This window comes from Solenopsis invicta, chromosome 3 (assembly GCF_016802725.1).
Source record: "Solenopsis invicta isolate M01_SB chromosome 3, UNIL_Sinv_3.0, whole genome shotgun sequence".
NCBI lineage: Eukaryota > Metazoa > Arthropoda > Insecta > Hymenoptera > Formicidae > Solenopsis > Solenopsis invicta.
In genome coordinates, this window is record NC_052666.1 from 9,101,103 (window position 1) to 9,173,191 (window position 72,089).

The 72,089-nt window shown below is 40.2% G+C and overlaps 2 protein-coding genes across 2 annotated transcripts; one reads left to right on the forward strand and one right to left on the reverse strand.

Moving 5' to 3' along the window:
• Nucleotides 1–7,529: 7,529 nt before the first annotated feature.
• On the forward strand, nucleotides 7,530–20,310 carry LOC105203173. Its single transcript, XM_026140481.1, has 6 exons — nucleotides 7,530–7,686; nucleotides 8,224–8,366; nucleotides 8,445–8,521; nucleotides 17,840–18,426; nucleotides 18,520–19,179; nucleotides 19,253–20,310. The coding sequence occupies exons 1-6, from the start codon at nucleotides 7,530–7,532 to the stop codon at nucleotides 20,308–20,310; spliced, it is 2,682 nt and encodes an 893-aa protein (XP_025996266.1).
• Nucleotides 20,311–45,273: 24,963 nt separating this feature from the next.
• LOC120357069 lies at nucleotides 45,274–48,246 on the reverse strand. Its single transcript, XM_039446503.1, has 6 exons — nucleotides 47,639–48,246; nucleotides 47,507–47,569; nucleotides 47,283–47,421; nucleotides 47,052–47,223; nucleotides 46,610–46,969; nucleotides 45,274–45,664 (listed from the first exon to the last, which is right to left on the reverse strand). Exons 1-6 carry the CDS (start codon nucleotides 48,208–48,210, stop codon nucleotides 45,624–45,626), a joined length of 1,347 nt encoding a protein of 448 aa, XP_039302437.1. The 5' UTR covers nucleotides 48,211–48,246; the 3' UTR covers nucleotides 45,274–45,623.
• Between the last annotated feature and the right edge of the window lie 23,843 nt (nucleotides 48,247–72,089).

Below are 72,089 nucleotides of genomic sequence, written 5' to 3' on the forward strand. Positions count from 1 at the left end.
AGAAGAATTTTTTTTGAAACAATCTACAAAAAAAGATGAAAAGTCAAAATTACTGATTCGAGCACAAGAAGAATTTTCTAATTCCGGTAAAATTTCTCCGAACCTTGAGACAAAAATTTCTCCATAACTGGTTTTAATTAAGAAATCAGCTCCCAAAATACAATCATCACTGATCTCTGCTACAAACATTGGAAATTCTAAAGAATGCTTTGTTAAAACAACTTTTATTTCGAGTTTAAAATCCACGGGAACTTTCTCTCCAGTAGGATACCTTAAGTTGCAATCTCTAACAAAAATCTGATGCTTATTTTCCTTGACGAACCTTCTACTAAGAATGGAAACATCGGAACCCGTATCTATCTTAAAAGTACAAAGCTGATCATCCACAAAACTACAGAAACAAAAATTATTGTTTTGCACACAAAAAGGCTTAAAAGAAAAATTCTTTTTTTTAATCTCTAATTTCCTCGCCGAGCTTTGCAAAATTTCCTTTAAAACTCGGCTATTCCAAGTTTTCCTCTTTCCCAGCAAGTGAAAGTAAAGGACATTCCAAACGGAAATGGAACCACATTGCTAACATTCAATATCTTTCCGTGAAAATCTCTTTTTCCTTAAAATTTCTATTTTTCGAGTATTAATTTATGAAATCTTTTTCCTCTGTGCCCTTCTGTAAAAATTTTGATTTTCCCGAAAATTTAGAAAAACTATTTTCTCTCCTTTTTTAGGAGAACAAGTCTGGCCCTTTTCCATTTCCTGGGACATATACCCTCTTTGAGGCAGTCGGTAAGGACCCTCTTGATGTCCTCACCGACCGCTTCGGCGGCCCGAACTCAGACCTTGCCTTATATTCCGTCTGGGCCAGGCGCTTTTGCTTTCTTCTCTTTGATGTGGGCAAAGGTCGCTTTCAACTTCTCGCTGATGAACCCTAGTTTCTCCGTCCAGTCGGGAGAAGGGGCGGTCCTTCCTTGGATATCCTTCCTCCTGGTGGGGAACAATGCGTCTATCATTGTTTCCAGGAACCGGAGGTCCATGGTCTCCGTGGCTGGGAAAGCCAATAGGCGTAGCTTCTTCCTGGCTATCTTGTAAGCCATCCCCCATAGGTCTCGCTCGGAGACCAAGTCATGTCAGGCCGCAGCCTTTGCCCGCTTGATGGCGACCCTCAGGGCCTTCCTGGCTCCTCTGAGGGCCGTCCTCACTTCCTCTACCTCATCTTTCATGCCCCGCCCCCCTAGCACCCGTGAAGGCCCGCCTCAGGTCAGCGAGTTTGCCGTACCACCAGTATGCGACACGACGCGCCATTGGACGGCTGCGGAGCATGGAGGGGTCACACGCACGCGACACTGTCCCGCCGAGCCAATCGGCTCCCGCCTCTGCTATCAGGTCCAGCCTTCCCTTGCCTCACGTGGAGCGAGGAGCGACCTGGCTTCGAAAGTTTCCGGGTCGAGCTTTTTAAGGACCCATTGTTTATCCTCTTCCTGGCGGCAGATTCTTTTTCGCACTTCTGCAGGGGTGGAGACCAGCTTCATTGTAATTAAGCGGTGATTGAACAGTTCAGCGAGGGAGCCGATCTCCAGTTCCTATCCCCTAACCTTGTGCAGAACCGCTGGGAAAGCCCACGTGAGATCCACTATGGACTCTTTCTGGTCCTCCACAAAAGTGCTGACTCGGCTTTGGTTCAGCAGAACCATGCCGAGCTCCGCCCAGTCCTAGGTGAGGCGGCTTCTTGTGTTGGTGATCGGGAACCCCCACGCGATTGTGTGGGCGTTGCAATGCCCTCCCACCACATACGACTTGGGGAAACGACGCTGGATCTCATTCCCTATGACCTCAAGCGCTGCTTTATATTCCCCCCTATTTAGGCTAAATGGGAAATAGCAACCCAGGACATTGATGGTTCCGTACTCCACCACCTCTTTAGCCGATATTAAAAGCATCGGCAAACTGTCGCGCGCGTGTTGACTGACCATTGCTACCCTATTCAGAAGGTCTTCGACCCATCATGGGTCGTCCTCGGGAATCCTATATGGATCAGCAACGGTGGCCAGTCCGCCACCCTCCTCTTCTCGGCACTGCAACATGATGCTGTGCAGCTATGGCGTGGTTGAGGTTAGCTTGAAGTAATCTACAGGACATTGTAGTTCTCCTGAAGCTCTTCAACCTCCATCTTCTTGATCTCTCTCACCTCCTCCCTATTTCTCCTTTCTTTTTGGGGGAATGGAGAATCCGCCACAGAAACTCGCGGGGTTGGGAGAGGGAGGTATTTTTTACCCTCCTTCCCGCTCCTTTTTTGTTCCGTCACTGATATTGGAATTAAAATCACTACCGTTTCTCTTCCCGTAACTCTGGAGGAGGAAGAGGAAAAAGAAGAGAGAGGACCCACTCCCTTGGCCGTAGTGGCTCTCTTAGCGGCGAGCGGTCTCCCAGCCTTGCTTCTCCCCTCCGACGAGCCGGGAGGTGCCTTGTTCGGCTTGCGGGCTAAACAGCCCTTCCTCCAACTGTTCGGCAGACTTCTCCCCATCCTTACATATCAGGCAGCTTACTCCCCGTTGCATTTCTTTACCTGATAACCTATGGCTCACACATGTAGCAGCAGCCAGATTTATCAATCTGGCTGCCGCATTTAGATTCTACGTGGCCGACGGCCAGGCACCTATAACATTGGTGGTCATGGGGGGGGAGAGCAACGCGACTGTACAGCCCCACCAGCCAATTTTGATCCGAACCGCCGCCACCGCCACTTTATCCGCTTTACTGGGGCAACAGATCCAACAAAATCTTAGGCTGTTAGGGGCCTAGTTTATGGTTCCCACCTTCATATTCCGCGGGATGCATCATCTCAGCTTGCTCAGCGCCTCAGCCACCTCTTGCGGTGACCGAATCATCGAGACCGGTGAGCCTCAGCTTGACCGACTTAGTCAGTTTCGACACCTTAACATCCTCCTTGGCGGACATTACTTCCCTGAGTTTTGTGGCGAGAACATTTTCGCCGTTGCCCTCCCCATGGATCTCAAAGAGGATGGCCCCGGTTACTGCTCTCCGAGGTCATAGATCCTCGATCCCCAGGGATCCGAAATTGATCTTTTTCTTAGCCGTTTTTATGACGGCCAATAACTCTCCGAGTTGGCACACGACACCGACACCACCGCCACAAATTTTCGGCACTTATGTGCCACCGAGGGGTTTGAGGCTTCTTTTCTTATTTGCTCTGGCACTGCCAGTGACACTCGGAGTTTTCGCGATAGTGCTAGAGGCGCCTTTGTCAGATGTCTTATTCCCACCGTGTTTCTTCGCAATCTTCCTCTTTTGGATGGTCCTTTTGGAGACCACCTACGCCCATGATGCCTGAAGCCGTGCCCTATCATCAGCCGGAGTGGTCCTCATTACTTATCATCGGTACCCGCCACTCCCGCGGTCGCCGTGGGGTTGCCTTTCTTGGGAAGGTACCGATAGCGCACAGTACTATTGCACACAAGCCACTCACAACCACTCATAGCGCTTGAACAGAAGAATATCACTAGGCACCAGCCGCTGTGATTGGCTGTGTGCAATAGTACTGTGCGCTATCGGTACCTTCCCGCCTTTCTTTCGGGTGCCTTACCTTGGGGAGGTTTTTTCGTCACAGGTCCAGGATTTCCTTGCGAGATCGAACGGTTTCTCTCGTCCGGCCCCTCCCTGAGGACGATCCCCAGCTCCCGGAAGAATCGCAGGCAGGACCCTGGCCAGAATGCTCTGAACCACGTCCCCCACCTAGGATCCCCTCTCATTCTGTTTAGGCTCGCTTTGTTGTCTTGGGAGCTGAGGTCCAACTTTCAAAGACGGCGCCGACGAAAGGGGGTTGAGTCGTTTTCTCACCCTTCTTAATTGCGGCGCATAATAGGGCTGTTCTATCTGTTCCTTAGGGCCACCCTTTTTTACTCTACTCTTTTCTAGTAGAGGAAATTTATCAGGAGGGAGGGGGATCCATTGTGCCACACACGGGAAGGGGCAACCTCGGGCGGCGGTGGCACACTCGCTTTAAACCCTGTGCTAGCAGTTCCGCGGTCTGACTATAACGTGCCCGCGTCCAGCCAGCTGTTTTTGACTCCGCGTCAGTCGTGTCCTTGATCTACATGTTTGAAAAGAGGGCGTCTTCTTCTTGCTTCACTCTGAGTTGCAGGTTGGTGTTCCTTTCCTCAGGTACACCAACTCTTTACTCATGGCCCTCTACTTGGCTTTCCATTCTTACGGGTCTCTTTTACGCCGGCGTCCGCGGCCGTACTCACGGACTTTAGCATTGCCCCTTTTTCCCTTCCCAGTACGGAGCTTAGACCAGCAATCATCCCAACGTACGACTTTCAGAGATCCTGAACAATAAGTCCCAGAATGTTCCGGGATCTTTTGATAGATTTGGCGAGCATGACCAGATTTCTGATTATGACTACCGCCACCGAATTGATTGGCTTGTTGTCATACTCATACGCCAGTTCTGTCGCCCGCTCTGCTGCTCTGACGCGGATATTTGGGTCCAGAACGGCCCGATGATTTTTTTGTAGACATCTCTGCGCCTTTTTTGCTTTTTTTGAAGCCAGAAACTTTGCCGCGGATTTTCCCTCGTGTGAGAGGTCCTTCGGGTTTGTCCCTGGTCCTCTTTTTCAGATTTTTGCCCTTCGATTTCGATGATAAATTGATGCAGTTTCTCATCCTCCCGGTCGCTTTGTTGGCTGTGCGGGTCCTTTTTGGGGCACCGCGCTTTTTTTCTCCTCATTCAAAGAAATATTCATTGACTCCGGTGAGATCGATCTCGATCTCACCGAGCCGACAGCGGTTGAAGCCGTCTGACCCTCTGCCCTTACAGCAGGCGGATCCCGGCATACTATCCGCCTCTGGCCTCTCTCTCTTTTCTTAGATCTGTAGCGGTCCCTTCTCCCGTATTTTTGTTTGTAGAATTAGTTATTTTTCGTTTGATTCTACTCCCCGTAACGGTTCGGCCGACGGGCGTATCTCCCCCCCCCCCTCCGGAAAGGGAAGAGTGCCCTAAGTACTCCCGGAGGATCGGCATATAGCTCGGCTCTGGGAATGGGTCATCCGGAGCACTGGCCTCCAGCCCCTTCCTTACTAACAAGCAGGAACAAGCCCTACTCCTGCGGCTTTCAGAGGTTCCCCACCTCCGACAGTAAGGGCACCGTCACGGGTGGCGCCTCCCGGTGGGGCCTCACGGACGGTTCAAGTTTCGGAGACAACGCCCCCTCCACACCCTACCCGCCGTGGCAACCAGCACGTCCGCCCAGAGGAGCGATTGCCCCGAGCAGACCAGAACTCCTGCCCAGCACCCCGCTTTGGAAGGTGCGCCGTCGCAAAGTGCCAGACTAAAACATCTGCACCCCGGGCCCTGCTTCAGAATACTACCAAACGGCCCCAAGGGCCGGACCGGTCCGTAACCACGGGGGGAGTTTTCACGTGGCACGTACCGGCCCTTCCATCATTGCTTCTGACCTTGCCACGGAGAAGTTCCTGGCAGCTCAGGGACGGCCCACTCCGTTGGGTCCGGCATCGTGCCGGGGTCTAAGCGGCCCGTTATCCAAGTCAATGTAGCGTAATACTCCGTTCCGAGTATACCCTTCCCGGAGACGTTACACCCATCGCACGCTTCCTGAGCCCTCTCTCGGCAAACGCCCGAGTGGCTTGGAGTCCCGTTGACCCGGTACCCTAAGAAAATTTTCCGCGTGTCAGCGCTCCCCCGTCGCTCCGGCCCAGGCCCGGATCAATTCCAGGCGGCCCGGAGACATTCCAGTTCGGTAGGTTTAGATATTTCAAGGTCCCACCGGCTTGTTTCAACTTTTAAGGAACGAATGTCTCCCCATGCCAGGATGCGCGCCGTGAAAACGGCGCCATCCCCAGACACGGGGATTCATTCCAGACACCCTTTGCGCAAGCGCTTTGGGTGCGGCGGGTGTACTCATTTGAGGACATTCGCCCTACTTCTCGGTGGATTCTTAGATCCTCTCCCTCTCATTGCCGAGGCGATTTGAGGGAAGAGGGAGCCCCCTTACCATATTAAAGTAGTCTACTCGAAGCAAGTTCTTCTCCCTCTCCTCTTTTTTATAGAAGCGGCATCCGGCGTCATCCCCCCCTCTCTCTCGGCATCCTCCTTCCGCGGGATCACTTTCTTGGGGATCCGCCGCACTTCTTCGTCCCTGTACGTCTAGGCCATCGCCGCAGCAGGATTCCTGCGGCGGGCAATTTTCTCCTTGTACGCTTGCGCATCATGCCCGCGGCAATGAAACAGCCATGACATTTGCAACCTCACAAGAGATGGTCTTGTACTCTTGCGCAGCCCGGATGGCCAGACCTTGCTGCACTTCCTTTAGGAATGTTTGCAACTCCTGGCCACCGGTTCCGCATACTATACAGGAGCTCCATACATCACTATAGACTGGACCACCTCCAGAGGCGGCGAGCCCCTCTCCCTGGTCCCTCGAGATTAAGCATCAGCTTCTCCAAACTGAAAGCCATCACTTGCAAACAAGGAACCAGCTGCTTAAAATGCGACTCAAAAGTCCACTCGTTGTTGATCACGAGGTCCAAATACCTTATCTAAGTTTTGATCTCGACCCTGACCCCCTCAATGATCAGCTGGGCCTCACGAGGCAGCCCTCTCATCCGAGGCGTGGCAAACCAGCTGGCCACGGTTTTTTGGAGGGCCACCTTCAGGCCCAGCGCTCACGACGTGTGCCACACTCATATCCGTAAGGCGTATGGTGCTCCCCCACTTCTTCTCTCAGGCCAGAAGCAGCGTTTTATCCGCGTAACACACCACTCTCAGTCCGCGGAGGACCCAGTCGTAGCAGAAGTTCCACACAAGCGGTCCCAGGACCAATACTTGTGGAACATCACGGTGAATCTTTTCTGTGAGTCTCTCCGTACCGCCCCGGGTACATTATACCCCTGTCCCGGAGATACTCCCCGATGACCACTTGCATATACGCCGGCACTCGGTGGAATCTGGCATATACACTTCCACGGTAGGGTGTTAAAGGCGTTGACAATGTCCAAAGACACCGTCAACATCACTTCTCTGCAGCAGACAGCCTTGGCTGCAAAGATCCGCACGCGTCAAATCGCGTCGATGATTGATTGACCCTCGCGGAACTTAAACTGGCATTTGGCCAAATCCGGACCTACTTGAGATAGGTGCTTTCAGAGGCGGCCGGCCAGAATTCTTTTCAGCCATTTGCTGTTCTCGTCAAGCAGGCATATGGGGCGATACGCGGAGGGAGACCCAGGGGGTTTGCTCTCCTTCGGTAGGAGCACAATACTCGTCTTCTTCCAAGCGGCGGAAACCGTCCGGCCAGCAAACACTTGTTAAACAGGTTTCACAGATCCTCCGCTAAGACCTCGGATGCCAATGCCACGGCTCTGATAAGGACGCCGTTCGGCCTTGGAGCGTTTTTTTTTTTTGCTCGGAGCTTTCTGGCAATCCCTATCACTTCGTTTCTCAAAACTAAGTGCTCCTCCCCCCCATGGCTCGTCTACCGCGAAGGAACATCAAGATGTGCCACCACACTCGTTTTCCTCGGAAACAAGGTGGCGACCACTCGCTCCAGGAACTGTTGGTTGAGACTCTCGGTCACGGGAGCGCCCCCTGCTCTAAACTTGTTCCTGACAAGGTTGTAAGGGCTCTCCCATGGATCCTGGTCATGGATCAAAGTTTGTGCGATGAATAACGTTACGCTCGTACATCTTGAAAATTCAAAAGTATATGTGACAATGGTTGAATCGACGCTACGCCGCCTGTTCAGTCTACACGATTGTATCGACATAATGTTCGAGCGTTTGGTTAGAATTGTTGATACAGTAGATGTCAAGTGCACCCAATTCTCAAACGTCGCGTTCATTGTATCAGATCCGAAGAAGGCAACATGCAAGAGCAATATCTTCGATATGCGTCAACTTGTCAATTGCGAGCTGTTAGCTTTATTTCTTAATAAATAAATTAATGTAACCAATATAATAATCAATAAAATTTTTTTTAATATATTTAAATTACAATTTTTTTCTGTTCCTCTGTAAATCCATAATGATACATTTATAGTAATACTACAATAGATATTAAAAAATTTTTAGAAGATAAAAAGTGAGAGTAAAACAAGAGTGAAGTCGGGCTAAAAGAAGTAGAGAAGAATTTCTTTCATTGAAAGTTTAGATTAGTAATAGGGAGATACTTCAGTTGTTTATATGACGTAGATTTTGAAGAGAAAGAACTGCATAGGCCTATACTTGCAGTCAGAGAGTCAGTCAGTCAGTCTTGTGACAGTCTCACTTTGATAGTGCCTAAAATGGAACACTCAATAATCGATTTGCTGCGAATTACATACCCCATAAGAGCAGTAAGTATACTTATTTTCTTTTTACAGTGCATGTTACAATTGTATATACAATTATATATAATTATATACTTTTTGCAGATTTTAATGGTGCACAATGAGAGCACTTATACTGAGCATATAAGACATGTAGTGTACCTTCAATTGGCCCCAAATTTGTAAGTTTTATTTTTTATTATCTGTAGATGATTTATATATAATTAGTAATATTACTGTTTTCTTATAACTTTTTTATTTTCAGTGCATCTTTCCGTGTCAAATTGAAATAGATGGGTACATAAACATTGCGAAAGCTATTGACAGACGCTCTCGACGTCGTTGGTACCGCAAGCGCAACGATTTTAAGTGGATGCGGAACGATCCGCTTATTGATTACTGGCACTTGTGCGAACTTTTCAACAAACCATTGTGATGGGAGAAATTATTATGGAAACCAGAATTATTACACTCATAAAAAGAAAGTTTTTCTAAAAAAAACATATATACAAGTTTAATTTTTTTGTTATTTTATAAATTTTTCCATTTTTTTATAATTTTTTCATTTTAATTTTTTCAAAATATTTTTTTATAACATTTTTTAAAATAAATATATAAAATATTAATATTAAAAATTACTGTAATATTATTATTTCTCTGTCCTTGTCACACCATTTCCCTTAGATTAATAAGAAACGCGTACGATTTAGAGCGTAAGATAAGCCACGTATGAGAGAGCACGAGCGAGGATAGACCGCGGGAGGGATGTCGCATCGCCATGCCACATCGCAGTGTCCGCTCCGTATCAAAAATGGAAAATAAATAAAAATTTAAAATTAAAATTAAAATTTTATCTTAAATATTATAAGAAAGTATATGAGATGAGTGAGTTGTGGGAGGGAGAAAGAAACAAGCAGGCGGGTGGGGAGACGCGCAAGCATGCCGTTTTCCCGTACGGGAAAATCGAACGAGCGAGCAAGCGAGGGACGGGGAGAGCGCATGCGTAAGCGTCAGCAGGTGGCAGCGGCGGTGGGTGGAGATTGGTGTCGGCGGCGGGTGGCAGATCGCTCCAGCGGACCCCGCGTTAGACCGCGCGCATCACGAAAATTCGAGCAACGTTATTTCTTCGAGACAAAGCTCTCTTCGGGCAAACTGCAACGGGGTGGAAGAACACATGCGCAAGCAAATAAGATAGCGCACATGGAGTAGCGAGCGAGCAAGAGAGATCGCGCACGGAGTAACAAGCGAGCGAGCGAGAGAGACCGCGCACGGAGTAACAAGCGAGCGAGCGAGAGAGATCGCGCACGGAGTAACGAGCGAGCGAACAAGAAACTGCAAACAAAAATTATTAGAGGATAGCGAGCGGTGGCAGCAATGGAGGCGGCGGCGGCGGCGGGCCTCGTGGAAATAGCCGCGCACACACCACAAAATATTCGCCATCGTATCGCTCATTCCCAACCCCCCCTCCTCGCGATGACAGACATTTCCCATTTCAAAAGTACAGTACCCACCTCCTCGCGGTGTAATTTATTATGTTTATGTAAACAGAGGGACAAGTACATGGTCCATGTTTACATTAAATGGTCAGTTGCGGCACATTTTAAAGGTGTCGGGTTTCGGTCAAAAACATGGTCCTCGAATCGATATCACTGCTTATTTAAACATTGATTACGCAGAACTACCGGTTAGGTTTACCCGCGTGTCCCCGTTTTAATCCCCCCTCCCCCCTCCCCAGCCCGGTTTGGTCCACCCGCGTGACATCGTCACCTGTTAGGTCCTCCCCCCCGCGTGACCGAAAAATCCCCCCCCTCCCCTCAACCCACACAGCACATTTCAAAGGTGTCAAATTTATTTAAACATCGGTCAAGAACATGGTCCTCGCGTTATCACTGTTTATTTAAACATTGATTACGCAGAACTACCGGTTACGTTTACCTGCGTGTCCCCGTTTTAATCCTCGCTCTCCCCTCCCCCACCCGGTTTGGTCCACCCGCGTGACTTCATCGCCGATTAGGACCCCCCGCGCGACCCGAAATATTCCCCCTTCCCCGCACCCTCCTGAAATCCCTGGGTTAAAATCCGCTATTGCATTCTACTAATATATTCTACAACTTGCGCGGTATGTGGCTCCAATGGATCGTTAAAATCAAGCACGTGATCAGAATCTATCAATATTACTGAACGTGTGTCTTGAAATTTTTGTAAAATAATTCTATTTTTCGTCATGAACTTCAATTTCCGTTGTTGTTATTGATGTCTGTGTTATACTCGTAATTTGAAATGTAGTAGCTAACATATTTATTACGTTTGCTACATTAAACGGCGTCATTTTAAAGAAATTTCTTTAAAAGGAATGATTACTAACTTTTCAACGGAATGGTGATGACTGATTGACGTTGCAAATGAAACTGGAAATAATACTTTCTCGGAAACATTTATACAACTCAAATGACGCAATTACATAAATTTATTTACTGCGCGAATAGATTAAACATTAGAAAACAGATTTCCAAGAAATATTGTATTTATCGTCTGGTATCCAAAATATAATCTAGTTATCAATATGACTTTGCCTTATTAAAAAATAGAGTTCCAGGAAATTTCTCATTTACCATCTGGTATGCAAAATATAGTCTACTTATCAATGTGACTCTGCGTTATTAAAAAATAGAGTTCCAGGAAATATGTTAGTTCCCATCTGATATGCAAAATAACGTCAATAAAATACATTGACCATTACGGTCAACTAATTAGTCTACAGTCAAAATTAAATAAACAATATTTTATAAAAATATTAATTTCTCTATTTATAACTCGTTTCTAATTGTTCAAAATATTACGTATATACTTTAATATTGCCAAAAATATTTAACTAATTTTAGAAGTTGAGTTAAAAAAACTTCATTATTTTGTACAAATTGAACCAGAATGCCTTCTACGGTCGCAGCTAGGTTTCGTGTTTGTATTGTTTGTGTGATTTGACATACTTTCCTCAAGTTCAACGAACTGTGCACCGAATTAATTTTCAGTCATAACATAATTCTAAATTGAACAAGATTAAGTAATATTACGTATTATTAAATATTAACCCTTCCCCCCCTCTGAAAAAACTGTTTTTTTGCAATAATTTCTTTACAGTTTTTTCAGGGGGGAAAAGAATTAACATTTAATAATACATGATATTACTTAATTTTGTTCAATTTAGAATTGTGTTATAAGTGAAAATTAATTCGGCGCACAGTTCATTGAACTTGAGGAAAGTATATAAAATCACACAAACAATACAAGCACGAAAACTTAGCTGCGACCGTATAAGGCATTCTTGTTTAATTTGTATTGATACAGCAACGGTCAAAATATCTCTCTCTACTACTTTAAAAGTCATGCTGCCTTGGAAAGCGTTCTAACTCATAGTCAATTATTGCGAGAAATATCATCACAGCCTCAGTGGTCGAGTTGGCTAAGACACTCGTACCGGAGATTCGGGGGGTCTCAGGTTCGAACCCTGGCTGAGGTGATATTTTTCGCAATAATTTCTTTACATTTTTTTTAAGGGGGAAAAAAGTTAATATTTAATAATAAGTGCTATTACTTAATCTTGTTCAATTTAGAATTGTGTTATGACTGAAAATTAATTTGGCGCACAGTTCATTGAACTTGAGAAAAGTATATAGAATTACACAAACAATACAAGCACGAAGACTTAGCTGCGACCACAGAAGGTATTCTTGTTCAATTTGTATTGATACAGGAACGGTCAAAATATCTCTCATTATTTTTTATTATTTCAATTATTAATATTATTATTATTGTTATTAAAACTCTTATTTTAATATTCATTAATTTTATTATACTAATTTGCCTTCAACGCTTTTTCGTGTAATTAGCGACGTTAGCAAAACGTATGAGATAAATCCGCACGTATAGCGTATATACATATAAGGAATTCGATATTATTTTGTCAAAAATGGTATATCGGAAAAACACTTTATAAAAATAAGTTATAAATCTGTCATTAAAATATTTGAAAATTTCTAAAAACAAATATAAGTGGTGGGGAAACGTATAAAAATAATTTAAAAAAATTTTTATCACTATTATAAAGTACTCTTTGAGCCATTTAATTTTCAATCAGAACATTTTTTTATCTCTTATAGTTTCGACGATACACGCTTCGAAAGAAGAAAACCGATTTTTTTTTTGAAAGGGGTGTTTATCCCCTAAAAGTAAGATCCGCCTAAAAAAAGATATTAAAGTGTAAAAAAAACGTTAGGTATATTTTTTTGCAATATATTATTAAGGTAACAAAATTCTTTGCAAAAATTCATGAAATCCGCCTAAAAAAACATTAAAAATGTAAAAAAAAGCGCCAAGTATATTTTTTTAAATAAAAAACCAAACTAAACCAAACGAAAACTACAATGAATAAAACCAAATATAATACCATCAAAAAAAAGTTAAATAAAAAATATTGCAAGTATATTTATTACTGATGGGGTGGGAGTTTTTTGACCATGTTGCGATTGACTACCAGCCACTTACAGTGTTAAACAGTGGAAAAACTCTAGGCACCGGTCGCTCTAAATGACTGTGATCAATTGCAACGTGGTCTAACGGGACACTCCCGTATCAATGAGCAGCAAATTATGTGACAGATAAAATCAAAGATGGGCATAATCTCTAGCAGCAGCATACTTAACGCGCTCGTTTTTTTTTTTATATAACTAATACCGTTAAAGTTATCTTTTATAACAATTTAGTAATAACGTTATAATTTTTTGTAACAATAATAATTATTTAGAAATTAACAAGTACTGATTTATTATTCTTTGTAATGCTCTAGTAAATCACGAGATTTTAAAATTACGTTATTTGACGATTAATATTAAATGTAATAATAAATATTGTAAAAATTTAAACTATTCTGTACATTCAACAAGCTTATCTTTATGTTAAAGTTACCTAATAATTTTTCTAATAATTTATTAGCATACTGCATTTTATAACATCATTTTTACCGAAATTTGGATTAATTTTGTTAAATATTAATGTTATTATTAGAACTATGTTCCAATCAATGCCAGTACTGAAAATTGATTTAATCATTATTTAACAAGTCTTGTAAATAATGATTAAAGTGTAGGTTATATTTTAAATTAATATGTATATACGTATGTGCACATGCGTGTGATGTAAGTCAACATACACGCACACATACACACACAGCTCATTTTACTATTGTTACTTCTTAAATAACAAGGAAAATAGAACGACTATCATTTTATGTCTAAATTGAAAAGATAGTCATTCCTAAACTTTATTATGGTAACAATAAAAGTTATTATTTGACATAAAATTTTTATTTTTTAAGTGGATTATACTGCTTTATACAAAATACAAAATTTCATATTGAATACAAAGTTTAAATAATATAGATTTTATTGAATAAAGCATGAAGAAGCAATGTGTGAACAATTTGTTTACTATAAAATTTCTTCTTTTATAAAATAAATTTTATTACAAGTATAAACATAATATTTTAAAAAGATTTTGTTAAATAAATTTTAGGTTTACATTGAATCTTAATTTGAATAAATATTTAATAAGTTTGCTGGTACATTTAAATGAATTTTATTATTATTACTATTTTTATTGAAGTGCAAGTAAGTACAATAGCAGAGGCATGGTAAATTTGGGAAAAATTACAGGCACATCAAAAGGCGAGATATCAGCAAGACTGCTGTATAAAAACCTGAGCCTTCATTTTATATGATATTTTCTGCATTATTAATTTTACAAGGAGATGACGCCAATTAGAAAATCGCTTTTCCAACGAGTCATAGTGCGTTCGATAGTTTACATGTAGCTAATAAAAACCCTAAAGGCGTTTGTGCCAATGGGCCTTCGTTTAGAAGAAATTACAAAACAAAGTTAGGATCACGCAACTATGTCCCATGTAAAGAAGAACATTAGAATTTTTTTCGAGTAAGCGGCGTACCTGAGCCGACTAAGGCTTCCGTCCATACATTTTTGCGCCGGCGGCGTGCGTTCGAGTCCCGCCGACGACTGCTTCGCTTTTTTTTTCAATTTTGGATATATAAAAGACACTACATTAATCGTTATTTATTTTTTTTAATTTATTTTGTTTTTCTATGTAAAAATAAGGACATTTCGGGATGTTTGAACGCAATACGAAATAAAAAACAGTTTTAAAGTCATGAACTGATTATATTTCTCATGCAATGTACATGTGTTATTTTGTTAAAAATATTTTGTACAATATAAACTTTCTTTTACAATTACATATTTATTTACATACGATAAAAGGTTTCCATCGTTTCGTAATGTTGTGGATGAAAATTGATGTAAAAATAAACATCGCATATCGATGTACATCTTGGCAGTATAAATTATAAATTATATTTTGGTTTATTATTTTTGTTGTGGAATTTTTTATATGTAGAATAAAAGTGTGAAATATTATAAAAAGATGAGACTCGCAAAAGGACAAGCAGGTATATTCGTCAGTGTTTACTTGTAAGAAAGGACCTTTGTTAGGTAGAGTCCCCCCCCTCCCTCCTTTCAACTTTTTTAACGGTTTTCACAGAGGGACTTTCACACGTTGTAACCGGTCTGACCAGTTTCGTGGTACGAATCATCAGTAAAAATGGAGACATCATTTATTACCGATGAAACTGTCGAATATATTCAACTCCTTGCAAAGTGCGATATTTCAAAGGAAGACTTGACGGATGCGATCGAATATTTTCGTGATAAATATATTAATGAAGAATTCATTATCTGCTTTCATAACGTCACAATATATTTCAAATTATAATGTAAAATAATTGTTTGTAGATATTGCTGTACGCTTTAATTTAATATTTGCTGACGCCCCACGCAAATTTTCGAACAATGCTAAATTAGTTGGCGGCAAACTTTTTGAAAAATTTATTAAACTATTAGGAGAGCTTAAAATTTTGAACGACATTGAATATTATGCAGAAGAAGAACAAAACGTAGTTGTATGCAAAAATATGCCGAGTACAAGTAAGAATATATCCGATGGATTGGAAGATTATGAACCTCTAAAAAAAATTTCTACGCATAAAGTAGTGCTATACGATACAAAATTAAAAATCGTACTGACAGCTCAAGAACATCCACAGTAGTCTTTCAAAACATTAAAGCATCATTTTAGAAAATATTTAAACCATCCTTTTGATGTTACGAAATATAAAAAAGCTGTTTTGTCAGGCGGTACTCTTAGAGACAAATTAAATACAATAAAAACTAATGTGTACGATTGCTTCACAGAAGCAAGAAATAAGAATCAATTAGTTACGTGACGTTTGCTTCAACAGTGGGCTATTGCTGCAGCCGCACAATATAACAAGCCAAAAGAAGAACAAGACAGCGAAGAACATACAAATGTTTTTCATTTTGTAGCATCCAGCACATAGTTGACCAACTTTTTACACGATTATAAGATCTCGAATCGTCGCGTTGTTTGATATGTTTCCAAAAAAGAAGCAATTACACCAGAAGTTGTCATAAAATCAGCAGAACAATTTTAAACATTAATTCAAGCAATTTCGCCAGATTACGATCCCGATTTTGTAATTAATACAGACCAAACAGGATGTGAGTATAGAGTTAATGTTTTACAAACTTACACGCACACTGGAGAAAAATTAGTTCAATTGTACATAGGCGATTTAAATAAAATTTCGCATTCATACATCGCCCAGTATTCGCTGACAAAATCCGGGAAGTTATTAAATAAAGTATTTGTTTGTTTGCAAGAATTTTCTGATAATTTTGGAGTACGCGTACAAAAAGATGTAGATGAATTATTAGAATTATGTGAAAATGTTGTTATTACATGTTTTAAATCGGGCAAATTAACAACATCATTATACGCACAGTATTTGGAAAATGTTGTTAAGCCGTATGTCGGGGATAATTTGTTTTTATTTATTGTTGATTCCTGGGGAGGACAAAAAAACATCCAAATGTATAACAAAATATTTCGCGACAAAAATAATAAACCAACATGTAATTTACAAATTATACCGCCAAAATGTACTCCGATATGTCAGCCGTGCGACGTTTATTTTTATCGACAAGTGAAAGTTATAATTAAGAAAGTACAAAACTGTCCAGATGTAATTTCACAATCAGGTGACGAAAGCAAACAATTAAATATTCGTGCTGATGCGATTCGTATACCATACAATCTTTAACTCATTATCTGTTATCAGCGCCGAAATTTAAATGTATGCTTCAATACGCATGGTATGCATCCAAATTAGCTGACGATAGAGAAATATTTTTAAATGTGTTTAAACTTCCCGCGTAGCACGTTTCGTGCGTGCGGTTGGTCGATTGGTAGACCTGCATGACAATGCCGTTACCAGCAGAGATGAGGTTGGCAAAAGTGAGGCGTGTGTGTCTGTTGTCGACAAGCGGGAGTTAGTTTCGTTGCGTGCGTTTGAACTCGGTCTACCTCTGAAAACGATAGTGATAGTTTCTCGGTATTTTCGTGGTGCGATACGGTTGTATACGCTTTCTGCCGTTCGGGCAAAGTAATAGAGAGTTTGTGAGCTCTTCGTTGAAACTCGTACCATAATTATATAGCCGATCGGGCGGAGGCTGCCTTTCGGGCGGAGAGAGTGAGAGAGAGCACAAGTTCTCTTCCTGTTGCACGTGCAAATATACAGCCGTTCTACTGTCTTTGAGACAGAGAGTGAAGGAGATCGGAGGCTCTAACTTTGTACTATATCTTAACGGATATAGTGGCCGTTCGGGCAGAGTGAGAGAGAGAACACACGGTTCTCTTCTTTAGCCCTTCGCTTGTCGATTTCATCCCGCCTTTTTGACGCAAACTGTCGATCATAGAGACGGAGAAAGACACGTAAAGAGAGAGAGAGAGATACTTCAAGAGTTCTCGCATCGGTCTAAATGCCTACGCCATTTTCTACAAAAGACGCTCATATGGTTGCCCTTAACAACGATACGTATTAACACATTTTATTTCTTTTTTTCTAAGCTGTACTTCGAATAGACTGAGACTCATCCGATGTTCCACCATTATAGGGACTATGTGAAAATTAACAATTATAGTTATTTATTACACGATCTTCTCCTTATACACAAAATCTGTTTTTTGTTGCTTTGAACCTATTGGTATAACTATGTAATATTAATTTGTATCTATTCGTTAAAAAAAATCTAAATTCTGTAAACAATGATATATTAAATATTTTTTTCTCATTGTATTATTAATATATATTGTCAATAGATTTTATTTAAAAATCTTCACGTTATATTAACCGATTTCTAAAATTTTGGTCCTTCGAGCCGGATACTAAACAAAAAAAAAGGTTGTATTTAACGACGAAACTCAGCCATATTCATGCTCATATTAAGTAACAATTTTCACTTTCAGATTTGATAACACACTTATATGACAATTTTGTGAAAAATGGATTATACAGTGTCACACCACAGAAAGTGTATGCACGCTTGTCAACATTAAGTGACGATTGGAAGCGCTTCTGTCTAGAACATAAGGCTATTTTGATATCTATTCAAGAGCTAAGTAACGAAGACAAGTTTTCTATTAGAACTCATTTATATTTTTCAACCGATCTTTACACTTCAACACATGAACGCTATGTGAGCGTGGTTGAACGTTTGAATACATTACTTCAAAATGATCAGGGAAGCGCTCCAAGTACGTCATCTTCACAGGTTGCATCATTCTCCACTTCCAGTTTACCGGTGTTCGTTCATCATGCAAGACTACCTCGAATTGATCTTCCTAAGTTTAACGGTACCCCTAACGACTGGTTACCATTCAAGGATTTATTTAATTCACTTGTTATCAATAATCCAACATTATCTCCCGTAGAGAAACTCCAATATCTTAAGACCAGTTTAATCGGCACCGCGTCGTCTTTATTAAAGAATAAAACTTTAACAGCAGATAACTTTTTGAAGTCTTGGGAATCATTAAACGAATTTTATGAGAATAAACGCTTATTGGTCAATGCAGCATTACAATCGTTGTTGTCTCTTAAACGTATGACGAGGGAATAATCCGTTGAGCTGAAAAAATTGTATACAAGTGTCATGCAAATTTATAGAACTTTAGAAAATTTAAATCGCTTAGTAGCTTTTTGGGATGATTTTTTGATTTTCATCATATTGCAACGCATTGATTCGGAGTCCGTGAAAACGTGGGAACAACATTTGGGCTCCTCAAAGGAGATTTCCACTTGGGCTCAGTTTAATGAATTTTTAGTCTCTCGTTTGCTATCTTTGAAAGCCTTCGAGAAATCTCGTACGGGTAAAGGTGATTCGCAACCACTCCAGAGTACCGTTAAAGCCCATTACCACGGAAAAGCAAAGGAGTCTGTTAGCGCTGATACAAAATCATGTCCGCTTTGCAAAGAGAAACATTACATTATGTCATGCCCCAGTTACTCTAATAAGTCTGTTCAACAACGTACTGCAATTATCAAGAAACACAAACTTTGCTTCAATTGTCTTGGTTTCCATTTGTCATCGCAATGCAAAAGTACTAAACGGTGTACCAAGTGTGCCGCTAAACATCACATTTCCATTCATCAAACGCCTCTTCAGAAAACTACTTTGAAACCTGCCGCAGGCGAATCTGACACTACACTTAGTAAAAATGAATCACAATTACTGCATTCTTCTGTTGATAAAACTAACGGGTCAAATGTTTTACTAGCAACAGCCTTTGTTAACGTCTCTGGCTTAAGTGGAAGGAACGCCAAAACACGGGCACTCATAGATCCAGGATCACGAAGTCTCTCTGATTACAGAACGTTTGGCTCAACGACTACATTTAACACGTTTATCATCCAAAATCTCTCTTATAGGAGTTGGTACTCAAAAATCAACAAGTTCTAAAGGTCTCACAACATTTACATTGTCACCGCACTTTGAATCTCTCTTCAGTCGAGTAGTGTCCGCTCATATCCTACCAAAGCTTACGACATGTATTCCGTCCGAGGACGTGGACCCAAGCTCTTGGACCCACTTGCACAAGCTCAAGATGTCTGATCCTGAATATTATTGCCAAGGACCCATTGATATAATACTTGGAGCCAATGTTTATGGGCGCATCCTTTTAAATGGAGTTGTCAAAGGTTACGAGGATTCTCCTATTGCACAACAAACTCACTTGGGCTGGATTGTTTCTGGACAAACAGAAATAATGAATATTCCCTCTATTGTACCTGGATATCATATCTCACGTGATCTCTATAATCTTCTACGCAAATTTTGGACATTGGAGGAAATCCCGTTAAATACAAATTCGCATCTTTCTTCAGAGGAACAAGAATATGAGGATCATTTTATTACTACATATTCGAGAGATGATCAAAGTCGTTACATAATTAAGCTTTCTTTCAAAAAGTCCGTAGATGTTCTTGGAGATTCTTATGCAAAGGCTTCAAAACTACTCGCAAAGCTGATGTATCGATTAAATCAGAACACGGAGTATTCTCAAGCTTACTCGGCCTTTATCTCTGAATATGAGAAACTTCAACACATGCAACTCGTCTATGAGGATCTAGCATCACCTCCATATACCTACTATCTTTCACATCACGGAATCTGGAAAGAACAAAGTCTCACGACAAAATTACGAGTCGTGTTTAATGGATCCAGTCCCACAACAACAGGATATTCATTGAATGACATACTTCACACGGGATCTAAATTACAAAACGACTTATTTGATGTCTTGATTTGGTTTCGATTATTTCGTTACGTCTTTTCTACTGACGTAGAGAAAATGTTCCGGCAAATAAAGGTTCACTCCAAACATTGGCCGTACCAGCGAATACTGTGGAAGGATGATAAAATTCGCACATATGAATTAACCACGGTGACCTACGGGTTCGCTTGTGCACCTTACCTCTCGTTATGAGTCTTCCTTCAACTGATACAAGACGAAGGAAAAAAATATCCTGTAGCGGTTCCAGCCTTGGAAAAAGGAAGATATGTAGACGATATATTTGGTGGAGCAGATACAATCGAACAGGCAAGAGAGATTACTAAGCAATTAACAGGGCTGTGCATGGCGGGCGGCTTTAAGCTACAAAAATGGATAAGCAACCACTCATCCGTGATTGATTGTATTCCTGAGGATAATCGAATTAAAGCCACAACGATTAACATTAACAGTAACTTTACTGTTTACACTCTCGGGTTGTGCTGGCAACCAACTATGAACTCTTTTCAATTCTCTGTAAATATACCTAAATCTGCATCCATCACTAAAAGAACAATACTGTCTAATATTGCCAAGTTGTTCGACCCACTTGGTTTCCTATTTCCCATCATTATTACCGCAAAAATTCTTATCCAAGAGCTGTGGACATTGAAATTGGGATGAGATGACCCGTTACCTGATCCCGTAAGAAGATGATGGTTGTATTTTACAGAAAGTCTAGATGACTTACATCATCTTTCGTTCCCTCGTTGGGTGCATTATCACTCGAGTTACTCGACTAAAGTTCACGGCTTCTGTGATGCATCTCATCAAGCAATTGCTGCCGTTGTGTATATTAGAGCTGTTAATACACAAGGAGATGTTCAAATCGCATTCTTAGCTTTAAAAACAAAGGTAGCTCCATTGAAGAAACTCACCATTCCTCGATTGGAATTGTGGAGGAGCTTGCCTCTTAACTAAACTTGTATCACATTTGCTCAATGTTTTCGAATTCAAAAATGTACCTATTTATCTGTGGACTGATTCAGCCATTACTTATACGTGGATATCTAACCATCCTTCTCGTTGGAAAGACTTTGTCCAGAACCGCGTTTGTTTTATTCAGGATACTCTTCCTCAAGCAAATTGGAGATTTGTGCCAGGTACGGAAAATCCTGCTGATTTGGCGACCAGGGGACTAACTTCTACTCAACTCTCAGAGCTGCCCATATGGTGGACGGGTCCGCATTGGTTATTACAAGAACCGACAGAATGGCCAGTTATGACATCTTCAACGAAACATCGAGAGATTCTTAAAGAAAGACCTGTCAAATCAAACACAGTCAGAAGACACTTAGAATTGTGGGATCTATTATTTAGATATTCTAACCTGACAAAACTTTTACGCATCACTGCACTATGTCAACGAACTGTCTCTCACTTCAAGAAAATTTCGAGTGTAAGTGATTCACCCACGATTACTACGAAAGAGTTAGAAAAGTCCAAACTCTTTTGGATCCAGACCATTCAGCGTTTTTACTTTCAATCAGAAATCAATAGTTTTACTAATGACAAATTGTTGTCTAAAGGTAGTGTTTTGTTACGACTTAACCCATTTCTCGACAGTCGTGGTCTTCTACGAGTAGAAAAGCGTTTACAAAATTCTCTCTTTCCTTTCTCAGAACAACATCTGTTGATTCTTCCAAGAGAGTCGCCATTGACTAATTTAATAATAGCAAATGCCCACGAAAAACGCTACACGGCGGCACACAACTTACATTGTCTTACATAAGAAACCATTATTGGATAATTGGAAGCAGAGTCCCAGTGAAGTCGTTTATCTTGAAGTGTATCAGATGCTCACGGTATCGACAGAAAAGAGCTCAACAGCTAATGGGACAGCTCCCAACAGAGAGAGTGACTCCTTCTCGACCCTTCACGCATACAGGGATTGATTATGCTGGCCCCTTTACGATAAAGACTTGGAAAGGGAAAAACGCAAGGACTTATAAAGCTTATATTGCTCTTTTTGTCTGTTACTCTTCGTCAGCCGTTCACCGGAACTCGTGACAGATTATACAGCAGATACCTTTATTGCAGCCTATAAAAGGTTTACAGCACGGCGAGGGATATGTGCGACGCTCAAGCGATTGCGGTACCACTCTCAAAGGTGCCGATTCCGAATTGCAACGCTTATTCACGTACTCGACATAAGAATCAGAAAAATTAGCCATATTGCTGACTAACGACGGAACTGAGTGGAAGTTTAACCCTCCGGCCGCCCCACATTTTGGCGGTAAATGGGAGGCAGGCGTCAAATCCCTAAAATACCATCTAATGAGAGTAGTGAGAAACGTACTACTTACTTATGAAGAGTTTACTACCTTCTTGACCCAGATAGAAGCAGTACTCAATTCAAGGCCGTTGTCATCTCTAAGTGATGATCCTGAAGATCTTACTTCACTCACACCTGGACACCTGTTAATGGGTTGTATCTCTACTGTGATTCCAGAACCTTCCGTTGAGACTATCAAGATCTCACACCTATCAAGATGGCAGTTAATTCGTCAAATGTTGGAAAGCTTTTGGACAAGATAGTCCAAAGAGTGCCTGCAAAGGTATTATGCAAGGTACAAATGGAATAAACCCACTCCATCTCTGAAAGAAGGTACTCTGGTCTTAATGGTTAATGAAAGATATCCTCCCTCAAAATGGCCTCTCGGGCGTATTACTCAGGTTCATCCTGGTAAAGATGATCTAACTCGAGTCGTAACAGTGCGTACTCAATTGTCAGTACTGAAACGTCCTGTTACTAAGATTTGCCCACTCCCTGTTGTTCATGAAACTTTCTAATCTGTTCGTTAACCATGTTAACAAAGGCGGGCAGTATGTTTAAACTTCCCGCGTGGCACGTTTCGTGCGTGCGGTTGATCGATTGGTAGACCTGCATGACGATGCCGTTACCAGGAGAGATGAGGTTGGCAAGCGTGAGGCGTGTGTGTCTGTTGTCGACGAGCTGGAGTTAGTTTCGTTGCATGCGTTTGAACTCGGTCTTCCTCTGAAAATGATAGTGATAGTTTCTCGGTATTTTCGTGGTGCGATACGGTTGTATACGCTTTCTGCCATTCGGGCAAAGTAACAGAGAGTTCGTGAGCTCTCCGTTGAACTCGTTCCATAATTATATAGCCGATCGGGCGGAGGCTGCCTTTCGGGCAGAGAGAGTGAGAGAGAACACAAGTTCTCTTCCGGTTGCACGTGCAAAAATATACAGCTGTTCGGGCGTGTTCTACTGTCTTTGAGACAGAGAGTGAAGGAGATCGGAGGCTTTAACTTTTGTACTATATCTTAACGGATATAGTGGCCGTTCGGACGTTCACTGCCATTCGGGCAGAGTGAGAGAGAGAACACACGGTTCTCTTCTTCAGCCGTTCAGGGCAGAGTGAGAGAGAGAACATACGGTTCTCTTGTTCAGCCGTTCGGGACAGAGTGAGAGAGAGAACACACGGTTCTTTTCTTTAGCCCTTCGCTTGTCGATTTTATCCCGCTTTTTTGACGCAAACTGCCGATCGTAGAGACGGAGAAAGAGACGTAAAAAGAGAGAGAGGTACTTCAAGAGTTCTCGCATCGGTCTAAATGCCTACGCCATTTTCTACAAAAGACGCTCATATGGTTGTCCTTAACAACGATACGTATTAACACATTTTATTTCTTTTTTTCTAACCTGTACTTCGAATAGACTGAGACTCATCCGATGTTCCACCATTATAGAGACTATGTGAAAATTAACAATTATAGTTATTTATTACACGATCTTCTCCTTATACACAAAATCTGTTTTTTGTTGCTTTGAATCTATTGGTATAACTATGTAATATTAATTTGTATCTATTCGTTAAAAAAAATCTAAATTCTGTAAACAATGATATATTAAATATTTTTTCCTCATTGTATTATTAATGTATATTGTCAACAGATTTTATTTGAAAATCTTCACGTTATGTTAATCCATTTCTAACAAAATGTGAATCAATTATGCTTTCCTTTAAACATTTATAATAAAACATGTGTATATGGACAACATAATTCATTTATTAAATGTTCGTGGTGCAAAAAACTTTATGTTTCCAATGTTTTTACATCAATTTTCATCCACAACATTGCGAAGCGATGGAAACCTTTTATCGTATGTAAATAAATATATAATTATAAAAAAAAGTTTATATTGTACAAAATATTCTTGACAAAATAACACATGTACATTGCATGAGAAATATAATCAGTTCATGACTTTAAAACTGTTTTTTATTTCGTATTGCGTTCAAACATCCCGAAATGTCCTTATTTTTACATAGAAGAACAAAATAAATTTAAAAAAATGATTAATGTAGTGTCTTTTATATAACCAAAATTGAAAAAAAAGCGAAATAGTCGTCGGCGGGATTCAAACGCACGCCGCCGGCATAAAAATGTATGGACGGAAGTCTTAGTCGGCTCAGCTACGCCGCTTACTCGAAAAAAATTCTAATGTTCTTTTTTATATAGGACATAGTTGCGTGACCCTAACTTTGTTTCGTAATTTCTCCTAAACGAAGGCCCATTGGCACAAACGCGTTTAGGGTTTTTATTAGCTACATGTAAGCTATCGAACGCATTATGACTCGTTGGAAAAGCGATTTTCTAATTGGCGTCATCTCCTTGTTAGTAAAGATTATCGTTATTTTATAATTATTATTATTGTAGTGAAAAGTTATTACTTGTTGTGAAACGTTATTACAAAATCGTTATAAAAGATAACTTTAACGGTATTAGTTATATAAAAAAAAAAAACGGGCGCGTTAAGTATGCTGTTGCTAGAGATTTTGCCCATCTTTGATTTTATCTGTCACATAATTTGCTGCTTATTGGTACGGGAGTGTCCCGTTAGACTACGTTGCAATTGATCACAGTCATATAGAGCAACCGGTGCCTAGAGTTTTTTCACTGTTTAACACTAAGTGGCTGGTAGTCAATCGCAATGTGGTCAAAACCCACCTCATCGGTAATAAATATACTTGCAATATTTTTAATTTCACTTCTTTTTGATGGTATTATATTTGGTTTTACTATTGCAGTTTTGGTTTGGTTTAGTTAGGTTTTTTATAAAAAAAAATATACTTGGCGCTTTTTTTTACATTTTTAATGTTTTTTTTAGGCGGATTTTACGAATTATTGCAAAGAATTTTGTTACCTTAATAATATATTGCAAAAAAATATACTTAACCCTTTTTTTTACATTTTTAATGTCTTTTTAGGCGGATTGTACTTACTGTCTGATTTTGTTTTTTATTCTTATTTAAAAACATAATTTGTTACAGTAATAATATATTATAACAATATTTTATGAAGATATCATTAAATAACTTTATTACGAAAAAAATGTATTTGGCGCTTTTTTTCATTTTTAATGTCTTTTTTTAGGCAAATTTCACGAATTTTTGCTAAGTATTTTATTACAGTAATAATGTATCATAAACATAGTAAGGTTATATGGACACAAAAGAAAATCTGTATGTTTTGTAAACAGTCGCAAATGTAATTATCTGGACACAAGGAGAAAAAAAGAGCAAAAGATTGCGGTAGAGAGCGAGGGAGAGCGATAGAGAGCGAAGAAGAGCGGTAGACGGCGAGAGAGAAAGCGGGGGAGAATGATAGAGAGCAAAAGAGGGTGTGGAAGAGCGGAGAGCGATAAAGAACGAGAAAGAGTAAAGAAGAGCGGTAGAGAGCGTAGGAAAGCGTTAGAGAGGGAGGGAGAGTGAAGAAGAGCGGGGGGGAACAAAAAAGAGGGGTAGAGAACAAGAGAGGGCGGAGAAGAGCAAAAGAAAGCAAGGGCGAACGGTAGAAAGCGAGGGAAAGAAGAAGAGGGCAAGAGAGAGAGAGAGAGAGAGCGGGCTAGAGGGCAAAAGACAGTGGTAAAGAGCGAGGAAGAGCGGTAGAGAGCGTAGGTAAGCGTAAGAAAGCGATAGAGAGAAAGTGAGAGTAAAGGAGAGCGAGGAAAGGCAAAGGAGAACGGTAGAGATCGCGAGAGAGCGAAGGAAAACGGAAGAAAGCAAGGGCGAACGGTAGAAAGCGAGGGAGAGCAGTAGAGGGCGAAAGAGAGCGGTAGAGGGCGAAGGAGAGCGGTAAAGAGCGAGGGAGAGCGGTAGAGAATAAGAGAAAGAATGGTAAAAACAAACGAAGGAGAACAAAAGAGAGCGGAAGAGAGCAAGAGAGAGCAAGGAAGAACGATAAACAGCGAGAGAAAGCTTGGAAGAGCGAGAGAAAGAGCGTAGGAGAGCGGTAAAGAGCAAAAGAGAACGGTCCAAAGCGGGAGAATGGAGGAGAGCGAGAGAGAGCAAGAACGAACGAAAGAGAGAGAGTGGGGGGAGAAAGAGGGAAAGGGGGAGGAGGGGTAGAGGGGGGGAGGAGAACTAAAGCAAGCGAAGGAGAGAGTAAGAAACAGAGAGAGAGACCAAGTTTTCAAAATATTTTTTGATATACATTCATATAGCTTTTCAAAATTACAGCCAAAGGGGACAAATCTGAAATTTTGCAAAGAAAAAGACAACGACGCGTATTTGAATGACATAAATCGGGCTAAAAAGTACATGCATAATTCATATTTCAGAATCAAATGCACGTACGGGCATCATTCTTGTGTCATTGTGCTTGGAAAAATCGACACTTACTTCCCCTACATTCATTTTTTAATAACATTAATTTGTTTAAAAAGGACAACCATTTATTTGTAAAAAACTGAGTTTCTTCCTGTAAATGATACACAATAGTGTCTTTCATTTACTTCGTTAAAAAAAAATTTTTTTAAAGTATATACTTAACGCGAGACGATACCGCGTCTCTTAATTGAGAACGTATAAAAGATACGTGTCCCTTATTTTGATCTGTTCGACAACATATTAAAGACTCATCAAAAGTGAAAGGAGACACTTCCATAGTACACGGACGAGTGCGCGTACCATGCGTTATGGGGTGACTTTTAATTATCTTTGGAAAATGGAAAGGTCGTATTATAACTTTGTCATATACCATTGAATTTGTAATAAAATAAGCTTTATTTTGCTTATGAAAAGAAATAAAAATTTTGAAAAAAGTAGGTAGGTGGCAAGGAAAAGTATTAAAAAAATTAAAAAAAATTGTTTATCACTGTTATAAAGTACTCTTGCAGCCATTCAACTTTCTCTTATTAATTTCTCTTATTAATTTCGACGATACACGCTTCGAAAGAAAACCAATTTTCTTCAAAGGAGTCTTTCACCCTTAAAAGTTTATTAGGGCACGTATAACTAAATACGGGTCTCTTATTTTTATCTGTACAACATATTAAAGGCACGTCAAAATTGGAGGGAGTCACTTCCGTAGCGCACAAACGCGCGAACGGGTACAATGTGTATAGAGAGGTTTCTAATTATTTTTGAATAATGGGAATGTCGCATCGTAACTTTATCATATACTGTTGAATTTGTAATAAGATAAGCTATATTTTGCTTATAAAAAAAATTAAAATTTTGAAAAAATAGGTAGGGGAAAATATAAAAAAGTTTTTCTTTAATTATTTGTTATTGTTATAAAGTACTCTTTGAGCCATTCATTTTTTATTCAGAACATTTTTCTTTATCTCTTCTGGTTTTGACGATATACGTTTTGAAAGAAAAGAAACGATTTTCTGCAAAGGGGTGTTTCACCTCCTAAAATCAAAATTGGGCACGTATAAAGAAATACGTGTCCCTTATTTTTATTTATACTACAACATATTAAAAGCTTGTTTAAATCTGATGTCTGCGGATACTTTCCTGTGTTTTCTTGTGAGTTTACAAGAAAAAGTTGTCAGTTTTGTAACGCTTTTTTTAAACGCTATAACTTTGTCAAAAAAATTATAGAAAATTGTTGAAAATATGATTTTATTTGAAAATTAATAAGCATAAAAGCTTATACATTTTATGCTAGACAGCCGATTTCTTTGAGCAACGTAATAGTTAAAATAAAATTTTTTTTCCTTTTTTTCAATGCCTGTCTTCAATGCCCATCATTTTGTGAAAATTGTTTATAATCAAATTTTGATTTTCTTGACTATCAAGTGAAATGTTTACGCCTTAATTTGAGCTTTGTTTTATCTCAACCCGATATTTTTTCGTTGAGTTATCGCTATTTGAAAATATAAAACATTGTGATAAAATTTGGTGGACCGTTTTTTTGCAGGTGAGTGTAATTATACGGCAGTTATATAGTGAAGTGTCATCTCTTACACTATCACATTTAAAATTGCCCCTACGAATTTATCAAATCGTTGGCAACTTGAATACTTCCCGTTTTCGATGACTGATGACGACTTCTATTTCTATTACTTTTACTATTTTTTATTGCGCTGAAGATGACTCCAAAGCTAATCAAAATGTTTGTTTTGTAATTTTGCATTGAATAAATGATTTAATATTGATACTTGTGATTGGACATTTTTACCCGCGCTGATTTGCATTAGCCTGTTTTCTAATCATTAATTATATTTAAATTATTTAAGAAACACAAACAATACATGATATTTTCTATTTACATATAGCAAAAAAGTGAAAAGAGTAATAACGCGAAGCAAACACATTCGATTCTCACACAATAGTACGACTTGTCTCCGAGATGGGAACAGAGAGACTGATTGTTTTCAAATATCTGTTCTGTTATTTTGTTTTTAGTCATGTTATTGATTTTTCGTATGGACAATTCATTGCCATTATCTTAACGTTTTAAGGATATGGAGATATGCCTTGTCTAAAAGCTCTGTGTTTTTCATGAATTTATACTATTTTTTTGCTTTTTAATGTGTATCATTTTGGAAATCATTGTTTTTGGTAATTAATTTCTTTGTCTAAAATGGATGTATGCTTCCAGTCAAAATTGTGTTCACATTGAATGATATGATTGGTGACAACAAAATATTTTTTCCGGGGCTAATTTGATGTTTCTTTGTTCTTTAATTCAAGTTTTTAATTGTCTTTGATTGACCAACGTATGAAGCATCACAAATATTACAAGCTAATCTATAAGCAATATTATTGTTGTCTAAACGTGGTCTGTCTTTTTGTGCCTTTATAATTTTGTTTAATTTGTTGAGACAACAATATCCAAATGAATGCTTATTGTTTAGTTTTTTTTGTTATGGCTTTTGTTACGGTACCTTATATGTGCGGCATGATTAATCGAACGGACTTGTTTGAGTTTGCTTCGCTGTCGTTGGGATTAACATCACTTTTATTTTAATTATTAGTTTTGTTATGAATTACTTTTTTGATTCTGCACATAATTCCGGTAAATATAATTATCCGGTAAATAAGATTATCCATTTTCAATCAGGATTTTAATGCATAGTTCTGTTTTTTCTTTTGTAGTATGTAAAGTAAATTAAAAGTACCGCGCGATCTATCAGGTTATAAAACACACCTATTTTTTGACAGCGAGGATAATTTGAAAAGTAAGACAGTGTACGTCCCGAAATAGTTTTGTGTTACGGATGAACTTTTCTACTTGCACACAAAATTTCAGAATTTTTTGAATTTCTGAGTTGATCAGTGTCTTGAAAAACAAATCTTGTAGGATAACAAGTAAGCACTAAAAAAATCTTAAAAGCGAAAAAATAGTAGGGCGACAGTTAATCACATCCATGTATATATGCATATGTAACAGAGAAAGGGAGAGAAATATATAGTGTATGTTAATCGCAGCAGCGTTTACGTAATTGCGACAAGTTATGTTATCTGTTCAGAACTAAACATATTTCATTTATTACATTATTTTCTTAATTATTAATCATTCTATTAAATATTGTATTTTGGTTCCTCGCAATAATTATTAAATATTTATTCTTATACTTGTAAATATCTTTGAATTTGTATTTCTCCTCTATTTTGTATCACGTCACGGTCGAATCCAATGATTATTCTGTTATTATTTTAGTGAGTATCCTAGTCTGTTAATTTGCTTGTCTGCAAAGAAAACAAGTTTTGCATCAAAGTACACGCAAAGGAGAGTCAACGAGCATCAATAATTTCCAAACATCGATTTGAACGGTACGCGCTCTCGCTCGTTCAAATCGGTAACATCCATCGGGAGGACCGTTTAGCCAATAATCTTCATTCCGGAAAGATTCGCTCCTCCCGACTCTCCTTCGCGTAGCAAATTTTCCGGGGTTCGTGCTCTCGTTCGAGAGTCCGACGCTTCAGAAATCTTGAGCAACTCGAGCGACACAAACTTTTTGCGAAAGTGATCCCGCAAACGTATTTTGGACGAAATCGGACTTTATACGCAGAAACTTCTGACACTTATATTGCGATCGTTCGGCATAAAACGATTTTTTGTGTTGGCTATTTTAAAGAAACATTTAGTGCGGAAATGCAAAACTGTGACAATTCAGTGCACTTTTAGTCCGTTCCTGCCGTCCGGTTCCCGCGCCGAACGCCAAACCGTTCAACCTCTCTTGTTCGCGTGTGCGTGTCGCTCTCTCGCTCTCTCTCTCTCTCTTTCTCTTTGTCGCGGTACCGCCGTCTTTCGCGCTCTCGACGCTCGCAGGCAGTATCGCACGAATTCAAAATCACCACTCCTGCGCTCTCTCTCTGAAAGAAACCGGCCTCCAGTGCTCAGAAGTCATTCGCTCAATTATTCAAAACCGAGTCCAATAAACATTATTTTTATCTACCCGTATTTGTCTGCAATTCGCAAATTATTTCTTTATATAATTATGTAAGAGCAAAATTTTAATAAAAGAAAAATTAAGAAATAAATAAACGTGTTATGAATTATCATTATAACATGTACAAAAATGTTAAATCACTTTGTACATTATCTTTGCCAGTATAAAGAATACAATACTCTTGAACACCATTGTTAAAAAAAAACAAGATACTTTGGTTACCCTTAATTTCAGATGGGATTACAATGTTACTGATCAAGGAGTGCTACATGTATACTTCTCAAAATATGGCACAACTATGTTGAAACAAGACGTGTCTTTTCATTGGTATGAACTCATAAGTAAGTACAGATCATTAAGAAATTATATTTGAATAAGAAAGTCAATTTTATCTATGTTAAAGAAACGTAGAAACATACACAATTTTTGCGTGGTAAAGTGAATATTTCTATATAATAAAAGTTGTAGCGTTCTTTCTAATAAGTACAATTATATCAAAATTATTTTACAAATTATACAGTTATGTCGGTTTAAAGTTTTGCGGGCAAATAGTACTATTTCAGTTTTGCCTTTGCGGTGTGATTAACTTCTGATCACTTTGGCGATTGACATGTAACATGTTGACATCTGATTATAATATTCGGTGTACGTAAAATATAAGTAATAAAAATACGAAGATCTACAGATTACAAAATTATAAAAATATTTAATAAAATTATGAAGTATTTAGCATTTTGTATTGTTACGTCTGCGGACTTTTTTATTATATGGGGGAAATGCATTACGCATACCACCGTTTCCCGGAGAAGGATGGATGGTTATGTGACGACTAGGTGCCAGCCCTGACTTCTCCCCGCTAATCGGGGAGAAGATCGTACCCTACCTACTAAAACTCCCATGGGTGTCCTAGACGTGGCCTTTGACAGGAAGCCCCCGAAAATCGCTATTGGCATTGTTGCAGAAAGCTTCCCAGGCTTGGTGCAAAACGTTTCTATCTTTGAATGTAGCGAGGGTGGGGGACACCGTCTCCCCTGCTGACTGCGCTTAAGTCCGGAGATGAAGAAAGCCCTGCCTCACCTCCGGTGCCGCAGTACACCGTTACAACGATGTTGGCGCAACCAATTGTTGTATTAATGGAAGTGTAGAGAATCGTCAGGATGGATCGGAATAAAGTTAGGGGGTCAGGGAGGAAAGCACTCACACATATTCTTGAATAGTTTTTTTATTACCCGCAGCCAACATGGCCTGTTTGGCTCATATAACGACGACTTCTTCTAGACACACACTGTCGTGACGCGTTCTCTTCTCTCGACAAGACGACCTGCCACGACATGTCGCGTGACGACGCGACCAATCAGACCCTCGGCCGTGCCTGCTGCCAATAAGCTGGCAGTGACGCGATGCGCATAATGCGTGAACAATATGGCGCTGGACAGCCGCGCCATCCATAGGTTAAGTGCGGCCCTGAGACAGACTGTCTCTTACAATTCGGCCATTCTGCGGTTTGCGTTCGGCCCGAACGTTTCTTGAGCGATTTGACAATTAAAGAAGAAAGAAAACAGTATTCCTAACGCAATTAGGTCATGATAAATTTATAAACTAAATATCATGTTTGTGTTCAAGGTATTCTTGGTTATTAATTTAAATGCTTTTAAACAAAATGAAAATAATCTAAGGAAAATAAATTATTGTTATTTTAAGTTATAATGAGCTTAAGAGACTATATATTTCACTTCTGTGATTGAATACTTTTAGAAATTAGTTATCTTCAAGGAATTTTTGGTTTACCAAAGTTTCATCCTATCCGAGGATGAAATTGTATGGTTTTTGCGTGATATTAAACCTGGGAATGTCCGTTACAACGTATCTATTTTTATTGAGAGGTTTTTTAACTAGATACGAACCTTTAAACAAAGGCTTTGACTTTTTATCTTCCCCCGCTTTAACGGTGGAATCACGGATTAGGACATATAGTCACCCGTTTTGTATAACGTCGGGGTCTTATGACGCTTGTCATAATAGACCTTATTGTATTCCTTGAGTTTCTTCGTTGTGTCTATTGCTAATTGACGCTGATTATCTCTAGTTTTAGTCATAAGAAACATTATCTTTGGCTATCTCTTTGATCAACAAGAATAGATTACGGTCGGCATGATTTTTTTTTGATCGTATCCCAGTAGCAGCTTAGCGGGTGTAGATTTAATGGAAGTATGGTAAGTATTATTTATTGTATACTGAATAGTTGACACGGAATCTGTCCACTCTGGAGCCGTTTCTACGGTTTTCTTTAAAAAGGATTTCAGCAATCGATTGACACGTTCCACCAATCCATTTGCCCATGGGGCTGCCACTTCGACTAGTGTTTGTTTTATTTTTTTACTTCTGAGGAATTCTGCGAATTCCGCCGACGTGAAAGCTGTTCCGCGATCTGATAATTTCCTCTGGATTATCAAAGGTATTAAAGATAGAAATAAAATTTTTAATTATTTCTTTTTAAGAAGCGTTCTTAACTGGTAATAGCTAGCTAAAACGTGTGAACGAATCTATTAAAACTAATTTATATTTAAGCCCTGATTTGGCTTCAGACAAAGGACCAAAATGGTCCGTGTTCATAATTATAAATGGTTTGTCAGCCGTCAGCATGATTTGCATTTCCCCTTCTTTTACGTGCGAAAACGCATTTGCAAACAAACAAATTAAACAGTTGTCAATATACTTTTTTATCTTGTGACGCATAGACGGGAATCAATAATTGCTACTGAGCCCAAACCAAGTTTTCTCAACTCCGCAGTGAGCGGACTCGTTGTGATAAATCCGGAATAACTGGTTTATCATACATTCCGGTACAACAAACTTTGACCCATTAAGCTCTTTTCTATACATGAGACCGTCTATAATTCAAACTTTTCATCTTCTGATTCTTCTAGTTTACAAGCTAAAATCTTTAAGTTAATGTCCGTTAATTGGTGGAATTGGAGCTCTTTTTCTAATGGCATTAATCCTTTCACCGCGATAACCCGACTTAGAGCGTCGACATGTGTCATTTTTTTACCACTACGGTGTTCTATTTCAAAGGTGAAATTTTGTAGATGGAGGATCCACCTCGCTATGCAAGGATTAATATTAGCTTTTTTAACTGCAAAGACTAAGGCATGGCAATCTGTTATAATTTTGAATTTTATACCATATAAGTATATATAGAATCTTTTGACCGTTTTTACTATGGCCAACGTTTCTAGTTCGAAGGAGTGATATCGTGATTTGGCATCGTTTGTTGCTTGGTTGTAGTATGCTACGGGAGCCAGAGCCCCGAAATCTTGATTTGGCAACAAAATAGCTGCTAACGCAATTGAACTAGCGTCGGTGTGCAACTGTGTTTCTTTATTGAGATCATATAATCTTAGGACTTGGTATGAGATTAGCTCCGTTTTGATAGAGTGAAATACCTTTATGCAGTTTTTGTCAAAAATAAATTTTTTGTCTTTACGTTACAGATTGTTCAATGGCTTAACCTTTACATAGTTTTTTATAAATTTTCAAAAATAATTGGAGAGTCCCAGGAATCTCTGGAGCTCATTCACAGAGGACGGAATGGGAAATCGTTTGACCGCTATTACGTAGTAATCGCTAAGTGTAACTCCTGCTCCGAAATTGTATATCCAAGGTACTCGATAGTTTTTCTTAGAAACTGACTCTTCTCCCAGTTAACGGTAAAATCATATTGCTTCAGGCGTATTAAGGTTTGTTTAACCGTTGCTAGATTCTCTTTTATTGTTGTGGACGGTATTAAGATGTCGTCCATATACCGGGTGTCCCAGACCACCCGTCCCACCCGATTTTTTCGTAAACGCGACATTTTAAAGAAAAATGTTTCAGACAAAAGTTGTAGGGTTTTAAAAGATCTATTTACTGATTTTATCAGTTTGACCTTGGATGGCGTCGCCAAGGTCAGATCAAAATAACATTAACTTTTTTAAATAGGACACCTCATTTTTGGTTCCAGAATCTAATAGCTGGTGTCAAGACCTTTCCAAAACACTATAAGAAAGTTTATTTTTGTTGAGTACTTTCCGAGTTGTGAGGCTTGAAAGTTACGGTGTACTCTAACCTTCAAGCGTCATAACTCGGAAAGTCCTTAACCAAAATAAACTTATTTATAGTGTTTTGGAAAGCTCTCGAAATCGACTACAAGAAAATGCAATGAAAAATATAAGCAGAGGACACCGACTTCGCCCATGGTATCACGTCGAATAATGCTTTCTCTCTCGACCCAGCGTCGAGCGAGGAGGATGCACTATCGTAAAGCCCCCCACCACTTTCCGCCCGCACCCCGATCGTCGCCGCGCAGCCTAAACACACGTACGAGCGCGGCTCCGCGTGTGTGCGGCAGCCGAGCGCTAGCGTCGAGAGACACCATTTCTGCCGGTGCGTGTACCTATAGTCCTACGCGTAGAGTTTTGAAGATACCTAATTACCGAGATCTCTAACATTCGGTACAGCTCTATGATGCCGTTTATTCTTGATTTATTAATATTAATCTTCATTTAATGTTGATTATTGTAGCAATAAAGTAATTTTCACGAAAAAGCACCCTTACATACCACTCCTAAAAGTCATTGCTTAGAATTCATAATATTACGCAACTCGTCACCAATTCACGTTTTCTAATAAGCAACCCGGTCGTAAGCGTAATTTGTAGTTATGCCTTACCCGAACGAAGAAGCTGCGTTAATGATGTCAGTTTTGGGTAGAGCTGGAAGTTTTCGAGCAGCTGAAATAATGTGGCGAAATGAATATCCCGATCATACACCACATTCGCGCAAAGTTTTCAGTCGCTTACAACGTCGAATAATTGTAAAAGGTATTGTTCAGCCGGATCATAATAAGGGAAGGCAAATTCATCGATCAGTTCGTTCAGTAAGAGCACCTGATGTAATTGCATCTGCCTTTGTAACCCCGAATGATTCTTTAAAGCGACGAGCAAGAGATAGTGGAATAAGTCGAAGCACGATCAGTCGAATTTTTCGTGAAAATTCATTCCATCCATATCGAATGTCACTTCACCAGGCCATGACATTGAACGATCATAGACAAAGACTGATATTCTGTAATTGGATTACTCAACAATTACCTAATTTCCATAGAAGTATTTTATTTTCTGATGAGTGCACCTTTAAAAGTGACGGCGAAATAAACACACATAATTTTCGTTATTGGGCACAAGAGAATCCACATTGGTATCGAGAAATGGATCATCAACGTATCTGGAAAGTCAATGTTTGGTGCGGAATTGTTGATACGCAAATCGTGGGACCATTTTTCTTTCAAGAGAATTTAAACCGTTTTTTATACGCCGATTTACTCGAAAACGAACTTCCACGTTTACTTGAAGATATTTCACTCCAATTACGTCTAAATATGTGGTTTCAACAGGATGGATGTCCCGCCCACACGTCTGTCATTGCTCGTCATCAACTGAACCGCATATTTCGCGGCCGATGGATAGGTAAACATGGTCCACATAATTGGCCACCACGATCACCGGACCTTACAATTTTAGATTATTATTTGTGGGGACGAATAAAAGACCTTGTATACCGCGAACGATCTACGACTGCAGAAGATATGAAAAACAGAATTCGACAAGTCATTCAGTCTCTAGATACTGACGAAATTCGTCGGGCGACGGATGATTTCCAAAGTAGGGTAACAGCCTGTATAAATGCACGTGGTGGACATTTTGAACATCGAGACTGAACAACATGCGTATGCACAAAGGTGACGGCAAGGGGAACCACCTTATAAAAGCACCCCGACAAAGGTGACGGCAAGGGGAACCACCTTATGAAAGCACCCCGACAAAGGTGACGGCGAGGGGAACCACCTTAAAAAAGCACCCCGACAAAGGTGACGGCAAGGGGAACCACCTTATGAAAGCACCCCGACAAAGGTGACGGCAAGGGGAACCACCTTATGAAAGCACCCCGACAAAGGTGACGGCGAGGGGAACCACCTTAAAAAAGCACCCCGACAAAGGTGACGGCAAGGGGAACCACCTTATGAAAGCACCCCGACAAAGGTGATGGCAAGGGGAACCACCTTATGAAAGCACCCCGACAAAGGTGACGGCGAGGGGAACCACCTTAAAAAAGCACCCCGACAAAGGTGACGGCAAGGGGAACCACCTTATGAAAGCACCCCGACAAAGGTGACGGCAAGGGGAACCACCTTATGAAAGCACCCCGACAAAGGTGACGGCGAGGGGAACCACCTTAAAAAGCACCCCGATAAGGTGTAAGTACGATCTTGTTACCTACACGTGGTACACCTTAGGTAACGCTAATACCTACAGGCGGCACCGATTATTTCGTTTTTACATTTTAAAAATGTTACTTTGACTTATACCTTTATGCCCAAGATCGATCTCAAGGTCGAATTCAAGATCATTATCAGGTTGATCCCTCGAAATCATGCAAATTTTGTCTGAGCCATTTTTTTGTACAAGCACATCCCTACGTTTTAAAAGGGTGGGACGGGTGGTCTGAAACAGGTATATTTTTCATTGCATTTTCTTGTAGTCGATTTCGAGAGCTTTCCAAAACACTATAAATAAGTTTATTTTGGTTAAGGACTTTCCGAGTTATGACGCTTGAAGGTTACAGTACACCGTAACTTTCAAGCCTCACAACTCGGAAAGTACTCAACAAAAATAAACTTTCTTATAGTGTTTTGGAAAGGTCTTGACACCAGCTATTAGATTCTGGAACCAAAAATGAGGTGTCCTATTTAAAAAAGTTAATGTTATTTTGATCTGACCTTGGCGACGCCATCCAAGGTCAAACTGATAAAATCAGTAAATAGATCTTTTAAAACCCTACAACTTTTGTCTGAAACATTTTTCTTTAAAATGTCGCGTTTACGAAAAAATCGGGTGGGACGGGTGGTCTGGGACATCCGGTATACCAAAATTTCCTCTCTTATTAGAGGCTGTAGAATAAAATTTATTCCTTTCTGGAACTCGGCCGAGGCCTCAGAGAAACCAAAAGGCAACCGTACGAATTCAAATTGCCCCTCCGGGGTGGCAAAGAAAAAAAGTTTGGTATAATTAGAGTGAATTTTTAAAAGATAAAAACTATTCCATAAATCAATTTTTGAAAAAATTTTTTTGTTACCGATTCTTGCAACATGATTTTTTATGGGAACGGAAATTTTTGCTTTATAACGCGACTGTTTAATGGTCTTAAATCGACACATAACTGCATTTTACCGTTCTTTTTGCGCACTAGCATAACACGCGCACAATATGGGGATATGCTTTGTGTGATAAATCCCCTCCTGAGAAGATCGTCTGTTATTTTCTTCATTTGTAAGCGCTCCGCGTGCGCAAATCTCTTAGGTGTGAACGCATAAATACTATCGTTTTTGAGTGTAACTTCCACGAAATAATCGTCTTCTATTTTGTCAACAGGGGCACTATTAACCTCTTTGATGACCTCTTTTAAACGTACATCGGTCTCTATACCAAAATTTGTTTCAAGAGTTTCAAATGAGGCTGTAGATTCTAAAATATCTGCTGAGGCAACCGCTTTCAGAAGTTTTAATTTGTCCCAAAGGTTGTCCTGGCTAGGACTAAATATTAACTTAAGACGATTATTTGCAAGGAAATCTCGACCTAATATAACTTAGGTGGACCAAATATTGTTGTCTACAATCCGTAGTTCCACTGGGAGCTCAACCGAAGGTAGTGACGATAAACTTATTCTTGTTTTACAACCAATTACTTTAATAGTAGAGTCGCTTAAAGTAGAAAATATATTAGATTCAGTCTTTAAAAATTTGGTCTTTTGATAAAAAAATTTTTCGTAAATTGACGACAGAATAAAAAAAAAATCAAACTGCCTGTGTCCACTAATGCTTTTAAATTACACGCGATACCGTTTATTTTATCAATCGTGATAATCGAGTGACTTATCTCTAGATTCGTAAATCCTTCTTCTGAGACGAATCCGACCTGGGATGTGGATACCTTTTCAGCTTCCGACGTTGTCGAGGCCTTAAGAGCCGCTGCCGCCAAGGACTATGTAGTGGCCTGCTCCTTCTTTTGGAGTTTAAAACATTCCGTTTTTGAATGTCCGTTGGCTTTGCAATGGGTACACTGCATTATTTTAGAGTCTTTTGCGGGTACCGATTCTTTCTTTTTCTCCTTCTTTGGAAAAATTAGGGAAAATCTTTTAACCACTGAATTGGATGAACTGGTGATAACCTGCATTCTGTCCAGGAACTCGTCGATAGTTGTTGCCCTAGTAACGGAAGCTGCACTTCGGACGGCTAAATTGTTTATTCCTCTAATAATGTAGCTAATGCTAACAGCCTCTGACAACTGAAGAGGATGTAGTACTTTTAATTTGTGTGAGACGATTCCTCGAAGCTCTCCTTTTCAAAATTCCATCGCCTGGTTTCAGGACGTTAAACTATTTCTGCGTGAGTGAAGCGATTGTGACGATGCACCCCGTGTGAAACATCGCCACGGCGAACATCGGCCGAAAAGGCCGCCGGGCCATAACCGGGGGTGCCTCGGACACCCGCTTTTAAGAATCCAAATACCGCGATACCGCCTGGCGACAAACATCGCCAGAGGAGACGCGCCGAGCCATCGCACGAGCTGAGTCGGCGCGCACGCGCTCTCGGAGGACACGCAGTCCTCCCTACCCCGACGACTCCGCCGTCATGCGCCGAAAAAGATAACGGAGGCGAGCGGAGTCGCTCGGTATAAATAGGGCCACCGCGACGAGAGACAGCGACTCCGTCACTGACGAGCTTCCCGATAACGGTCCGCTGCGTTGGCGATATCCTGCTCCCAAAGTCGGAAACCCGGTCGAAAAGTGCTTGGCCGCGGCGAGAGGATATTCCGCCTCCGACGCAAATACATTCCACATACACCAGTCTCCGCGAACCAAGCATCAAGAGTCTTGGTCCACGAGCAGGTCCACGACGACCAGGAGGCTACCCTCCTCACCTCGCGACACCCACCAAAACCGCGACCGCCGTGTTCGGGGTTTCGGGTCAAGGTACTTGACAGGTTGTCGCGCGTCCGACCTGCCTGCGACGATCCCATCACAAAACCGCCATACCGCGCGGGAATCCGATCCGCCCGCGATAATCGCGTCGCAACGGCTAGCCCGCGAACCGTACCGTAGGCCACGCCTACCGCGTCGCCAAACGCGGCACACAGGCCGAGGGGCCGCACCCACACGAGATCGCGCCGATACACTCCCGTGTAATCCCGCGCCGGGACGCACCTATACTTGGGTATCTGTATATATATAGCTTACCGTGTACAGGGTACTGCAGATACATACAGCGCAGTCGGCGGGTTGCATACCCAGCCGGCGGGATTTAGTAGGTAATGACAGCATACACATATACCGACAAAACTTATCGATCGAGTGGATCACGCACATTTTTCGAATTGCAGCGTATCAATTATGCACAATTATTTCTAAATTATAATGTAGAAATATTGTTGTATGAAACATTGCACATTCAGCATGATAACATTTATATAAAGAATCGAACGGTTTTCGAAATAATTGTAAAATATTTATATCTCAAATTTAGATTTATGTAATTTTTGACAAATATTATTTAGAGATTTTATTTCGACAAAACTGCTTTGTTCAAACGTATTATTTTAGCGCAATTATTCAAATTTTTTGTTAATTTGTGATGCTATTGTTATATAATATTCGCACAATATACGTTTCGGGGGAAGTATTTCAGTCGAACACTCTTTTAAAATTTTTATAAAAACTATTTATTTAAAACTTAATTTTTATAACATATGTTCAAAGTAGCTACCATTTTCTTCTAGACATAAAGCAACTCTTCGCATGAAGCTTTGCCGCACGTTATTCAACATCGCTGGCGTGATATTACGACTGGCCGCTCTAATTTTGTCCATTAGCTCTTCACGAGTGCGCGATAACGTCTGATACACCTGATCTCGTATATAGCCCCACGCAAAGAAGTCCATAGGGGTAAGATCAGGTGATCGCGGTGGCCATTCGTAAAAAACGCTGTGGATTCCTATCCATCTACCTGGATACACTCGATTAAGCATTCCTCTTGCTAAAAGTGATGTGTGTGCTGGATGGTCGTCTTGTTACAGGATAATTTCATTTTGCGGAACATTCAATTGTTCCCGCGGAATATTATTTAATAGATTTGGCAGAGTATCCGTTAACAATGCCGCGTAAGTTTTCGCCGTAACATTTTCATTTTCTGCAAAAAAATGCGGCCCAATGACAGCACTGTCCAGAATCCCCATCCAGACATTAATGCTGTAATGACCCTGGATATGGGTCTCTTTTCTGCAATGGGGATTCTCCTCGGCGTAATGGTGCTCATTGTGTCGATTGATGCGACCATCGCTCCGAAACGTGCATTCGTCCGTCTATAAAATTTTGCGTAGAAAATTATCATTTGCGATATTTTCTATGTCAACCTGCACATACAGTGAAAATATATGTATAATAATATAATTGAATTTTTTATGTTTTTAAATTATAATTATTTTTTCAAGTTATACGAATTATCATTTTTCTATGTATTCTCTACGTAAATGCTTTTATCAGCCAAGCTTTACAAGACACGACTTGGACGATATAAATAATAAATTATTAAAGTATTGAACTTACTTGATTTGTGATCCAATCGCAAAATTGTTGTCGGCGAGGTAAATCTTGCGGCAATAATTGTTGCGTCGTATATCGTTTGAATGGATGCCATTGTAGGTTTTTCTTAATTATTCTGTGCACCCTGACATTATGTAAATTCAGTTCACGTCCAACACACCTAGTGCTCGTGTGTGGATTCGCTGACACGGCCGCGCGATCGCCCATCCGAAGCACTTCCGCTTTGACGTCGATGTAAGCGGTCTCGCACTGATCATACAAGTCGTCTTGAAAATACTTGTGCGAATCGAGCTCTTTCGTTCGCTTACCGAGAAGAGAATGAGCGTCAGCGAACTTTTTCCATTTGGAATCGAGAAGCTCGAGCGTGGCGTCTAGATGTTGCCGAGTCAGGTTGTCCTTCCCCCGTTTTTTGAGGTTCTCCACCGTGCAGTTGATTCGGTAGAAGATATCGTTCTGTTGTAGGACGGTGGACTCGAACTCGGCCATGACGCTTGCGTGGAGCGGAATGAAACAGTCGATTAGCACTCGGAATCACAATTCACGGAGATCACTCAGTCCGAAATTGGTCAGTCACACGATATGAGAGAGATTCCCGTCGAGTTTGAGAGTCAGCAGATAGGCGCGAACTCGCGAGTGTCTGAGCGGCGGCGAGATAGGAGTCACTGATACAGCCGCGCGCAAATACGCGATCGATCTCACTCGCGGATCCGGCTCGAAGGGCCAGAAAATGTTTAGAGAAGTCTGAGATAATCTTACAAAGAAACACAGGGAAGTGTCCGCCTCAGATTAAAACGAGTTTTTAATATGTTGTAGTACAGATAAAAATAAGGGACACGTATTTTTTTATATGTGCCCATACGCACATTAAGGGGGTGAAACACCCCTTTGAAGAAAATCGGTTTTTTTCTTTCGAAGTGTATGCCGTCGAAACTATAAGAGATAAAAGAAAATGTTTTAAATGAAAGTTGAATGGCTCGAAGAGTAATTTATGCGGAAAAAAAAATTTTTTTTTAATTTTTTTTAATACTTTCCCCCACCACTTACCTATTTTTTTCAAAATTTTTATGTTTTTATAAGCAAAATAAAGCTTATTTTATTACGAATTCAACGGTATATGATAAAGTTACGATACAACATTCCCATTTTCCAAAAATAATTAACAATCTCTCGATACGCACGGTACGCGCACCCGTCCGCGCGTTCGTGCGCTACAAAAGTGACTCCCTTCGGTTTCGACGTGCCTTTAATATGTTGTACAGATTAAAATAAGGGACACGTATTTTTTACACGTGTCCTAATACACTTTTAAGGGTGAAACACCCCTTTGAAGAAAATCGGGTTTTTTCTTTCGAAGCATGTATCGTCGAAACTATAAGAGATAATAAAAAAAAAAAACTCCCGACTGCTGCCAAAAGTTGGTTTAATAACAAGAATTAAAAATTTTAAAATTAAAAATTAATTAATAACAAAAGAAATTAAAAATTTAAAAAACAATTTAAAAAATTATAAAGTTAATTAAAATTAAGTAAAAATTAAAAAATTAAAAAGTTAATAACAAAAATTACAAAAATAAGAAAAAACCAACAAATTAATAAAAATTAACTAAATTAACAAATTTAGTAAAAAATTGGAAATAAAAAACAAATTAATATAAAAACAGAAAATCATCAAAACTAAAAAATAATAATAAAAAGATTGCTTTAAAAAGTTTGAAATAAAAATCAATTAAAATAACAACAAAAAATAAAACTACAGATACTAAAAAATATTTTTAAAAGTTTGAAATAAAAATTAATTAAAGCAAATACTTGACATTTTAAATGCTAATTCTACTTGTAGCACATTATTGTACCAATTAAAAATTAAAATTGAAATTTACACTTTGTTTAATAAAATACATTTTTTTCAATAATAAATTGTACTTAACCAGCAGTCGGGAGATGCCACGCTGAATGTTATAACTATTCAGGATATAATGTAATGTTATATTTATTATTTAGCGTGGCGTCTCCCGACTGCTGGTTAAGTACAATTTATTATTGAAAAGAAAAGTATTTTATTAAACAAAGTGTAAATTTCAATTTTAATTTTTAATTGGTACAATAATGTGTTAAAAATATAATTAGCATTTAAAATGTCAAGTATTAGTATTTGCTTTAATTAATTTTTATTTCAAACTTTTAAAACTATTTTTTAGTATCTGTAGTTTTATTTTTTGTTGTTATTTTAATTGTTTAATTGATTTTTATTTCAAACTTTTTAAAGCAATCTTTTTATTATTATTTTTTAGTTTTGTTGATTTTCTGTTTTTATGTTAATTTGTTTTTTATTTCCAATTTTTTACTAAATTTGTTAATTTAGTTAATTTTTATTAATTTGTTGGTTTTTTCTTATTTTTGTAATTTTTGTAATTAACTTTTTAATTTTTTAATTGTTATTTAATTTTAATTAACTTTATAATTTTTTAAATTGTTTTTTAAATTTTTAATTTTTTTTGTTATTAATTAAGTTTTAATCTTAAACTTTTTAATTCTTGTTATTAAACCAACTTTTGGCAGCAGTCGGGAGTTTTTTTTTTTATTATCTCTTATAGTTTCGACGATACACGCTTCGAAAGAAAAAACCCGATTTTCTTCAAAGGGATGTTTCACCCTTAAAAGTGTATTAGGACACCCAGATAGCAAAATACTTCGACAATACCGGTACGGTGAACGTACGTCGTACCTTGTGTATCGGTACTGTAGCTACCACGTACGTGCGTACCGTAAGCGTACATTACCAGTACACCGTATTTGGTACGCAGTGGGACTACGGTAGCGCTACCGTGTGCTCATATAAGGGTTATGATCGTACGCTGTACTCTCACAGTACTAATAGCGTACTAGAACGAGAATGCATTGTCGTATCGGTTTCTTCTCCGTCCTATATTATTATAAAGCAGAGGTTATACATTTAAAAACATTTCAATGTAATTGAATTATACAGAATTTATTCATTTAAACACATAGTAATTTATACATACAATGATAAATACAAAATAAAATTTTCGTATTATTATAATACAAAATATAAATTAAAAAGTATATAATTGACAATATGTAATATATACAAATTAAATAATTAAAACTTTCGATAATAAACAAAATAAAATTAGATCAGACCATAAGAATGAAAGTGGGTATTTGTGCGTAATTAATCAAAATTTATTTAATATTCTTTTTAACATTTTCGTCCAAGTGTTTCAGCTACGCATTTTGATCTATCATCAGCGTATATTTATAACAAATTTAATACTCTCACGATCTTAAATTAAATTGTATTTGTTATGCCGGTTATGATAGCTCAATGCGAAGCCAAAATGCTCGGACGAAAATGTTAAGAAATATTAAATAAATTTTAATTAATCACGCACAAATAACCACGTTGACCCTCAGGGCCTGATTTTATTTTATTTTGAACATATATATATATATATATATATATATATAATGCGATAATAGACTATAATATATATATATATATATATATATATATATATATATATATATATATATATATATATATACATATATATAAAGCTAATGAATAAATTTGACAATAAGAGTCAGCACCGTAAATTGTGCGCTTTATATTTTATTACATTATAAATACTTAAACAATATAAAATATTAACAGCATTTCGATCCTTTTTTTGGATCATCTTCAATGCATAGATAATGAATTAAAAATGTATATTGTATATATTGTTAAAAATATTATAAATAATTTATATTGTTTATATTATATTTAATTATTTAAATTTTAGTAAATTATAAAGTGCACAAGTTACCGCGTTTGATTCTTATTGTAAAATTTATATGTATAGACATAATTCATCGCAGACCTGGAATGAAATTACAGTTTTAACAAATCATGTGTAAGGGAAAGGGCCCCATCCCCGCCCTTTCCTGTGAGGCACAACCAAATATTTGCCTCTCCATATCATTTATCCTGAAAAAAAAGAAGTGAATTAGGGATGAGAACGGCCCCACCCCGCCGTTCTCTGTGAAGCACATCCAAATTTATTACTGCTTCTCCAAACAAAAAAATACAAAATACAAAATTACATACCGCTAACAAGGGTCTCATGGACTGCCAAAAAGGACTATGTCATCGTCGTATAGATCTGGAATTATATTATTTATTAATAGAAACTATTATTTTATATATTTGTTATTTAAGGCTCCTGGTCCCTGCCATGATGTAATAAGATAGGTATAGCATTTCCAACGATGCGCACTCAATTTTCTTTCACTAATCAAATATTTATCTAAGATGCCAGAAGGAACATGACTCCCCTCCCTTCCTCTAATATATGATATCTTTATAATGTAATTTCTTAGATTAACCTTTTTTGATATTATATATTGTACTTTGTTTACGGAGAAACTATGCCAAAGTGTCAATTCCGGACAAAAATTTGATTGATTGTTTCCTATTCTTTGGTCATTATTATACGCAATGCTACACCTGTCTTCTTATCGTAGTGGTCCCTAGCTGCTACAACTGTCCTTATGTAATGACGTCAGAAGCAAGAAATAACACATTTCAAATCTTTGCATGGTATTTTCAAAAAAAAAATATTTTGCACAAAATAACACTTCAGATTACTTCAACACACTTCAAAAGTATGAGTTCTATCCATTTCCCTTGACAATTAATAAACAGTCATAAAATAAATATAATACAATTAATAAACAGTCATAAAATAAATGTAATACAAAGCTTGACCATGCACGTTTATGTACCTACGCATAAGCTTACATTGTTAGGCTTTGCATTACATTCATTTTATGACTGTTTATTAACTGTTAAGGGAAATGTGTAGAACTCAAAGTATTTTCGAAGTGTGCTGAAGTAATCTGAAATGTTATTTTGTGCAAAATATCTCTTTATTTGAAAATACCATGCAAGAATTTTCGACGTGTCATTTTTCTCTTCTGATGTTATTAAATAAGGATAATTATAGCAGGGAACAAGAGCCTTAAGATTAATAATTTTAATTTAACATATTTTATAATTTATATTATATATAATAATCATATATTATTATACCAATTTCTTTATTTACCATCTGTCGTCGAATATTCCTGCTCGTCGTTGTTCTCCGTTTCCTCCGTGTCCTGGGTGTCAATATCATCGGCGTTTTCCTCCTCCGTGTCTTGGATCTCTGATTCCTCAATTGTCCCAGTGTCCTCAATTTCCTCCTGGATGTTTTCAATTCCCGTGTCCTCTTCCAGGTCATCTATTCGCTGGCGTTGATTGGGTGGAACTTCTTCATTTTCTTCATTTTCTTCTCTCTGAAGAGGAGCTTTTCGTTTCCTATTGTAACGCCATTTCCTAGTTTTAAGGCTTTTTAAAGCCTTCTCCAAAGCATCATAAAATTCGACGTTATTGAGGTTGGTAAAATATTTATTGGCGTTTATGGCATCTGGAAAAATTTATGAGAAACACCTTACTTATTGTCATATATATTCAATGTAGAATATAACAAACAATATTATTTTACGAACCTTGACATGCTTGAGCAAAGCGACTGTTTCGCAATTTGCATCCCCCTGGTCCTGTTTTTCCATTCAAGGTGAGGTATGGTGAAACTTCCTCATCCTCAGGAAATACGCTGCGAAAATATTCTGCAGCGCAATCAACTGGATTGGTCCGTCCAAGATAAATAAAGTATCCCACCTGTAACAAAATTTTTGTTGTAAACTGAATTAAATATATATTTAGAAAAATATTCTTACCAAATCATTATAAACGTCTTCGTCAACGTCTTCGAAGGCTACAAAATCGTCCACAGTTCTAAATAAGATTTCCTGTGGCTTCATTGGTCTTCTTATTGCAGAATTTCGCGTCAGTTGTGTGATAGCTCTTGTATTTTCACTGCAGGAAAACATTACATTATAGGATTAAAAATTCATTTATAGTATGTTGCTTGCTATTCTTATGTAAAATTGTTAATACTTACTCGATTTTTTTTTCAATCAAAATTTGTCGCTCTTCCATCCGTTGTAGTTGTGTCATAATCATTCTAAAAAAAATTTAATGTTTTTATTCATGCATATAGATGCCTATTGTTGTAATCCTTTTTAAAACTTACTGTACAGATCGTATTATAGAAGATGGTTCCCTGTCTTTCGTCCACTCTTTTTCATATCCTGGTCTGGCTGGAGATAGGCGATTGCGTTGTCCGGTTGATGGTAGTGGTTGTGATAATGTATGTTTATGTTGTGGTGATGAATGTGGTTTTGATAATGGATGACTGTTTTGTGTGAATGATTTTGTGGCTGATGAAAGAGAGTGTGATGTTTGTTTATGTTGTGGTGATGATTTTGATGGTGGATGAATGTTTCCTGTAAATTTTGTACCTGGTAAAGGTGAGTGCGATGAGATGAGTGTATGATGTACTGATGCCGATGGAGGGGGCATGTGTTTATGTGCAGATGAGAATGACGATGATGAAGCATGCAGGGATGATAATGCCGGGGATTGTAAATGTTGTTGTAATGGTGCTGTGTGTCTTTGTATAGTTGTGTTTTGTGTCTTGTGTTCTTGTGTGTTCTTTCCGCCTTCTTGAGAATGGAATGTGCGATATTTTGCAAAATCCACATTCAATGATCGCAAAGTTTGCAGCGTCTTGTCCGCTCCTCTTCCTCTCCCTCGTTGATTCATCTAAATAATATTTGAGAGAACTCACCTAACGAAAGCACCTTAATCTATGGTATGTAGAATGACTGCAACTATCCAGACGTCAATAATAGGATCTATATGCCCTTCAGTGTGCCAATAAGGCATGCGGAAACATTTATTTTCTACTTCATTGAGATCTATTACACTGACTTCATCAAATAATAAAGAACATCTGAAGACACCTATTGAAGACGATGGCAAACCAACATCGAAAAAATCTTCAATTCTACAAAACTCTTTAACCGCCAACTGATAATGCTCACGCGAGAGAATGATGCTCTGAATAAGACAAATCTTTGAATTCTTTAATATTACCGTGTTATCCTGATTCTTCACCGATATACGAAATTTTCCTGTGTCTAAGACCTGAAATTGACGACTATCTAGGGGAGTATCAAAAACTACAGGACTAACCCACGGTTTACTGACGCGTATCTCTTCCTCAGTTAAATGTATTTTTTGTGTAACCTGTAACTTTTCAAATCGCCTATTTACAATTTGCTGCAAATGTTGATCAGGTTTCCGGCAAGCTTTGCGGAAATACGTCATATTATTTTCATATGGAAACATGGACAATTCATTTAATGAGCCAAAGCGTCTCGCGTCATCTACGAGATGTAAAAGACAATGAGTAATGTAAGAAAGAAATTCTGGACCATATATATCTTCTGCTCTATTTACAAAAATGTTTAATGCTGTGTGTGCAAAATCAAGATGGTCTTCTGATAAGAAAGAACTGACTAGAATTCGAATGGCGGAATGTAATAGAAGAAAATGTTTATATGCAGCAGGATTTATAAGTCCATAAAAAACAACTGGGGCAGTATACAAAAGAAGTTGACGATTTTCCGTAGCTTTAAATCCTCCATATTTTTTCATTAAATAAGGTTTTCGTGAAAATTCCTTAGGGCAGTAATTCTTAACTTGTTGTAGACGTGTAGTAATAATGTTAAGCGAGCTGGCTGAAAGTTTTAAATTAGGATTATATTTTCCGTCAACAAAAACGCTATTTATTTTTGGGACAACACCAAGAAAAACAGTGTGCATCAAGTCGAAGACCGTTTGAGTTACCAACCCTATCCCTAAAGTAAGCAAAGCAGAGTCAGAATCTGTATGATGTTCTCCATCAACGCGCTGTCTGTACTCTTCGTCTGTACGGGACCTGTGCTGAATACCACGATAAGCTACTACTCCACGACGAAGCCAATTTCCCCGAATCCAACATTTCGAACACGGAAATATACTTCCATGACCTTTATGACCCAATACAAAGGCTCGCGCAGGAGAATCAGCTATGAAACATCTCAATTTAATTACTTTCAACTGATTACGAAAAACAACTCCACGATTTAATACATCCTGAACCTCATTCACAAAATATTGGAATAATTCCTGCGCATTACTTGGTTTTGATGATCCTCGCCAGACGCCTACAATTTCTGGTTTACTTCCACGAATATTTGCAATCCTAATTTGTATTGGCCACATTTGAATTTTGCCCTGTCCATCTAATGTTGCACCATCTGTGCTAAAGTCTACCATTAAAGTGTCAAGTGGAATCAGTTCCGGAGAAGTTTGTTGAAGAATGGAAAGAATTCCTGTCTCAAATCCTAAATGGAGATATTCACCCCCTGCAATGTTAAGTATGGGATGCGCGGTACGTGGAGTCTTTAAAAGCGTTCTACTATCTTTTGGCAATGTAGATAAACATGGATGTGTTCGAACAACCTGTAAAACAGCATTTATTTGTGCATGAGACATATCACTGCGTATAAAAACTTCAGCAAGGCGTTCTTGAAAATTATCAATAGTATCTGGAGGCTCTATATCCACCGCATCATCATAATTTGAAATAGATTCAGCATCGTCTGAAGAACTTGATACTTCATCGACCTCATTAAAAGCAAATTGTACATTAGCTGATGCATCAGAAGATACAGAAATTTCCTCTTCTTCAGTCTGACTGCATTCTGCAAGAATTTTATCTTCGTCAACAAAGTCTGAATCGGCTCTAGCATTAGCAACATCTAAATTCTGCTGTTGTAAACATTCGTATTCATTACGTGCAGCTCTTTCTAATTTTTCCAAACGACGACGATGGACTGTAGATAGTAAATGATAAGGCTTGCGACTGCGCCTATTTGCCAAACGCAACATACTGATGAAATGGAATATGAACGAAAGAAATAGACAAGACAAAAAAAATTACAACTCAAGAAACAGTAAATAAAATTTGAAGTGCAATAGCCTAAACCAAAAAAGACAAGTTTTTTCTGGATGACATAAAACTCAATGATATGTAATAAAACCCTAAAAAGAATATAAATGAAATTATGTATACCAATGTGTTTGCAAGTGATTGACGAAAATAATTTATTATTAGGAGTTTTCCTGCAAATAGTATTAATATATAAAAATAAGATAATTAAAATATCTGCAACAAATTATACAAACCTCGTCCGTTGTAATTACTTCAGCAATCTGACCTGTAGATTGAGAATGAAACGGTGTAAAACACAAAATAAATAAAAATACTTACAATTAAACAAACACAGTTTTTAAATTAAGTTTGTATTTAAATAATTATTACCAATTGAAAATTCATAATGGTGTATTGACAATATAGACTAAAAATTAAACTATCCTGTACTATGAAATCTAACAAGGGAAGGGACAGAACTGAACTCTGCCAAATTTGATGAAACTTGGCAGGATTACAAAGAAAATTCCCTCGAATATAATGACACCCCTATTTAGATGCCAATGGTCAACCGTTTCCGATATTTTAATAATCAATTTTAATATTCAGTGGCATCTTTAGAGTAAAGTTTATTAGGACACTCACAGACAAGTATTTGTAGCGTAGTGGATATGGTAACTGCCTCATAATTATTTTATACGTTATTTTATATTATAACTATTTATATTATAATTTATATAAAATACATTTTTTATATCAAAATAATTTATTTTTTATATCAACAATATAATTATTTTTATCGTAAAACGTTATAAAAAACATTATTATAAAAAAATTAACTGATTGTAGGATTTAAACTCAAGTTTACAAATTATGAAGCAATTAATTACCCACCACGTTAAATACTTGTATGTGAGTGTCCTAATAAACTCTACTCTAAAAACGCTATATTTATTATTAAAATATCTTAGAAACGATTGACCGTTGGCACCCAAATTGGTATTATTACATTTAAAAAAATTTTCGCTGTAATCCTGCCAAGTTTCATCAAAATCGGCGGAATTCAGTTCTAAGTCCTCCCTTGTAAGACTAAAATTAATACGTTTCTAAGTTCATCTTACTGTTCATCTGATAGTCGTCTGTATTATAATATATAATGTTTAATCTTTTAACAAATCACACTCAATAGACGTTTAGCAGAACAAACCGCTCAGTAGCAATTAATGATTAGCTCTTACTTTTAGAATTTATAAAGAAATCAATGTCGAGTGTTGACAAGACAATGCAGCAGTTAAATTGTTTTTCTGAATGCGGCTAATGTTATTATTTAATCTTAAAAATAATCGCAACAATGTATTAAAATTGTTAACAAAATAACACGCGTAAACTTAAAACATATATGTATACAGAGTGAGTTATTACATGAAAAATTACTTACCTTAGATACTGAATGAATAACAATGATTCTCAAACCCTTAAGATATTCCTGAACCTCCTGAATATTCCGCAATAACTTGAAAAATTACGGAAGTAAGGAAAACACGTACGTTCGGGTTCACGTTATCGCAGAAAACAACAATATATAGCACAGAGAAAAACAAAATAGCCGCGCTGGCCGTTGGGAGGAGACTTTCCGTTATTATGGAGGATTTACACTGCACGAACTCCATTAAGGCGGCATAAAATGTAACCAACACAGTTGACCAATCAGAATTAGATCGCGTTTTCAACTTGCCAATTGGCAATGTGGGCTTTCACATCCCGTCTGGCCGCGCTTGCGTCGATTGCGCGCGCCAAAATATAGAAAAGTTATTAAAAAATATTATTACTTCAGTTAATTAATTATAAAAATAATTATAATTAATCCTTAAGGTGCCATGGGTCTACAGTATCCGAGCTATTGTGATACGTGGGTCTGTCACGTTTTAGGACCCAATTTGAACAGCAACCCGCAGACTCTCACTATTATAATTAATTAGGAATAAATATTATCATTGCTAAATTAATTTAAAATTATATAGAATAATAATTAAAAAAATGTTATTACTGCAATTAATTAATTAAAAAAAAAAAATTATTTTTAATCCTTAAGATACATACATGGGTCTACGGTGTCCGAGCTATAAAGTGATATCTGCTCATAACAATAAAACTTGCAAGCCTGTCAGAAGATATTAAATAAACGATGTTTATCAAAATAACTATAAAATCGTCATAACTATAATGTAGACAAATGTTTTATAAAGTACTGTAAGGTTAGAGGGGAAAATAGCGTTGAACATGACGGACCCACGTATGCATTTAGAAGGTACCGAAAAAACGTATGCACATTAAATAAAGGTTAAGTATTCTAAATTTCCAATTAAATTAAAACTCTTTAATCGATCGACTGCAATTGGCTATCGCGTCATGACAATTCGACCAAATTGCAAGATTAAATCGTTAAGACATTTTTCGACCATGGGTTTTGGTCTTTCTAAATTGATATAATAATGATTGATAATTGATTATAAATTTGAAACTTTTATATATATAAATTTATTTGTGTTTAAATAATTTAATTATAAAATTGCAAAAAAGTTATATATAAAATATAATTTTATATTTCAATACATGCTCAGTACGCTGTACTGGTATGGTACAGTTCCTATTGCGAATATAAACCGAACAGTACGCAGTACAGGTACGATATTGGTACCAGAATATTACGCTGCATCAGTATCATGTATCCTTTTTGTACTGGTACTGTACAGCTACGCCGTACGCTGACATCTCGTGGCAGTACAGTAACAATACGGTAGCAGTATATTGTGCGGGAATCGCACGCTTGGTTATCTGGGCACGTGTAAAAAATACGTGTCCCTTATTTTAATCTGTACAACATATTAAAGGCACGTCGAAATCGAAGGGAGTCACTTTTGTAGCGCACGAACGCGCGGACGGGTGCGCGTACCGTGCGTATCAAGAGATTTTTAATTATTTTTGGAAAATGGGAATGTTGTATCGTAACTTTATCATATACCGTTAAATTTGTAATAAAATAAGCTTTATTTTGCTTATAAAAAAAATAAAAATTTTGAAAAAAATAGGTAAGTGGTGGGGGAAGGTATTAAAAAAAATTTTTTTTTAAATTTTTTTCCGCTGTCATAAATTACTCTTCAAACCATTCAACTTTCATTTAAAACATTTTCTTCTATCTCTTATAGTTTCGACGGCATACACTTCGAAAGAAAAAAACCGATTTTCTTCAAAGGGGTGTTTCACCCCCTTAAAGTGCGTATGGGCACGTAAAAAAATACGAGTCCCTTATTTTTATCTGTACTACAACATATTAAAAACTCGTTTTAATCTGAGGCGGACACTTCCCTGTGTTTCCTTATAAGACGAAGGTATTTGATGCGGAAGTAGTTCACGGTTAGCCGAGGATTCTGGGCCGCTTAGGATGACGAGAATTCTCGTCGCGGGTGCAGAATGAAGCGAGTATGCTCGTCCTCGAGGGAGTTGAAAAGGGGTCGAGTTTTCTTGACCAGGACGATTTGGTGAACTAGGAAGATCTGATCTCGGTGTTTCCACTACCGGCTTATTTATCCAAACGCGCGGCTGGACGCATCAATCCGCGCGCTCGGTCGGCTAGCTTAAAGTGGGAACGTTACGGAACGCCACGGACAGCGCGCGTGCTGCCGCGTGATCGCGCCGAAAGGTTAGTTGGGTGCGCGCACGTAGTTCTCGCTGTCGCGGTGCTCGGGTTGTCGGAGCGGAGTGACGGTGCTCGGGTGGTCGGAGCGGAGTGACGGTGCTTGGGTGGTCGGAGCGGAGTGACGGTGCGCGCAAGGTGGAGGAGCGTTTTGTTACAAAATTAACCGTTTTTAAGTGCTAAAAACGGGTCAAAACAGTGAATTATTTTTATAAGGGGAAAAAGGGAGCGGTCACAAACGCTCCTCACGCTTCTCCCTCGGCGAGGTTATCTGTTCCGCCTTGCAGTCATGCCACGTCCGCCTCCTCAGGATCGCAGCCCGCTGCGCGCACCACTATGCACAGCAAGCATCAACCCTCCTCCTCCTTCTCTCCGCTTCCTCCTTCTGCTACATCACAGAGTTGCAGAAGAAGGAGGCCGCTTCCATACTTTCTTGCTGCCCACCATCTCTCCAATGAGGGAATGGTGGAACAGCTCGATCCCCTCGCGGACATCAGCCAGGGACCGCTTTTTGACAGTCCATGCCGGATAGTCCGACAGGGTGTGGGCGGCGGTGTCCTCCATGTCTGCTTTGCAGTGATGGCATCGCAAGGTGTCCTCCTTTTCTGCACGACAAAGATACTTCCTGAAACATCCATGTCCGGAAAGCACCTGTGTCAAACGATAAGTGAGCCTACCGTGCTCCCGCTCTATCCATTCGGGCAAAACGGACTAGATGGCCTTGGCGACCACGTGGCCATAAGAGCGGGGGTCACCCAGCATCTGTGCTTAAGGATCCTTTTTTGCTCCTCCTCCTAGATGTATTGAGGGGCTGTAACGTCACATGCTCCTGTCTCCACTTGCACCTGCCTGGTGCGACGGGAGACCTCAGCTTTTTCCACGACCATGAAGCCCATTCGGGGGGGCATCCACGAGAGCTGTCGGTGCCGTGTATGACACCGTCCTATACGCCAACACCATTTTGTCGGTTGCACGCTTATGCGACTTGCGCATACAGAATGCGGCTCTTGTTTGTCACAGTGCGAGCCCATACTGGTGCCACGTAAAGGGACACCGACAGGATGGTATTAACATACAAATGTCTGACATGAGCGTTTAAGCCGCCGAAGTTGAGGAGGAGACGCGCAAGCGTGTTTGCAATTCCTCTACCCTGGGAACCAGTAGTATTTGCCGGGTCCTGAAGTTACTGCCAGGTCCCATCCAGGATAAGTCCCAGGTACTTTATCTGAGGACAACTCGCACAATGGATAGGCCCACCCTGACCGCAAGATCCAGAGGCGGCCCCCGCCGAGGCCCATCATAGAAAAACATTGCCTCAGTTTTACTGGGAGCCTTCTAGCCTAAGAGCGACTATGGCCCTAACAACTACAGCCGCTTCAGGCATCACACGCGTCTCATCCGCTCCTTCAGCCAGGACCAATGTGTCATTGGGGTAACACACGATCCGATAGTCGGGAGGGAGAGGGGTGCGGAGCACCTTGTCATATGCGAGATTCCACAGAGTCAGATCGAGCATCGATCCGTGCGGAACACCGCAAAATACCTCCCGCTCCGACCTGTCCCGGAACCGGATGCTTTCACACCGAAAGTAATCCCGGAGGACCTCTGTCAGATAGCGGGGAAGGCGGTGATACACGAACGCCTCCTCTACCCGGGCCCAGGAGAGGGAATTAAATGCGTTGACGATGTCTAGAGACACCGCCAGCACAACTCCCCCCTCCCATTCTTCCCAGTCTCATCCGAGAGGACCCTTAAACTAATGATAGCATCCACGGTCGGAGTGACCCTCACGAATTTCAAATTAGTTCATTTTTTACATAAAGAAATATATCATGGTTACTCTAAACTCTCGGGGAAGAGGGGGAGGTTATGTTAGACTTCTACTGATTAAACCACATGATAGTTTTCCTGTCCAGACGGAGGGGGCGCTTTGGGATTGCATGCATTTCAACCAACGAGCGTTCCTCGAGCCCTTGACGGTCCCCCCAAAGCTTCCTCCAGCTTTCTCTTCGAGGGGGGGGGCAGCAAGGACTCCATCCTAATTCAGAGGCCGTTGCGGGACCACCACGGTTTCTTACGCTTATGAGCCGCGTGCAATAGGCGCGGACGTCACCCGCGTCCGCCGCTTGCGGTTCATTGGCCGCGGCAGGAAGTGCTCCCATGGCACCTACATGCCAAGGCCCGAGGAATTATGGAGCCCGGGCAAACGCCCAAACTCTTTTCTCTCTTTTTTTCCTTTTCATGGGAACAGCATCAGGCGCCCGTTCCCTCTCCCTTTTGTCGTTCTACTTCCGGGAAATTACTTCCTCGCAGAAGGAAGTAGTCGCTTCCCATTTCTTATTCTTGGAGAGTATGGTCCGAATCATGCCCTCCAGCTTTTCCCTTTTCTCACCCAACCCTAAGGCGTCCGTCGACAGACGGACCATACCCTTCCAAGACTTTAAGAGGGTGTGCTCTGCCAAATCTATCGGGACGCCACAGTGATGACACACCGTAGTGGGCTCCCTCCCTATTCGGTACAGGTACTCACCGAAGCATCCGTGCCTAGTGAACACTTGCACCAGTCTGAAAATGAGAAAGCCGAATCGCCGCCTCTCTGTTAACTCCCGGAGCGGACGAATGGCTCCAGCGAAGCGTGCGCCTGACCTCGTACTTGCCAAGGACAGGCGCTCTTCCCAGACCTTGACTTGATGCCGTCAAAGGTGTAACGATAGCATCGTTACGCAGGTAAATTATATCTCTTTTACTCGCACACCCGATCACGTGACGTCAGTACTCTCCGTCTCGCTCACTCGCACGCGCGGCCACGTGACGTCGGTTCCGTCTTCCATCTCGCTCGCTCTTGCGCCCGGTCGCGTGACGTCACACGTAGCATCGCGCGGGCACGTGCGCGTAGGTATACGCCGAAAAGTGGGGTAAACACGTGGTTCCGACTGCGTGGGCGGCTGGAGGGTATAAATACGGAACCACACCAGGAAGGAACACCCAGTCGGTTCCAAATCACCGGTACCGACACTCCGGGAGTACTCGGAGCTCCTTGGCTGGGTGTTCTCGGCTTCCGTATACCGGGTGTACTCGGTTTCCTGAAAACCCCTGACACCGGGCGTTTTCGGTTATCCGCACTCCTGTGCCGGGCGTTCTCGGCTTCCTGACACCGGCCCTTCACGGCCTTCCTGACACCGGGCGTTCTCGGGTATCCGCCCTCCTGTGCCGGGCGTTCTCGGCTTCCTGAAACAGGCCATTTACGGTCTCCTGATACCGGGCGTACTCGGTTACCCGTTTCTTTACCTGTTACCTGTCCTATCATTTTGTTTCTTAATTTCCGTTTTATTTTCAGAGCAGATTTAGAATAATTTCACTCGGTCGGCGACGACGCGTTTACCCGGAGTTACAACTTCCTTGCCGGATTTTTCCTGGGATATCCTCCGTCTCGAGCGTTCCGTCCGAATAAGCGCCTCCTAACAAAGCGAGCGTATCTTGACCCCTTCCTCAGGCGAGCGATAGCTATTAAGTTGCGTTAGTATTAAGTCGCGTTACGTGTAATATTCTCCGAGCGTTAGTTTGTAAGATCCGCGTCTCAATCTACGCCGCGAGCGCTTAATTTAGTTTAAGTTTTCTATGTGTTCTCTATGCGAGTACGTTACAATTAGTTTTAGGTTCTTTCCGTGTGTGATCAAACGTTCCGGGGAACACGAGTTCCGAAGGTGTTAACTTCCTCTCTTCCTAATAAATTTTATGTTTTGTATCACGGAGTGTGAGGAGAAATTGATTTAAATAAATATTTTGATAATTTCTTTTCAAATCGGAGTTCCTTCTTTTCTCGACCCTGGCACCGGCGAGCTAATCCGTGACCGCGAGAAAAGTCGAATCGTTACAAGGTGGAGTTGTACTTTCTCATCCCTATGTGTCTAAGATATTGCCGCAGCGGGATTTCTGTGGCGGGCAATCTTCTTTCCTTACGGTTGCGTGTACATGTCTGTCACAAGATTCCACGGTAATGACCCGGTCACGACGGTGGGCCGCCTACCAGGAGATGGTCCTGTATCCCCGCGCGGCTAAGATGGCCAGGCATCGCTGCATTCTTTTCAAGACAAGTTACTCTGCCGCTTCGTTCATTCAGAGAAAAAAAAACATAGGCGCGAAACGCGACCGTGCCTCTTGTTAAATTACAACATTTTGATTACACAATGCTTTTTTCAAAATTTCTCTATTTTTTTTACTGAGTTACGCAACTTTGAAGCAAATCTGGCATTTTTTTACAAATGATATTTGTACTCCGTGTAAAAATTATTGTAGACAAAAAATTAAAAAAGCATTTTAAAGCTCGAAAGTTTAGTTTTAACATGCTAACAATGGTTTTCAAAAAATTTGTTAATTTCTCAGCCGTGCACCAAAAAATACACTATTTTTATTAAAAATTACGTATTTCTGACAGCTTGTAATTCAATCAAAAAATTTTTCTTGACAAATGCAATGCAAGTGCTATAAAATATATTTTCTCAAAAAAATGCTTTCTTTTATTTTCCTATAATTTTTTTATCGATTTGCAAGACTTCGAAGAAATATATTTTTTACAATACATTTTTCCAAAAAATGATATGCATTATCAACATTAGCATTACCTAATGTGCACCATATGAAGATTATCGATCGGATTGTAGCACATCGCGCACGCGCGAGCGCGTGTGCGTGCGTGCGTGCGTGCGTGCGTGCGTGCTTGCGTGCGTGTGCGTGCGTGCGTGCGTGCGTGCGCACGCGCGCGTGCGCGTGTTAGCAGAGATAAGGACACTATTTTTTCTTTTTTTTTGACGTAGGAAGATCCTCATGAATATCTTTCCCCATCGGAAAGGGAAAAGGGGTTATGTCTTACTCTTATCGACTAAAATCCCACGGTGTCTTCCTTACGGAGGGCCCTTCCTTACCAGGAAGGGCCCCGAGATCGCAAGCATTTTAACCAACGAGAGCCCCCCCATGCTCGAATCGGTCCCCCCTCCTCCAAGACAAAGGAAGAGAAGACTCTTTGATTCTCGAAGCCGCTGCGGGACTATTGCGCAATGACTTTCCTACTCGTGCAATGGGCATGCGTGTCACCAGCACCCACGCCTTGTGTCACCGACAGGCAAGGAAGGGAAATCAAAGGATTCAGGCATTGCCCCCCCCCCTTTTTCTCTCTCTCCGACAAAGAGTGGCGTTTTTTACGTCCACTTTCTTTTGTCTCCCGCGGCCTTTTTCCGCGAAACCACAGCTGCCACGCTCTTCCCCGAAGAGCATGGCCTTGACTATATTTTCCAGGGAGAGCTCCTCCTCATCTCTGAACCCTAGGTCCTCCCGAAGGACCCGGCGGTTCTTTTTCCGAGCCGGTCATTTATACAATGTGTCATCCGCCGAGTCCCTCAGGATTCCACAATGGTGGCACACGTCGGCGGGCTCTCTCTTTATCATGTGCTCACCGAAGCACCCATGTTCAGTGAGCATCTGTACCAGCCTAATCGTGAGGAAACCACATTGCCGCCGCTCCGTCCATTCCGCCAGAATTGAACGGATGACCCCAACGACGCCTAAACCCGCTTTCGGTGAGACAGGCTCTCCTTCCATTCCTTGATTTTGCGTCGCTGGGCATGAAGCCGTTACACTTCCCCTACTCTCCGCGTCTAGGGCCCCGCCGGATGGTGGAGATCCCTGCAGGCCACATTTTTTTCGTACGTTTCCGTGTTCTGGCACGCAGCAAGAACCTTTTTTTTTTTTTTTTTTTTTTTGATAACGGAGAGGAAATGCGTTACCGCATACCCCAGGCCCCGGGGGAGGCCTGGTGATTATGTGGGGCTCTTCCCCGCCGACGACGTGTCGACGGGGATATACCCACTAAAACCTCTCCGGGTGTCCTGCCCTCCCGGAGGGGGCTCCGGGAACGCGTGCAGCATACTTCCGGAGCACAGCATACTTCCGGAGCAACATACTTCCGGAGCAGCATACTTCCGGAGCCCGCAGCAAGAACCTGGCCTCGACGGTTGCCGCCTCATAAGAGATGGTCCTATACCCCCGTGCAAACCGGATAACCAGTTCTCGCTGAATGCTCTTGAGAAACGCCCTACTTCTAGTCATCATGTTCGAGTACTACACGAGGGCACCATACATAGCGATGGATTGAACCATCCCCAAATAGAGGCGACGAGCCCCTCTTCTTGGCCTTTCGAGATTGGACATTAGCTTCTCTAAACTAGAGGCCGTTGTCAATCAAGAAGCCAGTTGCCGGAAGTGCGGCTCAAAGCTCCATCGGCTGTCGAGAATGAAATCTAGATTCATCTGGGTTTTGATCTTGACACTGATCCTCTTGATGGACAACTGGCTTCCTTGCGTTGATCCCTTCATCGGCCTCGTAAACCACACGGCCTCGGTCTTTTGGAGAGTCAACCCAAGGCTCAGCACCCTTATCCTGCCTACTAGGTGCGCCACTCTCACCTCAACAAGGCGGCTGACGCTTCCCAATCTTTTTTCTAAGCCAGGAGCAACGTGTCATCCACATAACACACCACCCCCAGCCCGGAAAGAAAGGCACCCTGGAGGACCCAATTATATCCGAGACAGGAGCGACCCCAAGACTGATCCCTGTGGAACCCCACAATAAATCCCCTTTTTATGGATCTCCCCGTACCGCCCCCGGTACATAATGCCCCTGTCCTGGATATAGTTTTGAATAATTTTTCGCATATATCCTGGCATATATCCGATGAAACTCAAGAGCTCAAAGTAGACACTTCCACGGTAGTGTGTTAAAGGCGTTGGCAATGCTCAGGGTCAACGTCTTCAACACTCTGACACCGCCAACACTACTTATCCACGGGAGACAGTCTCATCCGAGTGGCTCCGCATTTGTTGGATGGCACGAACAATGAATTGGCCGTCCCGGAATCCGAACTGGTAGTCGGCCAGGTCGGGATTCACCTCAAGACAGGTACTCTCGAAGACGGGTTGCTAGAATGCCTTCAAGCTTTTTGCCCGTCTCGTCGAGCAGGTAGATGAGACGATACGATGAGGGAGATTCCACGGGTTTACCCTCTTTCAATAGAAGCACCATCCGTGCCTCCTTCCAAATGGCGAGATATAAGGACCCCGCAGTTTGTCACTTCTGCAGTATTTAATGACTCCAAACCCTCTCTGCTGTGTGCGTGTGTGTATGTGTGTGTATTAATGTGTGCGTGTGCGTTCAATATTGTGTATTTTCTCCTCTCTGATGAATTAGCGCTTGCAAGCGTTTTTGCATATTGATGCATCTTGCAATACGATCTTGCGGAATGTCATGCAAATTTTGTGTTAAAATTACTCCCAATTCTTCTAAATTTCGCGGGTGTTCCTCGCGACGCCTTAATCGTCGTTTCATTTTGTCTTGTGTGTGTGTGTGCAACCCGTTGCACCGTGAAGTGCGTAGCGGCAGGCTAGTCGACTTTTGGCGGCGTCGCGCTACCATACGTCGCCCACGCCGCTTTCACGTAAACACAGTTGCTTTGTATACTCGCGACTTTATTTGTTCATAGCCTTCTAAATACATTGATTGTGTGTTGATTAGTATTTGTCGCGTGACTTGTGTGCATGTGCAGCCCACTGCACCGGGAGCTGCATAATAGCAATCTGCTATACTTTTGGCGGCATCGCGCTACCTCGCGTTATCACGATGCGCTCACGTGGACACGTTCGCGTCGCATACCCGCAACCTAAAAACATCTTTACTGTCTAAATTTATTAATCGCATGCGGATCGGTTTTTTGCAAGACCTGTGCGTATACTCAGCCGGCTTCACCATAAATTGCAGTTCTTATATTGCACTACCTTTGCCCGGTCACGCTGTGCTCACGTGGACGCGTTTGTCTCATTCACTCGTGACTTTAATTGTCGTTCATTTTCACTCGTGTACGGACCGACGTTTCTTGACTTGCGTCTCTAAGTGCATTGGCTGCTTGAGCGATCCATTGCTGCATGACGATCTCGGTTTACCGGGACTTTCGACGCGCTGCATTTTAACTGCGACTTTCACGTCATGGCTCAGCAGTGCTTGAAGTGCAAGCGTTTTCTACCAGCATCGCTTTTATGTACTGCGTGCGACACCAACAATAGTTTAACACAACCAAGCAGCACCCCTCCTGCAAGCTCAAAGGCATTTTTGTGCCCGTCTGCCTTCGCCCCCCCCCCCCCCCGGTGCATCCGCTGTTATAGATATATCTCCCCATCAACCATCGCGCTATGCGCTTAAGTCCTAGCCTGTTACTGCAGATCCTGCGGTGTCGGCCAACTTACTTAGCACTCTAACCGCCATCAACTCTAATATTTCGGCACTGGCGGCAAAGATTGATAGCCTGGAATCGAAGATCGGGCTCAGCGACTCGATTAATATTAAGCTCGATTCCCTGGACTCAAGGGCGCGCTACGTTGAAGGGATGATGTCGGGGATTGTTGGGATGCGCTCGTCGGTTGACCAGTTGTCTGCCACTGTGGGCCGGCTCGCTGCCTGCCAGAACTCTCTTACAAATAAGTGCGAGGAGGTTGATTGGCGATGCTCGAGGCTGGAGCGCTCTTTGGCGGAGACGTCTTCCTCATCTGCGGGGAACCGTGGCCTTGAGGACGTAATGGCTTGGCTCGATCGGTGTGAACGCGACCACAGAGACCGGGAGCTCATTATTTTTAGCATCCCGGACATTCAACAAGAGGATAAAGTGAATGACGAAGTGACACTCAGACTTGTGTCCACCTGTTTGGGTTCAGCTTTCTCGCCTGGCGATTGAGTTCTCGCGTAGGATTGCGGCCCGCTCCTTGTCGTCATCGCCAGTTATCGTCAAGTTCACAACTGTTGCTAAGAGAAATGAGTGGATTGCCCGTAGCCGCCGCCGTAGGGTTCTTGTTGCCTCGGATGTTCTGGACTCCTGGCCTCCAAATAAAGTTAACATTCTTGAGCGCGCCACGCCGTCTGAGCGGAGACTTCTTGCCGAGGCAAGGAGCGTTGCGGTGCGCACTGGAATCAAATATGTCTGGATGCGTGGTGGCTTGATTTACTTCCGATGTGCTGATGGCCAATCTTCCCATCGTTATGTGTCAGCGGAGTCAATGCATCGTACTGCTTCTGTCGGGGAATCCTCGGCTGCGGTTTTGCTCGCCCAGCCTTAGCCCTCGTTGCCTCCGCGGGCCGCGTGCTGACTTTTCCCGTCCGCATCCCTGTCTTACGCGTCTCTTTCCCAGAGCCCTGCGTCTCTTCTAACTCTCGTCTCTGACCCTCTGTCCTCTTGTTTATTGTCCCCTCCCCCTATTCTATCTGTGTCCTCATCGCCGTCAAATGCGCTTGGAGACAGCGGTCGCTCATCGGCTCAGTTGCCGTTACAGTTGTCATCTCGCAACGATTCATTCTGCATCGCACACGTAACACAGTGGGACCAAATCGATTCTAGCCGGCCAAAATTCTGAACTTCACAGAATATTTATATCTTATAATTATATTTACGATGGAATGCCTCAAATATATTTTCACATATGCTCAGTTAGATTTTACTTTTGATTTTTAATATTTATATGATAAAATATCAAAAACAATAATATAATATGAATAAACAATATATAATGTGAATAAGAATGAAATATAATATTCACACAGATTTTTCTTCCCATTAGCATTACTCAGGGCTAACGACAAGGACGTTGGAAGACATGTAGCCCCATTTTTGTTGGTTTTTTTTTGTAGTTTTTATGTTTATGTTTTTTGGGGGGGTTTTTTATTTTTTATTATATTAAACTGATATATTTATATGTTGATTATTATATTTTGTTCGTTTCTAAGTTATATTACATATATTTTTGAAGTTTTATTCAGTTTTAATTTTTATCATCATCAATCGTCGTCATCATCATCATCATCATCATCATCATCATCATCATCATCATCATCATCATCATCATCATCGTCATCATCATCATTATCATTAGATTCGTTTTCACGATTAATGATATCAGGTTTTATCAGTAGGCTTAAAACTTCAGCAGAAATAATTGTACGTTTTTTTGGAAAGATTCGTCTGAGAGATGTGATGTAAGGATCAGAGGAAGCAAGCAATCTTTTAAACAAATCCTCATTCGTTGCTACTCTCGAACATTTTCGTGTGTACTGCTCTCTAAAGTTTCGACAATCTTTATTTCTAGCCTCTTGAGCTTCTTCAGATAAGAGCCCAAGTGGCAGAATCGCTGTTGATACGATCATCTCACCATGATCTAATAATCTATGTACAGTTGGAGGCATTGGATACCAATTATAAATCTTTCTGTACAGATCTGCAGTTTCTTTGCAATATTTGCCAAATTTAATAGAATCGATTTCAAAACCGGAAGAAATAACTTTCAACAAAGTGGAAAATCGAACGATAAGATCTTCGTCAACTCCAGTAATTTGACTGGACACTGTTGGATCTTGGAAGAATCTACGAGCAGTGTTACCGTCATTCGTATTTCCACTCCCTTGCTTTGGAATATCAACAATTAATTCCACTCGCTGCCGGAGCTGATTTTGAATGAAATTTTTCCGTTTCTCAAATTCTATTTTATCATTTCCCGTAATGCGCCATTTTTTCAGAGTGATTCTATATGCAATATGAATCAGACACTCGAAACATCGTATCAAGCAATGAAGTGGAGAGATACCAAATGATAAAGCAGATTCATCTACATGATGATTGGATACATCAAACTGTTTCAGATCTTTGATTGTTGCTTTGCAAATGTAACATGTCATGCTGGAGGTGTCCTTCAACGCGTTCCACACTTTTCCGTCAGCCATGGTCAATACCATTTTGAAATTCACCATTATTTCAAATGGTTCTTCCAACTTCAACGGAAACAATTGTTCTATTTGCGAAGATACATATTCTTCTTCAGTTTTAATAACAGCCACAGTTTCTTTCAGAAACTGAAAACGCAAAGGCCTGCAATATCTTACTGAAGATGGACGAGGATTGCTCCACAATACGGACATGTTCCCATTTGGAGATGCGTATCTAAGTTGCAATGGAACGATCCACGTAGCGAAAAGATTGCGATCTGAAACTTCCAAACCGGAAGAAGTGTTTTGCTTATATTGCGATTGTCCCGATGAACCGTCAAAGCCCCATTTTACGATCAATTCAAGTCTTTGTATTGATGTATCCGATGAAATTAAAACTGTTTGTAGCAAACGAGAAGCAGTATGATTCAAAAGAGACTGCAAAGAAACTTCTGCAGAATTCTCAGTAATTTTAATTCCGTCAGGATAGCATCGCTTTTTTGCCCCAAAAATCCGTTTATAACTGGGATACAAATTACTTCCCATCTCCTTTGCCTGCAAACGAATCAAATTATATTGGTTTTTCGTCAATTTGCCTTTTATTAATAATGATAATGCCTGGTCTTCTGAATATTGGCATTTCTCAGGTTGTTTTGGAATAGATCTAGATGATATAATGTCAGCGACGAAACCAGCAATTTGCTTTTTACCCGCCTTACGTAATCCCATAGTTGCAGTCGATGCGATTTGTTCGAGGGAATGAGACGATAACAATTCCGAACACTTTCGTCTTTTCGTTCTTTCGCTTGCATTTTCGAATGAAATTGTTGGACGCCCACTCCTATCGGTTGAAGTAGACTTTTTAACTGTAGTTTCATTCTTACAGAGTAAAAGTACTGATTTTGGAACAATAAATTCTTTATCTAGTCATGACTTTGATTTTTTGACGAACTCGTCAGAACTTTTTTGTATTTTTGATCTTTTTTTTGTAATCATATCGAGAAAGAAAGAAATATATTTATTTAGATCCTTCTCAGCAGAAGACGAACATTCCGAAAGACCTAATTTATTTAAAATAAAGCTTTTCAAAAATTCGCTGTGGAAAGGCGGTTGAATTTCCTTTATTGCTTCATATAATTCTAATAGTGTGAAAGAAACCATGTTTTGATATTGGTTATTGATTTATTGGGTTTTAATTTTAAGAAGAAGGATATCGAACAAAAATCTGAATAAATGTGAACAAAAGAATTTTAATAAATTTGTGGAAAAAGTATTGAATAATATAGAAATAATAATGCAATATTATATAACGCAGGGAAAAATTAAATAATGCTGAAATATTATATACTGCAGAAATCATCAGAATATCGTATTATTAGAACAGAGTAAACGCTCAAGAACAAGTACTTGAGCACGAGTGAAAAACTTCATATTTTGCAACAGATACTTATTCTGTAAGTGAGCATTTTTTAAATACGAGAAGCACAACGCCGCGGTCTATCTATTGGCAGCGCCGCGTACTATTAACGTCTGTCTTGCTGCGATGTAATTATTTCAAATTTATTACTTTTTCTCTGTAGAAATGAAATTTAAATTACAGAGTTTGCTTCTTTCGGTAAGTACGAGTGTCCAACAATTCCATTCGAATATAGTTGCTATATAAATTAAAAATTTTAGCTAATTTTATAAATGAGTTAAAAATTGTGTAACGGTACGCGGTTTCGGTCGGTTCGGTGCGGTGCGGGAACTTCGGGATCGGACCGGATAAGGCTCGTCGGTTGGTCAGGTGTCCGTAATGATTATACCCAAGGTTTCACTTAGCAAAAGATAGAGAATGATTTATTAAAGATATAATAATTACAAAAGGGTTGACAAAATGAATATGAGAGAAAAATAAAAGAGATAACGAAAGTAAAAGAGATATCAAAAGTAAAAAGATTACAAAAATACGGAGATATCAAAAATGAGGAGATAACAAAGATAAAGAGAGCTCGTCGGCGTCCAGCCAATCGCCGGTATCGGATTGCGGCGGAATGACTTTAGAAAACTATGGTCTTGTTCACACGGTTTACATTTAGACGACAGAACTTAACTATTTATTTACAGAGGTAGGATAACTACGCGGTGAGCTATGCGGGCTGTACGCCTGTACGGTCGGGGAGTCGCGGGGCGCGGCGGGAGTGACTAGCGCGGTGGTGTAAGCGCGTGCGCAAGTGCGGGTTGTTGCCGGCGCGGTCGCCGCCGCGATTCGCCCGAGCGCGCCCCGTGCAAGTGGGGCGCTCGATCGACAGGTTGCTTGTGCCCTGTCGATGACTAGGTTACGAGATTCGTCGGTTTGGCAGTAAGGTATTTGAGGACGACGGTGATTGGTCGAGAATGCTCGGCCGGTGATAATGACGAGAATGCTCGTCGGGGATCTCGGACGTGATTGGTCGAGAATGCTCGGCCGGTGATGATGACGAGGATGCTCGTCGAGGATAGCTGAGTCGACTGGTTGAGGATACTCGGCCGAGGATAGCGACGGGAATGCCCGTCGAGGATATCGGAGTGCGACGAAAATGCTCGTCTTAAGGAAACGATCGAGAATGCTCGGTCTGTGGACGGGTCGGATAGTCGGACGGATCTGATCTCTGCGTTCCCACTGCCGGCTTATATATCCGAACGCACGGTTGAGCAAGCCAATCCGCGCGCTCGGTCGGCTGGGCCGTAGTGGGAGCGTTACGGAACGCCACGGTCGGCGCGCGTGTCGCCGCGTGGTCGCACGGCGAAGTTCGGTCGTGCGCGCACGTGGTCCCCGGCTGCACTCGGCGTTCGTTGTTCGGTGAAAGGAACGGAGGCGCAGAGACGGTGGAGGGGCGTATCGTTACAATTGTAACATTCAAAATATGCTGAATATTTATACACTTATTTACATAATATTACACATTTCAACTTGTACATAATTTAATTTTTTCTAATTAAAACTGTGCAACGCTTTAAATTGCATAAATAATTTATAAATTATTATAATTATTTATCTTTTATTGAAAAATTCCATAATTGTACATATGTAATGAAAATTGATACTCGGAAGAACGAAATACAGAAGTGTAATGAAACAGACTCTCATAAAATGAATAATTCCCCGTAAGGCGCCATGCATAGGAACACAAAATCTGCTGTATTTTGCAAAGCGCTGGAAAGCGCTTGTTCTTCTTTTGCATATCATTTCTTATAAGTATTCTCTTCATGTAGAAAAAACCTCACCGTGATGATCGATGATGATTTTTTTGTATAGTATAATATGTGATCTGTTTTGAATTTTATGTAGTGGCTGTAGAATCTTAATAATTGTAAATAATCTGTATATATATAATAATAATATGAGTAATTTTTCGAAAGCTTATTAGTCGATAGATCAGAGAAAAAAATGGTTTAATGATCACTTCATTAATAACTGAATGATCGTTGAGTATTTAGAATGATTATTTTAGTTGCTTCAGCGATACTACGTAAGAAGCTATGTTTGATTGTGAATATTTCTTCCGAGCAATGATAAATATCATTAAAACTTTCATTTTCGTGTGCTTTCGTTTATTGGAAACTAAGAAAAAATATTTATCATAAAAAAATTTAAACTTAATATTTTTCATTTTTGGCCGGCTAGAATCGATTTGGTCCCACTGTGCGTAAGTGCCCGCTCTCTGACGCCACATTTCTCTATTATTAAGGACCTGCTGTTATTAAATCGTCTTGACGTCCTTGCCATTAGCGAGACATGGCTGAGCGAGGGGAGACGACTCCGATCCTTTGTCTGTCGACGGCTACCTCCTCGTTCGCTCTGACAGATCGTCTGGTGCGCGTGGTGGTGACGCGGCAACGTATATCTGCAATCTTTATTTTTTTAAAACTCTTGATGCGGTCGTCCCTCTCGCGCAATCAACTATAGATATGGTTGGTGCCATCGTCTACCTGCGTAATGAACGCTTAGCCGTCGTTTCTATACAGGGTGATTCAGAACGACCCATGTGTCCCTGTAAAGACGTGTTCTTGAATAAATTCTGACGATTTTTCCTGTACGAAAATTTTGTCCAACGCTTACTTTTTGAATAATAAGAGGATAAAGTTAGCGAATCACGGGCCGTGTACACATGGTAGACAAAGGCGGCGCAACTCACCGACCGACGCGGGCGCTTACCCGTGTCGGACGGTGAGTTGCGCCGCCTTTGTCTACCATGTGTACACGGCCCGTGATTCGCTAACTTTATCCTCTTATTATTCAAAAAGTAAGCGTTGGACAAAATTTTCGTACAGGAAAAATCGTCTCAGAATTTATTCAAGAACACGTTTTTACAGGGACACATGGGTCGTTCTGAATCACCCTGTATATCGACCTCCACATTCTCCGCTTTTGAACTTGCATATTATCGAATCCTATTTGGCGCGCGTCGCGTCTATAACTGATGCAATTATCTGCACTAGCGACTTCAACATAAATATGCTTGACCATTCAAACGTAGGTGTGCATCACCAAACTGATATTATGTCGTACTTTTCTCTCGAGCAAATTATAACTTCTTCTACACGCGTTACGCGTGACACGGCTACGCTGATTGATTTACTTTTTATTTCCTCTAACTTAGTTCTACTCAACGCTGGAGTATATGACATTGTAGCTATTAGCGACCGTCTCACAATTTATGCCTCTTTAAATATAGCGAAGCCGCGTCGCGCGCGGCGCACGGTTCTCAGACGACATATTGCGAGGAGTAATACTTATCGCTCCGAGTTCCGAAATACTTATCGCTCAAGACCTGGAAGCCATTGATTGGTCGCCTGTTTATAATATACATGATATCGATGCTAAAGTAAACATTTTTACCAACTCTATTATGTCCATCTTTGATCGGCACACTCCCCCCATCGTTAAACGTATGCGTCGTCCCCTTGCGCCTTGGCTTACGTTAGCCATTCGCAAACTTATCAAACTCAAAAACCGCTTATTTGCTAGATATAAACGAACGCTTTCGGAAGCTCAGTGGCAATGCTATAAACATTTAAAAAACACTGTTACCGCTGCTATCAGAAGGGAGAAGCAGGCGTTTCTGTCCCTTGGTCTTAAGCAGGGCTCTCCTTGTCAGTTCTGGCGTAACCTTTCCTCCATTGGAGGTCACAAGTCATCGTCGGCTCACATTTCTTCTCATCTTCTTAATCCCACAATACTCAATGACTATTTTATCTTTTCTCTTCCTACTAATACGTGCTCTTCTTCTATCCTTAATCATTTTCTCTCCTCCGAGCCTGCGGTAGACGTGTCCTTCTATTTTTGTCCTATCTTTATGTCAGATCTGTACGGAGTGCTAAAAAAGGTTAGGCTCACCTCAGCTGGTCCTTTTGATTTCTCCGGGGTTATTCTCTTTCACTCTATACTACACTGTCTTCAACCTCTTCTTCATATTCTGAACTTCTGTCTCTCCAAAAATGTGTTCCCTTCATCCTGGAAGCTATCTACTGTCTTTTCTCTTCCCAAATCTCGTGATCCAGATTCCTTGTCTTCTCTCCGTCCTATTTCTCTTCCTCCCTTCCTTTCTAAACTTCTCGAATCCATTTGCTTCCAACAATTAAACTCTTTCTTAGTAAGAACAGACGTTATTCCCAAATTTCAGTCCGGATTTCGCTGTCTGCATAGTACAGCTACTGCCTTACTTCACCTATCTGACACAGTCTTTTCTAACCTTGATAAAAGTTTACTGTCATCTCTAATTACGCTTGATTTCTCGAAAGCCTTTGACACCGTAAATCACGAACTACTCCTCGCAAAGCTGCGTCATTACGGGTTATCTAATTCTGCTCTCTCCTTCTTTCGTTCCTACTTAATTAATCGTTTTCAACGTGTAATAACCTACAATCTGTTACTCACCTTCTCCTCGTTTTTAAAGGTTCCGTTCGGCGTCCCACAGGGTTCCATTCTTGGTTCACTCCTCTTTAGTATTTTTATAGTTGACGCTACACTGCTACCACTCTCGTCTCACATGTACTTATATGCCGATGATGTGTTGCTCGTCAACTCGTTTCATAGCACTGACTCGCTTGGCATACAGTTCCTCCTAAACGCTGATCTCCAGATAATTTCTGACTGGTCGCAAGCAAATGGTCTTCACTTAAATCTTTTTAAATCCTTTCTCATGGTCATCGGCTCCTCTCAATTTTTATCCCGCACTACTCCCCTCACTGTTCACTTAAATTCGACTCCCATTACCTCCCTTCCCTCTATCAAAATCCTGGGCCTGCACGTGGATCCTCTATGGTCTTTTGAAACCCATGTAAAGAGTGCAGAGCTGCATACCTTCGTCTTCGTCTATTATATCCTCTACAAAATGTCTTGTCTATTTTGCAGAAACTCCTCGTCTCCCAACTTCTTGTTTTGTCTCTATTCGATTACGTAGATGTTGTGTACATTCCCGCATTAACCAAAAACCTCTTACGCAGAATCCAACTTATACAAAACTCCTAGTTGCGTTTTGCGCATGGTTCCAGGAAATTCGATCACATTACGCCTCTTTTTGCAGCCTCCGGATGGTTAAATACCTACCAGAAATACGTGCTTTACTTGTGCTGCCTCGTTTTTATATACTACATAACAACACTCCTTAATATCTTCGTGAGCGGTTACATTTTTGCAGTGAATTTCATTCTGGCTCGTCCTCTAGTACAAGATTTTAATCCCTCCTATCCTATCCTGTTCACAGATCGTCCAGGTTCCAATCTGCGTTTTCATATGCTGCTGTCAAGCACTACAATTCGTTGCCACCACATATACATTCTTCCTCTTCTCTCCAAGCATTTAAAAGTGTCGCTTCTAAACATATTTTATTGCACTATTAGCAAGCCACTATTCTGTATAGCATTATTAATATTTCTGTATTCTTTAATTTGCGTTTTGTACTTTTATTACTTTGTATATCGCTACTATTATTATTTTTGCGTTCTTCGACTTGTGCCTGGTACCAACATTACATTACTTTTCGTTGTAACGATTATTTCTCGCGTCTAGGCTTATCTCGTGTGATACTATCACTATTCTGCATGCCTTTAATATCGCCTCAGCGCTCCTTAAATTGAGCTTTATACTGTTACTTGCTTGCTTTCTATTTAGCTACTATTTTGTACACCATTACTACTATTATTTTTGTGCTCTT

What these genes read in the sequence shown, in the direction of transcription:
- LOC105203173 (XM_026140481.1), top strand. Translation starts at nt 7,530, where the DNA reads ATGTGCCACCACACTCGTTTTCCTCGGAAACAAGGTGGCGACCACTCG. An exon ending in GATCCTGGTCATGGATCAAA is followed by an intron (nt 7,687 to 8,223) that starts GTTTGTGCGATG and finishes TATATGACGTAG; the next exon opens with ATTTTGAAGAGAAAGAACTG. An exon ending in ATCGTTGTTGTCTCTTAAAC is followed by an intron (nt 18,427 to 18,519) that starts GTATGACGAGGG and finishes ATCGCTTAGTAG; the next exon opens with CTTTTTGGGATGATTTTTTG.
- LOC120357069 (XM_039446503.1), bottom strand. Translation starts at nt 48,210, where the DNA reads ATGAATCAACGAGGGAGAGGAAGAGGAGCGGACAAGACGCTGCAAACT. An exon ending in AAGACGTTTATAATGATTTG is followed by an intron (nt 47,224 to 47,282) that starts GTAAGAATATTT and finishes ATTTTGTTACAG; the next exon opens with GTGGGATACTTTATTTATCT. An exon ending in GGAATATTCGACGACAGATG is followed by an intron (nt 45,665 to 46,609) that starts GTAAATAAAGAA and finishes ATATAATTCCAG; the next exon opens with ATCTATACGACGATGACATA.